The sequence below is a fragment of the Hemiscyllium ocellatum genome, chromosome 14 (genome assembly GCF_020745735.1).
Source record: "Hemiscyllium ocellatum isolate sHemOce1 chromosome 14, sHemOce1.pat.X.cur, whole genome shotgun sequence".
Lineage (NCBI taxonomy): Eukaryota > Metazoa > Chordata > Chondrichthyes > Orectolobiformes > Hemiscylliidae > Hemiscyllium > Hemiscyllium ocellatum.
The window spans coordinates 42,489,756-42,561,844 of record NC_083414.1 but is presented as its reverse complement, the minus strand read 5'-3'; the positions used below and the strand labels follow the sequence as shown (position 1 = coordinate 42,561,844).

At 43.9% G+C, this 72,089-nt stretch overlaps 2 protein-coding genes across 2 annotated transcripts; both read left to right on the top strand.

The window, feature by feature from the left end:
• The first annotated feature begins 43,406 nt into the window (after positions 1-43,406).
• LOC132822486 (dynein heavy chain-like) lies at positions 43,407-52,809 on the top strand. Its single transcript, XM_060835862.1, has 7 exons — positions 43,407-43,430; positions 44,761-44,844; positions 45,265-45,642; positions 48,521-49,024; positions 50,558-50,725; positions 51,986-52,195; positions 52,321-52,809. The coding sequence occupies exons 1-7, from the start codon at positions 43,407-43,409 to the stop codon at positions 52,807-52,809; spliced, it is 1,857 nt and encodes a 618-aa protein (XP_060691845.1).
• Positions 52,810-54,255: 1,446 nt separating this feature from the next.
• On the top strand, positions 54,256-70,320 carry LOC132822484 (dynein heavy chain-like). Its single transcript, XM_060835861.1, has 5 exons — positions 54,256-54,774; positions 55,469-55,641; positions 60,777-60,960; positions 61,381-61,716; positions 70,108-70,320. The coding sequence occupies exons 1-5, from the start codon at positions 54,256-54,258 to the stop codon at positions 70,318-70,320; spliced, it is 1,425 nt and encodes a 474-aa protein (XP_060691844.1).
• Positions 70,321-72,089: the final 1,769 nt, after the last annotated feature.

Here is a 72,089-nt window from a genome sequence, read left to right as displayed (position 1 = left end):
ATATTATCATCAGACCTGCTGGAAAATCCAAGAATAGATGTGGATTGTTGATGACTCTTGCTGTTGTAGATCACGTAAACTCACTCTTCTTAAATCACACCCTTTTTGAATTAGAGCATTCAGTGCTCTATTCAATTAACGTCAGTGACATTTTGCATCATCTATTACATCAAGTCAGTTCCAAACACCCCCACCTTTCCTGGATTTCCTCTATTCCAAGACCCTACCTTTTCCTACTCTATTCTCTCAAAATTACAAACTCACTTAGGCATTACTTATTCCTGCTGAATACATTATTTGTCACTAAGGAAGTAGACCACTTTTCCCAGAACAAGTTAATGTACATAGGAGGTTAGCAAATGATCCAGCTTCACAAAGGCTCCCTGCAAAATTACATTTCCAGATTACATGGTACATTGTCATATCCTGTACTTATGCACTGCGAATACACACCCCAGGTGATCAGTTAGACATTCTTACTGGTATTCTTACAGGAAGCTATGCATTTAATCATTGTTCAGAAAAAGAAAACTCTCCAAAAAGTCACATCATGTTCAATCCCAGCATTTTAATATTCTCATAGTTTTTAACAGTCTGCTTCCAAACTGACATTGCCAGAAGTATTTTGTAACATGAATATATAAGGGCATTGAAAGCATAATTCTGATATCTAAATCATACAATATCAAAACAAGATTCCTTAGCTGTAATCTAATAAAGTATTGAATGTTATTTCTAACATAATTGCTAAATTAATTATTTTTGATCCCTTCCACCTTTATTAATCTTCCTGTCCTGTGCACTTTCCTATATGAGAGTGTAAAACTAGTAAAAAAGTTAATACTTGGAAGTGAACATACTAGCCATACTGGAACTCTACTTTGAAATGAACAAGGTGAGCTGTTCTAGTCATTCAGATGTCTTACTGATTTTTCTTCTGAACTTTGAAAGGCCAGAGGATGGTCAATGTTGTGTTAATAACTGTCCACAGATTCTACCCTGAAGTGACCACAAATAGATCCTGAGAAATGCCCAGATAAATTTGGATGGTCAACACTAAGTGGTAGTGCAATTAAAATGGCCACTCAATCCATTGAGAGACATGGTTAAAACCTGGGATAGCTTCAGCTAGTAAAAGAAGGACCATCTTGTCAGAATCAGCCGAATCAACACAAACGATTGGGAGAATTGTTAAATATCAATGTTATACATACCAAACCACTGACATTGGTTTGTTCTGTGACTTTTTACATTGGCTGAAGATGCAAGTCACTTGAATTTGCCTATGCTCATAGACTAGCCCTATCTCCAAGGTGAAAAATTATGAAATTTCTGCTGGTTTAGAAAGGATCTTTAAATTGCATTCATTGTTAGTTGGGAACCAGTAGGCATGTTTTCAAACCTTTTTTGATAAAAAGGTAATATTTAGTTTACTAAGAAATTAATTGCTGTGCATCAATTATGCTATTAAATAGTTCAGTGCAACTTTTTAAAAAAATGGTCATGGTGGCTCAGTGGTTAGCACTGCTGCCTCACAGCGCCAGGGACCCCAGTTCAATTCCAGCCTCAGGTCTTCCAGTCTGTGTGGCATTTGCAGATTCTCCCTGTGTCTATGTGAGTTTCCTCCGGGTGCTCTGGTTTCCTCCCACAATCTAAAGATGTGCAGGTTAGATGAATTTGCTATCCTAAATTGCTGATGGTGTTCAGGGATGTGCAGGTTAGGTGCATTAGTCAGGGGTAAATGTAGAGTAATAGGGTAGGGGAGTGGATCTGGGTGGGTTCCTCTTTGGAGGGTCGGTGTGGACTTGTTGAGCCAAATGGCCTGTTTCTACACTGTGAGGACTCTATAATATTGAATCATTATTCACAGGCACACAATTGGGTGCACAAATTAATTAGTGGCAATCTTTGCTGATAAACCTGATTTTCAGATGTAGCAAGTAAAACTGCTCCATGTTTACTACTCTTAAACACATGAAGAAATACTTTTGAGTGAAATGGAAATAAATTAAATGATTAATGTTTTAGTACCCTGCTAATTGTATTTGTTTCATTAAGATTTCAAGGTTGTGATTATGCAGGTGAATTTGAACCTGAAATGTGACCTAACTCTATGAGCCATAATGCCCTGACTACACGCAAAGCAGAAACTCTAGCCCCTGTGTTGCATCATTCCATGACATAATGAATAATCTTAAAATATTCTGGATCAAATAATAACATTGCTGGTACATTAGGTACATACACATTTCCCTCATTAAGTAGTGATTTCCGCTCTTTTGTTGATGACATAATTATACAAAATGAATTTACTGGCAATGCAGAAATTCATTTATCATGAATGAATCAAGTCCAAAACGGGAAAGTATTGTTCAAACAGGAAGTTCCTTTGTTAAAAATGTTCTAATTCTCGTCACTTCTGACAGCAACAGTTTATGCAGAGGTTCAGTTTAACACTTAATAGCATTCTTCCTAAACAATACCTTAGATCAATTTTTATGACAGAATTTAGTTAAAAATTAAGCTAATGAGTTGCAGTTGGCATTGTAGCATAGTCTTGCCTTGTCCATACATTATAATTTCGAGCAAACACTTATTAGCCCAGCAACGAGATCTCTGACGGAATAAATGCTGTCATATAGATTTGGTGCCCAAGCTAAGATTAATTCAGTCTGTAAAGAATCGGTGCTACATTTTCAATTTTACACTGCACTGTGAGGCCATTAGTCAGTCTGACAGAAATACATTACATATACATTCATTATTACAATTCATTAGAAAAGGGTGCTGAAAAAATGTCTTGTCTTAGGGAATTTTGCCTTTACTTTCTTATCTAATCAACGACACAATTTTTAATTACATAATATTAATGTATTTCTTCCTAACTTTGGACAGAATCTTGTAAGGGTTTGGATAATGTGATCTATGGTGAGATTTGTGCCAGAATCACACAAGAAGTCTGTGAGTCCTATCTCAGTGTCAAAACATCTTGTAGCACCTTATATGTGCTTGCCAAGCGGGAAAGCAAGTTATTCATTAGGCGGTGGTGAGTTGCCAACTAAGGGGCATTATAGTTTATTAAATCTCTGATTAATATTCATCTTACCAATGTGCCAAACAAGCTAGACATTGAGAATTATCAACATCAAAGTCAGAGCAGGTACCTAGTGACTTCAGCTTGTTGTTTACTGTAAAGGATCTCCATGTTGGACACTGGGCAGCAACATGTCAAAGATGTTTGAGCACCAGCAATGCACAAACCCACAGACATTGGCACCAATATGTGCCAGCCTTTAACAACCCTCATGGAACATTTCTGATCTAGCTCTGCACTGAATTGTTGCATGTCGAGTGCCATAGCAACTATGAATGGGATTCTACAACAAAGACACTATGTGCTTACAGCTGAAAATGTGTTGCTGGAAAAGCGCAGCAGGTCAGGCAGCATCCAAGGAGCAGGAGAATCAACGTTTCGGGCATGAGCCCTTCTTCAGGAATGAGGAAAGTGTGTCCAGCAGGCTAATAAAAGGTCGGGAGGAGGGACTTGGGGGAGGGGCGTTGGAAGTGGAGAGGTCAGGAAGAAGATTGCAGGTTAGGAAGGTGGTGCTGAGTTCGAGGGTTGGGACTGAGACAAGGTGGGGGGAGGGGAAATGAGGAAACTGGAGAAGTCTGAGTTCATCCCTTGTGGTTGGAGGGTTCCTAGGCAGAAGATGAGGCGCTCTTCCTCCAGTCTCGGGCAACTGAATCAACATGGACATTTACTATAAACCGACCGACTCCCACAGCTACCTAGACTACACCTCCTCCCACCCTCCCCCCTGTAAAAACGCCATCCCATATTCCCAATTCCTTCGTCTCTGTCGTATCTGCTCCCAGGAGGACCAGTTCCAACACCGCACAGCCCAGATGGCCTCCTTCTTCAAAGACCGCAACTTCCCCCCCAGACGTGATCGACGATGCCCTCCACCGCATCTCCTCCACTTCCCACTCCTCCACCCTTGAGCCCCGCCCCTCCAATCACCACCAGGACAGAACCCCATTGGTTCTCACCTACCACCCCACCAACTTCCATGTACATAGTATCATCCGTCGTCATTTCCGCCACCTCCAAACAGACCCCACCACCAGGGATATATTTCCCTCCCCTCCCCTATCAGTGTTCCGAAAATACCAGTCCCTACATGACTCCCTCGTCAGGTCCACACCTCTGACCAATCCAACTTCCACTCCCGGCACCTTCCCCTGCAACCGCAGGAAATGCAAAACTTGCGCCCACACCTCCCCCCTTACTTCCCTCCAAGGCCCCAAGGGATCCTTCCATATCCGCCACAAATTCACCTGCACCTCCACCCTCAGCATTTACTACATCCGCTGCACCCGATGTCGCCTCCGCTATATTGGGGAGACAGGCCGCCTACTTGCGGAATGTTTCAGAGAACACCTCTGGGACACCCAGACCAACCTCCCAACCACCCCGTGGCTCAACACTTCAACTCCCCCTCCCACTCCACCAAGGACATGCAAGTCTTCGGACTCCTCCATCGCCAGACCATAACAACACGACGGCTGGAGGAAGAGCGCCTCATCTTCCGCCTAGGAACCCTCCAATCACAAGGGATAAACTCAGATTTCTCCAGTTTCCTCATTTCCTCTCCTCCACCTTGTCTCAGTCCCAACCCTCGAACTCAGCACCACCTTCCTAACCTGCAATCTTCTTCCTGACCTCTCCGCCCCCACCCCCACTCTGGCCTATCACCCTCACTTCAACCTCCTTCCACCTATCGCATTTCCAATGTCCCTCCCCAAAGTCCCACCTCCCTACCTTTTATCTCAGCTCGCTTGGCACACTTTTCTTATTCCTGAAGAAGGGCTCATGCCCGAAACGTCGATTCTCCTGCTCCTTGGATGCTGCCTGACCTGCTGCGCTTTTCCAGCAACACATTTTCTGCTCTGATCTCCAGCATCTGCAGTCCTCACTTTCCACTATGTGCTTAGTGACATGCCCTTGTCAAGGACTGGACAGGCTGCATCTCTGGGCCTTTCACTTGCTGTCATAGCACTCACTTACTTTACCTGGATGCTCAAGGCATCATTGCTTTGCATTCCCTTGCCTTTGGGACTTTTGACCCCTCAGCTGGAGATACCAAGCTTATATTACGTGATTTTGTTGTGTTATTTAACACAGGTGCAACAACAGGAAATTTGAGCCATTGCTCAGTGGGCCCTAGCACAGTAGTCTAGGGCAGTATCTAGTACCAGTCCCGTGGCTTGGACATGGCCAGTCAGAGTGGTCAGAATCTGGATACTCTCCACGTGAGGACAAGTCAAATGTCAGACAGACCACCACCCCTCGAGTTTCTCTGCTCTTTTGGGGGTGTTTTTTCCCCAGAATGAGAGCATGGCAGCTATTATGGGAGATGCAAGTGGGTGGAACAGCTGCTACCTTTGGTGCGGGTAGAGAGCTGTCCCGAGCGAGTGAATAGGCAGCACAGATAGAAAGCAAGGTGAGCGGTGTCAGAGAATTGGCAGGGTGTGATGAGTGAGGAAGATGTTGCAGGCAGTCATGAGAGTGGTAGAGCCTTGGAGGGAGGTGGGGACAGTAGCAAAGTTAGAGTGAGTCTGAGGTATCAGAGAGAAGATGGTGACAGAGTAGGAGAATATCATTGACCACCTTTTTACAGTGCTGGGTATTCTTCCAGATGGTCAGACTGCTCTAACCCTGGTGGCAACCTCGGACCAGGGTGGCATGGTATGATATTCATGGGAATTGGACATTCTGCCTTGCATCACCCCATTCACCAGGACCTTCAGATACCCGCCTGAAACGTGGGACACCCATTTCCCTTGGTTGCCATATACAGGCATGTGAGGAACTGAGCACGGCACTCCCAGGCTGACAGTGTCTGTGTGGGTGCATTGCAGCTTTTTAAAGATGATGCTGGCAGTAGTGATTTGGTCTGGCGATGGCACGTGGCAAGATAGGGCTGGAATCAGGTTTGAGGGATGCCGCAGGAGCAAAAACCTGTATTGTAGCTTCACCTTCAACTTGACACCTCATTCCTAGGTATGCCTGGTGCTGGTCCTAGCATGCCTCTGCCCTTCTCATTGATCCAGGATTGATCCCACAGCTGGTATTATTAGTGCGGAGGATGTGTGTTTGCAGGCTATGGTTAAATATGATTCTGCTGCTGATGATGAAACACAGTGACACAAATGTTCAGTCTTAAATTGCCTGCTTTGTTTGAAGTCTGCTCCATTTAGCTTGATGTTAATGCTACTCAACACAATGGACGGTATCCTCAATGTGAAGAAGAAACCTCATCTTTACAGGGACTGTGTGGTAATCACCGGGCAATGCAGTCACGGACAGCACATTCTGTGACAGATAGATTTGTGGGGACAAGTTCAAGTAAATTTTGGATTATTGCTTTATTCTTGGCTTATTCCTTCATCACCCGTCTCAGACCCCACCAACCTACTCTGAACTTGATCAACTCAGTCAATAATGATGCTCTTGAGCCACTCTTGGTGTCAGCCATTGAAGTTCCCCACCCAGAGTGTAAATCTGTGCCTTGCTACCCCCTATTCTGCTTCCAAATGGTGTTCAACAAGGAGCAGTATTGATATACCATATTAGAGACCAAGTGGATACATTCAGTGATAATGAGCAGGAAGCTTTCTTGCCCCCAGTTGACCTCATAACATGAGACTTCATGAGTTCCAGAGTCTCTGTCAAGGACTCTGAAGGCAATTCCCTCCCAAATGGATAGCAGAGTGCTGCCACCACCAATGGGCCTGTTCTACTGGTAGGACAGGCCATTCACAGGCATGATGTTGGTGTGTGGACATTGCCTGCAAATTATGAATCGATGAATATGATTATTTAGGCTATTGTTTGATTAACATATGTGACATCTTCTCCTAGCTTTTGTACAAATCTCCAGATATTGGTGAGGAAAACTTTGCAGGTATGGCAAAACAACGGATTTTTTCTGGGTGTACAGAATTAAGATTTACTGGCACCAGAGTAATGTTATATTCAACAAATAATGCTTACACCTGCCGGCTATTTTGCAGTTTAGAAGTTTAATGATGCAATGATTAAGTGGACTTCAGATGACTGAAGTAAGCACAGCCTGAATGTGTATTAGTCTGCATTTGTTTTAGATTGCATTTTTGTGCAATATTACTATCAAATGTAACCAAGGGATATGAGGATAGTGGATTTAAGGTGGAAGATCAGAATGACGCAGAAGGCTTGAGGGCTAATGTGGCCTGTTTCTGCACTATTTTTAATGTAAAATGGAGTCCAAATGATGTTGGAAAACAGATGGAGGTTGTCTGATAATGGATGGCATATTTCCAATCTCATGTAGTAGAACTCTCGAGTACTTTCCTTTCATAGACATTGCTAAAACTGCACTCCAGGTTAAACAGCTGACTATTTTGAAGGAGAAATATATATTTTGTGTTCAATATAAGGTAACCTTTCCTCACATAGCTCAGCACATTTATTAGAAACTGTAGGTCTTCCATGTTGGTGATTATTCAACCATTATAACCCATAATTTTCTGTGGCAAAATTGCAAATGCTTATAAAGATGGTAAAAACTCATGCAAGCCTTATTTCTGTGCAGTGGGACTAGTTTTAATATCACATTCAGAGCAAATGTGTTGAGCGCAAAATCAAAATGAGATTTACTATGTACAAAAATGAAAAGTACAAAATATGCTTTTAGATTTCAAGTTCTTTTTAAAATATTAATGGTACAACAAATGAAAGTAAGTCAAGTTACAGGGGTCAATCCACAAATTCACGTTAAGTGGACGTTTGAGATAGTCAAGATATCTAACCTGATTTGCCTAAAAATATGCCTTAGGTTCAAGAAGTGAAAAAAAAGAGTGCACAGTAAAAATGTGAAAACCGTCTTTATTTTTCAATTTGTTCCCATCTTACAATGGCCTACTCTTACACAATAAAAAACATTATAAATTGTAAGGAGTTAGTCCTGGAAAAGCTCAGTAATCTTTTCTCTATTTAGTGTGTTATCTTTGGATAAGTATGATGCTGGAGATTGGAGCTGAAAATGTATTGCTGGAAAAGCACCACAGGTCAGGCAGCATCCAAGGAGCAGGAGAATCAACATTTCGGGCATGAGCCCTTCTTCAGGACAGTATGATACAGTCCACTATGATTTCAAAGCTGTGAAATATGTTTTCCATATTTCATGTTGCAATGTGAAATTGTGAAGCATCTCTGCTGTTTTTATAGTTTCAGCAAGGGGGCAACAGCCGGGCGGCCTTCAAAAGACTCTTTAGGGTCATGAGTCTACTCTGGCTCCTTGGTCAAAGGTCTCATAGCATTTACAATTGCCTCATCTGTCACATCCATAGAGCAGCATGTGGTGTCACCACCTTGGCAAAGGTTTCACTGGTTGGTTCAGGTGGAATTTCCAAGCTGGCCTCCAGCAGACAGGTGAAATCCTCATCCTTAGAATGGTTGGCTTCACTTTGCTCCTCCTCATTCTCAATATTTTGCAAGGTTGAGTCATATTTCTGCTTCTTATCAATTGTTTTGATAATGAGAGAGATCAGTTGTCATGAGCAGTTGAATCACCCCATTCCATTGGCTGGAGCTTGGCCCTGGTGTTGGGATGCTAAAATGTCAACTTAATACTGTTAAGGCCATCAATGCTGTGGTGCACAGGGCAGTTGTCTGTAACGATGATAGTCTTCCTTTCCTTACCACAATACATTTTGTTCACTTGCCCCATCAATGTCTCACAAATGCTGCGGGCCACCCAGGGCATTTTGGTAACCTCGTACTGCATTCTCAAAGCAACGGGAATCCTTGATTCTTATCACAAGAACTGGCAGCTTTTCAATGCTACCCATGTTGGCCAAAGCAATGACATATTCCCCACTTTGCACTCTGCCCATACCCATTTCATCTTTAAACATGAAATAGCAATCCAGTAAAGCACTTTGGATGATCTATTTTAGAAACGTATCTTGGCAATTCCTTATTTAGGACATAGGAAGACCATGTTGGAGCCAATCATCTATCATAGTTGCCGTAACTGCCACACTGTCACCGTTTGCCAAGATTCTGTGTTTTGCCTTGATTCGGTCTAGCCATCCATTGTTGCAGATGACTGCCTTGTGATCAACTTTTTTGTCTGGTTGACTCTCCCTTTCTGTTGGATTGGACTGGAGATGAGAACATTCTCTGCTCAGAATGGTTTGCATTAGCCGATCTTCTCTGACACTGGGGTAGACAGCCGTTCTCATCCTCTTCCTCACAAGCAGGAGACAATGCCTGCTCGTCAAACTGTTCCAATGTGTTTGCCCTGTTCTGCAGAATGGTTGACAAGCTCAATGGTGAAACCTCTCACTCCTTAACATGTCCACTTTTTGCTTCATTCCAACATTTTCCACAGCACCTTTAACTTTCTCACAGATTTAAACATAATTACAGATTTCACACTCTAAAATGACAAATACACAAGTCCAGAGGGACCAGTCCAGAACTATGGCTTATTTCAGGCATTCTTAAACTGGATTTACAATTCTGACAGTGGAAATGGCTGCCACCTTTGCCATGTTTCAGGTTACCTGAATTTTATCCATCACAGTTTCAATGTAGAACATTAGTTCAGGATAACTGACTGACAGGGAGTCACAGTTCATAGAGTGATTGTTAATCCTCGGGCAGTTAACTAGTGAATCACAGCAGTTAACTATTTATGGTTGACTAAACATATGTCTCAGATTGACTTCCAACTGCAGTTTACTAATCTAGATCTGTGCAATACAGAGAAGAGCTTTCGGAATCAAGGTACATCTGAATGGGATGGGTGTAAATTTGTTGGGAGGGTAGTCAGGTAGTTCCATTTCCAATAAGACAGAGGCCCACACAAAAATAATTCAAACTTCACTTTTCTGCAATAAAGCTGAAGTTGGAGAACAGGAAGCACTGTGGAGTGATAGAGGGAAGGTGATTTTAAGCTGACCCTTTATGAATTCCTCATGTTGACTAATAGACATCAAAAGAACATTGGCCTAGTTTTTATGTTTACCACCAGAATAGACTCAACAAATAGCATCCTCTTTAAGGTTGTCAACTTACTTGTAGTGAACTTTCTTCAAGAATTCTGAATCTGACCTGCCTCAATTGCATCCATCAGTGAAAACCAGAGACAAATCCATTCGGTGCGAGTGTAGCATTGTAGACCAAGAAATGCTCTTCTTTTATGGTACTTGCTGGTATACTTTAGGAGTTAAAGATCTCAAAGCCATTGTGGTTGCACCTGGGAAAATTGTGCAAGTTGTGAGAGGATTATGAGCGGCTGGGTGAGTAAATGAGGTAGCAATGTGCCAGTTGGGTAAGATATAGGGTGAAGGGGGTGGATGCCAGGTGGGTGTGGTAAGTACGATGCCAGGCAAATACACTACATAAATGGATGAGTGCTTAAGGTAACTCAGAGGCTTGGTTCGAGGTTGGGAGGCTGTCAGGTTGGTTGGAGGGTGGGGGTTGGGTCAGGTAGAGTCCTGGGGGAGTGGGAAGCATGGACTGCTGGGCCAGGCATTACAGTTGGGGGAAGGGGGAATTATTGGGGTCTAGCAGTATTGCGTTCAAGCACAAAGGAGCATTTTGTGTCAAGATGTGTTGTGAGGCTGGGGAGGAAGTGGGGAGTGGGTATTGGATTGGGTTGAATGGGGAAATTTACATCAGGCCAGGGGAGAGGTGGTGAGATGGTGGAGGTGTCAGGTTGAGGGTTTGGTTTTCTAAGTTGCGTCAGGGGTGGTTATCAGGTCATATTGAGGAAATGGATTGGCTTGAGTCAAAGGTGGAGAATCAGGTTGGGGAGGGGTTTCATGGTAGGGATCATATTTGCGGGTGCCATAATTGAGTCAGAAATTCTGTTTAATAGTTAAATTCAGGAATTCGCGTGGGTTTTTAAACTGCTAATTTTATCAGTGTAACTATGAAGCTTGAGTAGGAACCATCGGAGTTCACCGATTTTAATGGGCTTTATTGAAGGGTTCAAGATACAGGGAAATTACTCAGCATAGTTTTCAATTCTCAGGTAATTCCCTCGGAGTTGACTGCACTGGGAATTCTGTATGGATTCGACGTGCTACTCCAGTCCATGCTGCTGTTACAACTATTTGGTGTTTGGAATTTCTAGACCATTGTTCCTTTCTCAGGACTGAGGTGAACAAAAAAATACAACTAGTGTGTAATTTAAAACAAGAGACAGCACAGCCTTAATTACATAGATCATTAGTCTTTGATTTGCAGTAGAGAGCCAGGAGTTAGTACTTCAGGGAGTTAAGTGGAGAAAAGACGAAAGGTGTTTGGTTGCTTTTGCTGGAGAATTTTCAGTCTCTACAAATTGATTCTTCCTCTGCCACAGGAAAAGATTCTGGCTAATTACAGAATATCTAGTAAGCGTTATTAGATTAAAGTTTATTCTGTTCCTGAGGTTCAAAATAGTATGTTTTTAGTAAGAAATGAGTAGAGGGTGAATAAAAGACTCAGACCAAGAAGCCTGTTGCAGTGAGCCCAGTGGCAGAGTGAAATTGTGGACCCTAAAGAGACACAAGTGCAGAAAAAGCAGCTGATTTCGGAATAGACTAGATTCCCTACAGTGTGGAAACAGGCCCTTCAGACCAACCAGTCCACACCGACTCTCCAAAGAGTGACTCACTTCCCTCTGACTAATGCACCTAACACTATGGGCAATTTAGCATGGTCAATTCACCTGACCTGTGGGAGGAAGTCAGAGCACCTGGAGGAAACCCACTCAGACAATGTGAAAATTCCACTCAGACAGTAGCCTGAGGCTGGAATTGAACCTGGGATCCTGGTGCTGTGAGGCAGCAGTGTTAACCACTGAGCCACCGTACTTCAAGTCAATAAAATAAATGAAAGTTCTTTAATTTGTGCTTAGATCTGAATTCTTTATTTATCTCCTTTCCTTAAGGATTGCTTGTCAAGTCAATTACTTGTCCATAATCGTTCTATAAGTGGATCAGAGAAGCCCCATAAGCGATTCTTAGAGGCTGACACATGTCAGATGCCAACAGTCATGAGATTCATGTGACAGGTGCCCACGGAATATGCCCAGTGTCTAACACGGAGGTCATTTGGAGCAAGTAGTGAGTTGAACGTAGATGTCCTCGCTCTAGTTTCCTTAACTAGTTCATCAGACATTTAGCTCATTCAGAATGTTTGGTAAAATGAAATGCTCAACATTGATGAGGTTGGAAGACTGAATGTTGATGAGGTGAGTTATGCCACTAACAAGCAATTGAGCAAGTGGTAAAGCCTGTCAATTGGCATCTTGCTGCTGCCCAGGCAGAAGCTTGCCACACCACTTGTGAAAAGTGTACAAGATGGTTTGAGTTGCACCTGATGTTGAGATGGGCCTTACTAGTCTTCTTGTTAACTCTGCCACAGATATCACCATAGCCTAGGTCATTCAAACCCCAATAAAAGTCTGTCTAAATAATTATCTTTGAAAAGCTTTTCTCTGCATTTAAGTTGTCTAATATATAATGACCAATATAATGGTCAAAGTTAGATGTAATTAGGGTGGTATCACATGGGGTCATGTCTTTCATCATGAAGTTGTGTGGTTTGGGGGAACTGTATCCTTGGGGTTAATCTGCTTATTCTTATAAGGCATTTGAGATACTGGAACCATTTCCACTTTGTCAGTTTCCCTTGAGTTCCAAACTCCCCATAAAATCCAGTGCCAACTTTGTGTTAGACCCTTCCATATCTTCCGTATAAACATCAGTCATTAAAGTTGACAAGACAGGTTGAGAGAACAGGTTATAAAATACAGGGGTCTGACATATGAACAGTAGTACTTATGAATGCAATCCCATTCTGGGATATAATTCTAAACATCTGATACATGAATTTCCCTATATTGACAAACGGCTAATTTTGTATTGTCCTGTGTTGTATTCCAATTTGTGTACAAATTGACGTGTAAACAAACTCAAGAAGGATCTCAGGGACTATCAGCATGTCATATACTAGGTTTTTATGACTACAGATGTGAACTACATAGGTTATGGTGAACTTATACAAGACAATAGTTTGGCCTCATTTGAAATTCTGGGCATTCAGTTCCAAGCACCATACATTTGAAAAGATGTAAAGGCATTGGAATCAATACGGAAGAGGCATGTATGAATGATTCCAGGAATGAGGAATTTCAGTGATGAAGCTCAATTGGAGATGTTGGGACAGTTTTCCTTGGACAGGAGAAGACTGAGATCTGGTTGAAGTGTTTAAATCATGACAGATCTGGAACAGAGTATAAAGGGAGAAGTTGCTCCTACTTGTGAAAGGATCAAGTGCACAGACTTAAAGTAATTCGTAAAAGAAGCAGAAGTGATAGGAGGAAAATCTTTACCACAGCTGAGGTAGGTTTGATTCAGATGTACGAACTTGAATTTATTGATTATATGAAAATGAAGAATGTGCACAGTTATGGGAAGAGGAATCACACTCAGCAAGACATTCCTATGAAGAGCTGTTGCAGATAACATGGACTGACTGGCCCCCTTCTGTGTTATAACAATTCTGTCATTCAGTAATTCTGTGGACTCCAATCTCCTGTCCAAACCTCATAGCTCTTGCCTCTCTTGTCTGTAAAAAATTCACCCAGCTCAGCTTGAATAAATTCAATGGTCAGTCTTCTCTACTTTCTGGAAAAGAGAATTCCCCAACCCTCTGAGAGAAAAACTTCACATTTTCCATCTTAAAATGGGGAACCCATATTCTTAAACTAGGTCCCCTGGTTGTGGTCTCCCCTATAAGAGGAAGCATCCACTCTATCAACTTCCCAAAAGATCTAAGTAAGATAACCTCTCATTAATCTAAAATGACCTTCATAACAAGACGAGTTGAGTATAGAAGCAAAGAGATTCTTCTGCAGCTGTACAGGGCCCTGGTAAGACCGCATCTGGAATATTGTGTGCAATTTTGGTCTCCAAATTTGAGGAAAGACATTCTGGCTATTGAGGGAGTGCAGCGGAGGTTCACGAGGTCAATTCCTGTAATGGTGGGACAATCTTACGTTGAAAGATTGGAGCGACTGGGCTTGTATACCCTTGAGTTTAGAAGGCTGAGAGGGGATCTGATTGAGACGTATGAGATTATTAAAGGATTGGATACTCTAGAGGCAGGAAGCATGTTTCCACTGATGGGTGAATCCCGAACCAGAGGACACAGTTTAAAAATAAGGGGTAGGCCATTTAGAACAGAATTGAGGAGAAACTTCTTCATCCAGAGAGTGATGAGTGTGTGGAATGCTCTGCCCCAGAAGGCTGTGGAGGCCAAGTCTCTGGATACTTTCGAGAAAGAGTTGGATAGACTTCTTAAGGATAGTGGAGTCAAGGGTTATGGGGATAAGGCAGGAACAGGATACTGATTGAGGATGATCAGCCATGATCATAATGAATGGTGGTGCTGGCTTAAAGGGCAGAATGGCCTACTCCTGCACCTATTGTCTATTGTCTAAACTCAAATGGGAATAGGACCAGCTGAGTCAATCTTTCTTCCTAAGACAAACCCTCGATCCTAGTCATATATTGAGTGAACTTTCTCAAATAAGGGATCCAAAACAGTACACATTCCTCCAAATGTTGTCTCACCAAGGCCCTGTGCAGCAGCAGTATAAATTTTCCATCTTGTATATTCCATTCAATTTGCAAGAACCAACATTTCATTTACTTGCCTTCTTAATCACTTGTTGTGCCTGTGTAATCATCTTTTATGATTCATGTATCTCAATACTTATGTCATTTTACACCACCACTGATTTCTATATTATCTTTCCAAAGAAATAACATGCTGCATCTTTATTCTTCATTTGAAGAATAATCACTTCTCGTGGTCTGTTTGGTATAAGCAAATGTCAAATGAGGTATAATCCTATAACAGTGCTTCTCAAATCTTTCCCTACTGTGATCCCATTTCAAGTTTTAAAAATTGTCACAACCCTTCAATAAGACTTGTGCGAACTGGGAAATGGTGTGACAAGGGGATGTGGAAGAGAGATTTGTGAGAGTGGACCCATGGCAAACGTAGTGGTGAGGGTGGAGAGCCAAGAGAACTCGGGAGGGATGGCTCAGGTTAGGGCAGATGCACATCAGTTATAAGTCAATCAGAATCCATACTGACTTCTGCTGCTTTGGAGCTCATGATATCAAAGTTTCAGCCCCCTTGAGGTCATGACCCCACTTTGGGAAGTATTGTGGTGTAATGACCATCTTCAATTTTTTGCCAGTCTTCAATAACCTCAGCTTCCTTGTCCTATTTCTCCTCCAGCTCTGCCATTTCTTTCACATATGAAATTTAGCAAATGAGGCAAAAGGTTGAAATGATTATATTATATTCAATCTAGGGTTTCATATAGGCAATCATTAGAGCTGCCTAGAAAGGGCAGAATAAATGTTCAAAACAGTTGTAGTCAAATGGAAATAGAGCAGGGGCCATCATGCTGCTGGATTTTTCTTTATTGTATTTCACGCAAGGACAATGATGTTGAATTAATCCTCCATCACTGATTCCAACAATTTATTTTCCTCAAATACGATAACAATAATATTCCAGAGTAATATTTAATAGTGGCAGTCTAATCTTAATTATAGAAATACACAACACTGAGTGGCTAGTCTCCTAATTGCTGGTTGTCTGCCTTTCTTATGGTGCACTCATTGTTGGGTGCATCTATTTGACAGTTATCATCCAGTGTCAAAAATGTACATCCTGTGTCTCAACAAGACAGAAGAGTTGGAGAGTTAAAGTTCACACATGAAATGTCACTAATATCATTGCACAATCAAATCTTGCATAGAAATTAAAATGTTTCCAATTAAAACAGATGCATTGTTGGGTGGTATATTTTCCTTTAGGGTCTTATTTTTGGTATTCTTTTAACTACAGCCTTTGAAAGGGAACACCCACATGGTGAGTAAAATATTCTCTTTATCGAAGCAAACATCATTAAAGTATTAGCACTGATCCCTTTTGGCAGCCTCTGTACACACTCGAAAGATAATGTAACTCAGGTTACATTGCCCCATAGGGCTTATTTTGAGAAACATGTAGTAGTGAATTGTATTAGTGAAACTTATGGGAATCTAAGGTGCTAATTTGTGTTGGGGGATGAAGTGTTCTCTATTTCAAGACCTGATATATGTACTACCAGAACACTGTTTTATCAGTAAATCATGTGCATTGTTTGTCAACCAAAGGGACATTATAATTGATAATAGCAAAAGATTTCTTAAAAATTGTGGACTCTGTCTCAGAATAAGGTAGCTACATAAAAGAACATTTACTGTAATTCAAATACTGGTCCAGTATTTGTTAGAGTAATTTACAAATTGCCAGTTAGTTAGAGATTTTCTTACACCGTTCGGTTCTGAAGTTATTGCCCTGTAAATTCAATCAGATAGCAACAGTTTCTTGCCTTCCTTTCCTTGTTGGAGATGGCCATTTCATTTGTGCATTGTGTCATCTGCTACACACCTCAAACATGGCAATGGAGTCCAATTGCAGATCTACAAATGACTGTTTTTTCCTTAACTGTTTGCATTCTTTTCTATTCAAAGAAAACACCACCTCTATTTGAGCTTGTTACTCAGGCTGTTATTTCTTGTTAATTCTTCTCCACTTGCAGCTGAACATGCTATATTTCCTGAGAATTGCTTGCAAGGACTTTACCTCATCCTAGCTTGCAGGCATTATTGTGTTTTGACTACATGGTGACTTGAAATTTCATGATCAGTCCTATTATATAACCACTACATCTGAGCTGAGGTCTGAATGATGAGTGCTACAATTCCAGACATTCCTGCTCTTTCAAGTACAGCAGTATTAGGAATTTTGCCCTCCCATTTGATGTCCATGTTATTCTGACTGCATCTCATATGGAACCTGTGCCATTGCTCAATACAGCTGAACTGGCTAGTCCATGTCTCACGTTTTACACAGCGTGCAGACAACAACATTTATTTTAGTAATAAATATAGAACATGTTGGAATTTGCCCTGTCGTGCACTTAGATCCTGTGCGGACCAGTTGGCAGAGGTGTTCACTGACATCTTCGATCTCTTCCTTCTACATGCCGAGGTCCCCACCTGCTTCAAGAAGACCACCATCATCCCAGTACCAAAGAAAATACATGCAACATGCCTTAATGTCTACCATCAGTCAGTCTGACATCCATAACCATGAAGTGCTTCAAGAGGCTGGTCGCACACCACATCAACTGTAGCCTCCCAGGCTACCTCAATCCCATGCAATGTGCCTACCCATGAAACAAGTCCACAGCAGATGCCAATTCCCTAGCCCTACACTTGTCCCGAGAACATCTGCTCAACAAGGACACCTATTGTCAGGCTCCTACTCATCAACTACAGCTTCGCCTTCAATGGCATAATTCCCTCCTGACTGATCTCAAAGTCTGTGACCTAGGCTGTGGCTGTGCCTTCTGCAACTGGATCCTCAGCTTCCTGACTCATTGAATGCAATTGGTGAAGATAGACAACAGCACTTCCTCCATGATAACCCTCAAAACTGGACACCCCCTCCAAGGATGTATTTTCAGCTACTCTAAAACCTGTACACCAATGACTGTATAATCAAATTCCAAACAAATGTCATGTCAAAGTTTGCTGATTCTACCACCATGGTGGGACATATTTCAAACAATGATGAGGAAGGATACAGGAAGGAGATAGAGGGCTTGGTGGTGTGGTGCAATGATAACAGCCTCTCCATCAATGCCAGCAAGACAAAAGGAATGATCATTGACTTCAGGAAGAAAGGAGGAGAACATGGTCCTATCTACATCATAGAAGATGAAGTGGAGAGAGTCAAGAGCATCAAGTTCCTAGGAGTGATGATATCTGACAATCTGTCCTGGGCTTCCCATGTGGATGTGACTATCAAGAAGGTACAACCACTCCTCTTTTTCCTCAGGTGGCTTGGGAAATTTGCCATGCCCATAAGAAATCTCACCAATGTTTATAGATGCACCATAGAAAACATTCTATCTGGGTGCATAATGGCCTGGTATAGCAACTGCTCTGCCCAGTGCCATAAAAAACTACAGAAGGTTGTGTGCACAGCCCAGACCATCACGCAAGCCAACCGCCCATCCATGGATTCTATTTACATTTCTCATTGCTGCAGAAATATCCCTTCCACTTCTCTACCAACCTCTTCCATCATGCAGAAGATATAGAGCTTGAACACATGTACCAACAGGTTCAGGAACAACTTCTCCCCTGCCGTTATTAGACCGATGAATGGACTGTCTAACTTCAAATAATGTAGAACTTTTTAATGTTGATCTTACTTTGCGTACCTCCTGTGTCGTTGGTAGCCTATATGCCTTGCTCTGTCTAAACACCCTATAGTTAGTACAGCCTTGTTTGCTGTGACCTGCTTGAACTGCTCACAAAACAAAGCTTTTCATTGTACTTAGATACATGTGACTACAATCAATCAAATCAAATCAAAACTACTTAGCAGGTCATGGCAACAAGCAGAGAGAAACAACGATAATGGTTCAGGCCTTTGATCTTTCACCAGATTTGATGAGGTCTGGGTCTCATAGAATTGGTGTCTTTGATATCTTCAGAGTTCGTTATTGTTGAGGCTTGTATATGGATAATTGCATATTAGTTGTTCTGAAATGGTAGGAGTATCATCATGTGGTGATTGCTTCTGTTCCAGATTTTACACAATGACTTGATCAGAAAGCTTTTCACCTCATGCATTCTGATTCACCAATCTAAAAGAATGTGGAGCCTACTAATAGCTCTGTTAGCTGGGCCTTCTCTGTGAGGTTATTGGCCCTTATGCAATATTAATCTTATGTCACAAAGCTCCCTGCCAGTTCTGCATTGTGCTGAGAAACTGTTACCTTTGCTATAGAATCAAGGATTAACAGCATGAACGAAGGATGATCTAAGATCATATGGCCAAGAGACAGATCTCATAGAGGAGACAGACTGAGCTTGTTCACGATGGGCAGTTTAGCATGGCCAACTCACCCGACCTTCACATCTTTGGACTGTGGGAGGAAACCGGAACACCCAGAGGAAACCCATGTAGACACGGGGAGAATGTGCAAACTCTACACAGACAGCTGCCTGAGGCTGGTAATCGAACCTGGGACCCTGGTGCTATGAGGCAGCAGTGCTAACCACTGAGCCACGTGACATCCTAAACAGTTTGAAAAGAAAAGGCTAGAGAAAAATGGCCGCACACTGTCACAGTACCAAACACATTGTGATTATGGTTGAGGATGCCCCAATATTCCATTCTAGGTATTTTCAATCACCCTATTATGGGATGGGTGAATCTTTAACCTTGAGTCTTCTGGCTCAAAGGTAGGTACTCTACCAGTGTGCAGCAAGAGCCCTGATCTGCCTTGTTGCTCTTTTCTGAAAGTAAAACGTAAAATCATCATGTCATAAAGTTTTTAACAGCACAACCCTTCGTATGTGCACCAATTTTCAATATCCATTTATTGTAATCCCCTTTTCCAGCTCTTGGCTCATAATCTTATATGTTATGACATTTCATGCTTATCTAAATAGTTCTTAAATGTCTTGATGGTTTCCAACTCCACCAGCCCTTTACTCAGTGAGTTACAAATATCCACAACCCTCTAGGTGAAATATGTTTTTCTCAAATCCTTTTTAAACCTCCTGTTCCTTATGTTAAAATTATGTCCCCTGGTTATTGATGCTTCCAAAGGGGAAACATCTTGCCTGCTCCTGATGCCCCTCAGACCTCTGTACATCTCAATCAGGCCTCAGCTTATCCAGTCTCTCTTCATGACTGAATCACTCCAGCCCAGGCAATGTCCTGGTGAATCTCTTCTGCACTCCTTCTTGTGCAATCACATCCTTCCTGTAGTGTGATGACCAGAACTCAGTACTCCAACCACGGTCATACTATATATCCATCATAACCTCCTTGTTCTTGTATTCAATGCTTTGATTAATAGAGGCAAGTACATGATTTTTAAACCACCATACCTATTTGTCCTGCTGCCTTCAATAATCCATGGACATGCACACCAAGGTCTCTCTGATCACCTGTACTCCCAGAGACCTACCATTCATCATCTACTTCCTTGCTTTCTTAGTCCTCCAAAAATGCATTATCTCACACTTTTCAGGATTAAATTCCATTTTCCACTTTTCAGTCCATCTGACCAGCCTGTCCATACCATTCTGTAGTCTAAGGCTTTCCTCATTATTATGTAACACCACCAATTTTTGTGTAGTTTGCAAAATTACTGATCAAGCCTCTTACATTAGATAATCAATACACATAATAGCAGGAAAGAACTCAAACCAGGAATTAGATTAGATTACTTAGAGTGTGGAAACAGGCCATTCGGCCCAACAAGTCCACACCGACCCATATACCACCCAGACTCATACATTTACCCCTTCACCTAACACTACGGGCAATTTAGCATGGCCAATTCACCTAACCTGCACATTTTTTGATTGTGGGAGGAAACCAGAGCACCTGGAGGAAACCCACGCAGTCACGGGGAGAATGTGCAAACTCCACACAGAGAATCGCCTGAGGCGGGAATTGAACCCAGGTCTCTGGCGCTGTGAGGCAGCAGTGCTAACCACTGTGCCACTGCGCCACCCATATTAGGAGGACATTCAACAAGATTCCTCATGGGAGACTGGGAGAACTAGCTGTTTGGATTCAGAACTAGCTCAAAGGTAGAAGACAGAGGGCGGTGGTGGAGGGTTGTTTTTCAGATTGGAGGCCTGTGACCAGTGGAGTGCCACAAGGATCGGTGCTAGGTTCACTATTTTTTGTCATTTACATAAATGATTTGGATGCGATCATAAGAGGTATAGTTAGTAAGTTTGCAGATGACACCAAAATTGGAAGTGTAGTGGATAGCAAAGAAGGTTACCTCAGATTACAGCAAGATCTTGATCAGATAGACCAATGGGCTGAGGAAAGGCAGGTGGAGCTTAATTTAGGAAAATGCGAGGTGCTGCATTTTGGGAAAGCAAATCTTAGCAAGACTTATACACTTAACGGTGAAGTCATAGGAAGGGACGCAGAAGAGATTCACCAGGACGTTGCCTGGGCTGGAGTGATTCAATCATGAAGAGAGACTGGATAAGTTCATAGCTCCTTGAAAGTGGAGTCGCAGGTCGATAGGATAGTGAAGAAGGCATTTGGTATGCTTTCCTTTATTGGTCAGAGTATCGAATACAGGAGTTGGGAGATCATGTACAGGACATTGGCTAGGCCACTTTTGGAATTTTACGTGACATTCTATCGGAAGGATGTTGTGAAACTTGAAAGGATTCAGAAATGATTTACAAGGATGTTGCCAGGGTCGGAGGATTGAGCTATAAGGAGCGGCTGAACAGGCTGGGTCTTTTTTCCCTGGAGCATTGGAGGCTGAGGAGTGACCTTATAGAGGTTTACAAAATCATGAGGGGCATGGATAGGGTAAATAGACAAAGTCTTTTCCCTGGAATGGGGGAGTCCAGGACTAGAAGGCATAGGTTTAGGGTGAGAGGGGAAAGATATAAAAGAGACTTGGGGGCCAACTCTTTCACTCAGAGGATAGTATGTATATGGAATGAGCTGCCAGAGGAAGTGGTGGAGGCTAGTACAATTACAATATTTAAAAGGCATGTGGATGGGGTAGATGAGTAAGAAGGGTTTGGAGGGATATGGGCCAGGTGCTGGCAGGTGGGACTAGATCAGGCTGGGATATCTGATCAGCATGGATAAGTTGGACCGAAGGGTTTGTTTCCATGCTGTACATCCCTATGATTCTATGACTCTAGATGTCTTCAGCAATCAGAAAAATCCCAAGGCATTTTAAAGATATATGAGGAGCAAAAGGATGGCAAGGGAAAGGTTAGATCCACTCAAAGATAAAGTTCAGAATTTATGCTGGAGCCAGAATAAGTGGGCAAGATCATTAATGAATTCCTTGCATCTGTTTTCACAAAGGAGAAAGACATGGTAGATGGAGAGTCTTGGGAAGGATATGTTTATATTCAAGAGCTTGTCAATATCAAAAAGGAGGAGGCATTGGGGATTTTGAAAAGCATTAAGGTAGATAAGTTCCCAGAATCTGATGCAATCTGACCCAGAATGCTGAGGGAGGCAGGTGAGTAAATTTCTTGGGCTTTGTATGAAATCTTTGTAACATTTTTATTCACAGGAGAGTTAGCAGAGGAGTGGAAAATAGTCAATGTTGTTACTTTGTTTAAGAAGGCAACAGTGATAATCCAGGAAATTATGGTGAGCATATGTCAATGATAGGGAAATTATTAGAGAAGATTCTTAGGGAAAGGATTAACTCACAATTGGAAAGATATAGACTTATTAGTGATCAGCATAGCTTTGTGCAGGGAACGTCGTGTCGGACAAACTTGATTGAATTGTTTTGAGGAAGTGAGAAAGATAATTGATGAGGGCAGGGCAGTGGATGTTGTCTATATGGACTTTAGCAAGGCTTTTGACAAGGTCCCTCATGGCAGGCTGATACAAAAGGTGAAGTCATATGGGATGTGTGGTGAGCTGGCAAGATGGATACAGAGCTGGCTTTGTCATAGAAGACAGAGAGTAGGGAAGGAAGGATGCTTTTCTGGCTGGAAATTTGTGACCAGTCATGTTCCACAGGGATCAGTACTGGGACCCCGTTGTTTGTATTTTTTATAATAGATTTGGAGGAGAAGGTAGGTGGCTTGATTAGTGAGTTTGCAGACAACACAAAGATTGTGAGATTTGTGGATAGTTAGGAGGATACAGCAGGATATGAATAGGCTGGAGATTTGGGTGGAGAAGTGGCAGATGGAGTTTAAAGTTGATAAAATGTGGAGCTTGAAAACACACAGCAGGTAAAGCAGCCTCAGAGCAGGAGAGTAGTCCTGATAAAGGGTCATTCCTGAAAAGTCAACAGTCCTGCTGCTCTGATCCTGCTTGACCTGCTGTGCTTTTCCAGCACCACACTCTTGACCGTGATCTCCAGCATCTGCAGTATTCACTTCCACCTCGTTGATTTTTAATTTTGTCCACCCCAGTCCAGCACCTCAAAGTTTGAAACAACTATTCAAAGCACCAAGCAGTTCTCGAATCATCATAAGGTACAGTGGTGAAGCTCACAGTTCATAGAATCCCTGGACTGTAGTTTGGCCTTTGCTGACCCTCTACCCTATTCGCACAACCCACATTTGCCATAGTTTACCCACCTAGCCTGCACACCCTTGGACACTATGGGTGATTTAGCATGGCCAAACCATCTAACCCACACATCTTTGGACTGTGGGAAGAAACCAGAGCACTGGAAGGAAACCCATACAGTCACAGGGACACTGTGCAAACTCCACACAGACAGTGACCCAAGTCTGAAATTGAACCCAGATCCCTGGTGCTGTAAGCCAGCAATGCCAGCATGCCACCCCAATGGCAGTCTGATGGTTATACTGTGCTCTGTTCCACTCATATAAAACCCAGATGACATTTAGGCTTGGACTGCTAAGTGGCTCATATTATTTTTTTCAATATGACTGCAGGCCATTGCAAACAAGAGAGAGTCTAACCATGTCAAATTAACATTCGAGTGCTGGTCAGAGGCTGGTTATACTGTGAGAAGGAACTTAACTCCTGATCCCCAATGCCTATCCGTTATATAGAAAATACGAATCAGGAGTATGATCAAAAACTGTACACTGTCTGGTATGACTATGGCGGCACAACAAGAAATGCAAAAAAAGAAAGAACTCCAACTGTACTCAAGAAGCTTGACACCATTCGGAACAAAGCAGCTGCTGGATTGGTACCTCAGTGACCACTTTAAACATTCCCTCACACACCATGTAGCAAATGTACTGCAGCATCTCACTTAGATTCTTTGACAGCAACTTCTGCAAATTTGCAAACTCTACCACTAAGCAAAACTAATACAGCAGGCACTGAGGAACATCACCACTTGCAATTACTTTTCTCCACCATTCATTGCCCTGAGTTGGAATGAATTAGACATTCTTTCATTGTCTCCTCAAATTTCAAAGGTCCTCTCGAGCTGCTGAGAGGACAGAGGTGGCTTCAGCAGCAACAAATTTAACACTGACAGAGAAATCTATACAGTATCTTTAACAGATATTGGTTGCAATGCCAACTGCACAACACCCCCTACCAGACTGAACTCTTACTATTGCAAGAGATTCTGACTTCCTCCTCCATCACAGACCCTGCTCTTGCAACCATAATAAAGTTCAGTGTCAGAAACATGTCCCTTGGAGGAAGAATACAGATGCTCAATCTTGCAGAGTGCGTTTTCCAACATGGGAAAAGATTGAATAATATCTTTGTTTTCCAACAATTCTAAAATCCTTAACTTGTTTTTGTTCTATTTGTAATCTGGCTCTTCTTTTATGTGTAATATGACCCTTGGAATTGTTTTAGATATGGTTTTGGGAAATGCACTTTACTTTTCGTCACGGGCATAGAAACTGTTGGTAATGAAAATACTGCATCTCAAAATTATTTCATTAAGCTTTTATAGTTCCCTCATTTCTTGTTCATCCTTTCAACATGCAAAGCCAACATTTTCTTAAAAAACTTGGATCTCACGCAAACTTTTCAAGAGCAATTTTACTGCAAATTTGCTTCCTCTCTGCAGGGTCTGCAACCAGGACCTGCTACCATGCATGCAGCAGAGCATCTCTCCTTTTGTGTCTTATTTTATTTGATTGTGCAATTCCTTTGGCTCATTACCTTTAAGGAAAATATTTTCATAGGGCAATATTTATGGTTAAAGTATTTAGACATGGTAACATCTCAATCACTCAATCCTGCTGAAATACAGCAAGTGCCCATAAACAGCAAAGTACTAAGCAAACAATGAATTGTACTTTTCTGATATTGACATTTTAGGACTGAAATTTTCCAGGGAGCTTCTTTGAGATACACCTTAATCATTGAGATAAGCGTTCACAGAGCAGCACTTATGACCATTTAGAATTCTCTTAATTCTGCTCTGGACTGGCCTGAGTTTCTCAAATAGGGCTCAAAAATCACATTTTCTAACACGATGACATGAATTGTCCTAATTAAACAAGGTGTCAAGCAGACATATTCGTTTGCTGCTTATCTCTTAACAGATTAATGAGGGATAGGGCCAACGAGAATCTGGAAGCAATAACTAAATTCAGGGAAATTTATTTCTGACTGTACAAACAGTATCACCCCAAAACTACCTAAATGCCAATTGCCATAATAAATAAAGTTTAGTAACTCACTTGCCTATGATTTCAGACTGTTATACCAACATATTAATGCCATTTGGGTTTGGAAATGAAATTTAAAACGTAGTGCAAACAATAGGCAAATATATTTTAATTTGTTAGGTAAAGACTGTGGAAATCAATCACGAAGCATAAAAGTCCAATATTTCAGTTTTCCTGTTGTGGAGTGCTGCTGTTATACTTTCAGTGTTCTTTTTCAGTGAGGACCGGCTTACTCTTCAGGGTACTGTACAGGAACTAGGTGAAAGTTGTTGCCCTCCGGTGACAGTTTCAGCTGACCTGACCGGCTGACTAGTTAGTCATGAATAGAGTTGTACTTGGTGCAGCTTTTGGGTTATGTGAACTGCCATAGAGAATTCAGATAAAGCAATAAGGGAAAGGTGAAAAATAGTTTTGGTTCTGATAAAGCATCTGATTGAAGGAAAGAATTGGTTAGACTGACCAACTTCCTCTTATTGGCCCATTGTTGTATTGCTTCATGCAACTTACAAAATGAAATGGACTTTCACTAGTAGTGCTAATGAGGCAATCCCAAAGTTCCTTAGTAATCTTTGGCAGAACATTGTGGAAATATCTAAATGACAGAAATGAACTGAAATTACAGAAGGAGATAGAAAACTCCTGCAAAACTGTTCTTTCAGCTAAAACTGAAGTGTATATACTTGCTGACATCAGCCAGAAGAATTCTTGGAAAGTGTTTTCACAAGCCAAGTTGTTTTTATTCCAGAATTGGTTTTATTCCAGAATTCTGTGGTTTACTTTGTTCTTTTCTCTATTTCCATCTATTTGTTAGTTTAAATGCAACAGTACAACACAATAGTTTTCTTTGTCCTTCTGTATTCACTTTGGCAGTACATACTACTCTCTGTTTATGTATTTCTGATTTTAAGGACTATATTTAACGATGTATGTTCTCCTTTATTTACATTAATCCATCTTCTGACAAATGGAGTCATTTCGTCACATCTTATCACAAGGATTTCTTATAGCCAGGAATACTAGTGTTTTTAAAGCAATGTAACATGGTTTTCATGTTCTGTGAATACAAAAAGTCACTGACCTGAGGCTTATAGCCTTTTGGCAACTAATCAGAGGGTACACAAAAGCTTGGTTTCAGAGTGCTGCAGCTTTGCAGTGAGAGAGAACTACATGATCACAAAGTCATCTTTGAAAGAAAACTGATGTATTTTACAAATTCCTCATTGCAAAGCTTTCTTCTATTAGCTGAAAGCTAAGGAAACTGTGCTTGCTCTTTCTAACATTAAAAAATAAATCTGACATTTGTTTGTCAATGTGTTGAACTGTACCCTTGGGTATTTTAATTCACCAGAACAGAGGAAATTGTGAAAATATGTAACACAGTATTTACTGCCAATCGCACACTTCTCTCGAGTGGCTCTCAGTTTTCAATTGATACCTGCAGTATGACAGGATTTGGAAATCACAGCATCATACTCCTGGTCAAAATTCTTACAACATTTAAATTAAATTTAATAAAGCTGAGGGTTGAGAATTGTCTTTGCATCCTGGATTAGTGGTGCTGGAAAAGCACAGCAGTTCAGGCAGCATCCGAGGAGCAGTAAAATCGACGTTTCGGGCAAAAGCCCTTCATCAGGAATACAGCAGCGTGCCTGAAGGGTGGAGAGATAAGTGAGAGAAGGGTGGGGGTGGGAACAAAGTAGCATAGAGTACAATAGGTGAGTGAGGGAGGGGATGAAGGTAAGGGAGGAGGGTAGAGTGGATGGGTCGAAAAGAAGATTGACAGGTAGCACAAGTCATGGGGACAGTGATGAGCTGGAAGTTTGGAACCAGCGTGAGGTGGGGGTAGGGGAAATGAGGAAACTGTTGAAGTCCACATTGATGTCCTGGGGTTGAAGTGTTCTGAGGCGGAAGATAAGGTGTTCTTCCTCCAGGCGTCAGGTGGTGAGGGAGTGGTGGTGAAGGAGGCCCAGGACTTCCATGTCCTCGGCAGAGTGGGAGGGGGAGTTGAAATGTTGGGCCACAGGGTGTTGTGGTTGATTGGTGCGGGTGTCCCAGTGATGTTCCCTAAAGCGCTTTGCTCGGAAGCGTCCAGTCACCCCAATGTAGAAGAGACCGCATCGGGAGCAACAGATACAATAAATGATATTGGTGAATGTGCAGGTAAAACTTTGATGGATGTGGAAGGCTCCTTTAGGGCCTTGGATGAAGGTGAGGGAGGAGGTGTGGGCGCAAGTTTTGCAATTCCTGTGGTGGCAGGGGAAGGTAGGACAGGAGGGTGGGTTGTAGAGGGGCGTGGACCTGACCAGGTAGTCATGGAGGGAACAGTCTTTGTGGAAGGCGGAAAGGGGTGGGGAGGGAAATATATCCCTGGTGGTGGGGTCCGTTTGGTGGTGGTGGAAATGTTGGCAGATGATTTGGTTTATGTGAAGGTTGGTAGGGTAGAAGGTGAGCACCAGGGGCGTTCTGTCCTTGTTATGGTTGGAGGGGTGGGGTCTGAGGGCAGAGGTGCGGGATGTGGACGAGATGCGTTGGATGGCATCTTTAACCACGTGGGAAGGGAAATTGCAGTCTCTAAAAAAAGGAGGCCATCTGTTGTGTTCTGTGGTGGAACTGGTCCTCCTGGGTGCAGATACGGCGGAGGCGGAGGAATTGGGAATATGGGATGGCATTTTTGCAGGAGGTAGGGTGGGAAGAGGTGTAATCCAGGTAGCTGTGGGAGTTGGTGGGTTTGTAAAAAATGTCGGTGTCAAGTCGGTCATCATTAATGGACATGGAGAGGTCCAGGAAGGGGAGGGAGGTGTCAGAGATGGTCCAGGTAAATTTAAGGTCAGGGTGGAATGTGTTGGTGAAGTTGATGAATTGCTCAACCTCCTCGCGGGAGCATGAGGTGGCGCTAATGCAGTCATCAATGTAGCAGAGGAAGAGTTGGGGAGTGGTGCCGGTGTAATTATAAAGATGGACTGTTCTACGTAGCCAACAAAGAGACAGGCATAGCTGGGGCCCATACGGGTGCCCATGGCTACCCCTTTAGTCTGGAGGAAGTTGGAGAATTTGAATGAGAAATTGTTAAGGGTGAGGACCAGTTCAGCCAAACGAATGAAAGTGTCGGTGGAAGGGTACTGTTGGGGACGTCGGGAGAGGAAAAAAACAGAGGGCTGATGGCCAGGAGAGGAAGAAACGGAGGGGTGCATTGAACTCATTTCTACCTACCTCGACACTGTCCTATCCACCCTAGTCCAGGAACTCCCACGTACGTTCAAGACACCACCCACGCCCTCCACCTCCTCCAAGACTTCCGTTTCACCAATCCCCAATGCCTCATCTTCACCATAGATATCCTGTCCCTCAACACCTCCATCTGCCATGACCAGTGCCTCAAAGCCCTCCGTGTCTTCCTCTCCTAACATCCCTAACAGTACCCTTCCACCGACACTCTCATTTGTTTGGCCGAACTGGTCCTCACCCTTAACAATTTCTCATTCGAATTCTCCAACTTCCTCCAGACTAAAGGGGTAGTGATGAGCACCCGTATGGGCCCCAGCTATGCCTGTCTCTTTGTTGGTTATGTAGAACAGTCCATCTTCCGTAATTACACAGGCACTACTCCTCATTTTTTCTTCCGCTACATTGATGACTGCATTGATGCCACCTCGTGCTCCCCCGAGGAGGTTTAGCAATTCATCAACTTCACGAACACATTCCATCATGACCTTAAATTTACCTGGCCCATCTCTGACACCTCGATCCCCTTCTTGGAACTTTCCATCGCCATTAATGATGACCAACTTGACACCGACATTTTTTTACAAACCCACCGACTCCCACAGCTACCTGGATTACACCTCTTCCCACCCTACCTCCTGCAAAAATGCCATCCTGTATTCCCAATTCCTCCACCACCGCCATATCTGCTCCCAGGAGGACCAGTTCCACCACAGAACACACCAGATGGCTTCTTTTTTAGAGACCACTATTTCCCTTCCCACGTGGTTAAGGATGGCCTCCAATGCATCTCGTCCACTTCCTGCACCTCCGCCCTCAGACTCTACCCCTCCAACCATATCAAGGACAGAACACTCCTGGTGCTCACGTTCCACCCTACAAACCTTCGCATAAACCAAATTATCCGCTGACATTTCTGTCACTTCCAAACGGAACCCACCACAAGGGATATATTTCCCTCCCCACCCCTTTCCACCTTCCGCAAAGACTGTTCCCTCCGTGACTACCTGGTCAGGTCTACGACCCCCTACAACCCACCCTCCCATCTGGGCACCTTCCCCTGCCACCGCAAGAATTGCAAAACCTGCACCCACACCTCCTCCCTCACCTCCATCCAAGGCCTTAAAGGAGCCTCCCACATCCATCAAAGTTTTGCCTGCACATCCACCAATATCATTTATTGTATCTGTTGCTCCCGATGCGGTCTCCTCTACATTGGGGTGACTGGATGCCTCCGAGCAGAGCGCTTTAGGGAACATCACTGGGACACCCGCACCAATCAACCACACCACCCTGTGGCCCAACATTTCAACTCCCCCTCCCACTTTGCCGAGGACATGGAGATCCCGGGCCTCCTTCACCGCTGTTCCCTCACCACCAGACGCCTGGAGGAAGAACGCCTCATCTTCTGCCTCGGAACACTTCAACCCCAGGGCATCAATGTGGACTTCAACAGTTTCCTCATTTCCCCTTCCCCTACCTCACCCCAATTCCAAACTTCCAGCTCAGCACTATTCCCATGACTTGTCCTACCTGCCAATCTTCTTTTCCACCTATCCACTCCACCCTCCTCCCTTACCTATCACCTTCATCCCCTCCCCCACTCACCTATTGTACTCTATGCTACTTTCTCCCCACCCCCACCCTCCTCTCATTTATCTCTCCACCCTTCAGGCACTCTGTCTGTATTCCTGATGAAGCGCTTTTGCCTGAAACGTCGATTTTACTGCTCCTCGGATGCTGCCTGAACTGTTGTGTTTTTCCAGCACCACTAATCCAGAATCTGGTTTCCAGCATCTGCAGTCACTGTTTTTACCTAATTGTATTTGCGTCCTTCTGTTCTAAATCTAATAGCGTTTCATGGTGGGTGCTTGAAATGGATAGACTTCCATTCCATAACATCCCTCATCTTCTTTGAGCTGAATCTTTTTAAAGAATCAGGTATTCTATTGTTTTGAACAGAATTGCAAGAATACCTTAATATCCAAGAAAGACATTGCCCAGTAATTCAGAAAATTGCAAATTGAGCATTGGCTTATTTAGAGTCAGGATTTTAGGAAATGTGACGACATGCATATCGTCATTTTCAGGAGCCAAACATTTTGTGATTTACAATATTTGCATTATGGTGGATGTCCTTGTACAGCATGAAATCCGGCATAAAAATGTAAATAATCTAGTGGCCTTGAAATGAAATGATTGTTAGTTTGGAGGGTAATGTTTAGTTTGTTAATGTCCAGTTAATAAATAGAGCAGTCAAGTTATATAATAGCGATGGTAGTGATAGTAACAATCCTGTGTAGTGGGAGATCTGAACAGATGGATTTGGAAGAACCGATGAGACCTGAGTTGCATACTTAACAATAAGGCAGTTATAAAAAGAACAAAGGTTAATCTCGCAAAGATATTCTAGTATGTGCACATATTATATATAACCAGGAGGAAAGTCATATCTGAATTGAAATTGTGTCCTTTGTGTTGCTTTTCTGACTACCAACACAAAGACTCATTAGATTCTGTAGGAAGCATTATATGCTTCATCAGACCAATATGATGAAAAAATACTCCTGTTTGCCTTTTCAACATTCAACCTTCTAAAGAAACACAAAAGAACTTTTGTCACAGCTGTTAATTGTTAATAAGAAGCAGATGAAATGCTGAACATATGTATGTAATTAATTTTGTTGCTGGTATCAAACTGTTTTGGTTAGCAGGTGGGGTAACAGAAAATAATACAGAATGTACTGTAATCTTTGACAGATGAAGAGAATGAGTGAACAAAATGCAACATCATGTGTACTGGGCAATTTACGTCTGCAATCAGTTTACCAAACCTTGAGCAACAAATATGAAACCTAAGCATTTCTAGCACACTCTAAAATATACAGTGGAAAGTGTTCTGGTGTTATGATGCATTCTACCTCACACAATGGACCTTGAGGAACATGCCATTTTACACATACTGCAGAAATAATCCTATGGTGACAATGGAGTGTATCCAGAGAACATTTGAATATCCCAGCAACAGTATTATTTATATGTCCTTGTAAAACTATCCTTCCTGTTATCTGACTTATGTACCCGTTATATTTTCTTGTAAAATTTCTCTCCTCCTGTCACATGATGAGAAGCTGCAGGGAAAATAATGATTTTTGCAGCAACTAGATATGCATCTCTACAACAAATTGGGAGCATCTTTAATGAAAACAAATGAAGACATACACAACTGAGCAGTAGAGATTTGGCTATGATATCAGTGAAAGAAAAGTAGCGTCTCTGCAAAAGGCTTGGGCAGAAATGAAAAGCAAGATGCCAATTAAACAGAGGAAAGAATTGCATTTATACAGCTCCTTTCACAATCTCAGCCCATCTCAAAACTCTTTAGATCCAATAAATATTTTCAAAGGTGGAATTAAAGCACTGCTATGCATCCCAAAAGTAACATTCTAATCCCCGTATATTTTGTAATATGCACAGGTATATATTGATCAAGGTGTCAGGGAAAACTATTCTGATATATTTTTAAATAGGGCAATTTGACCTTTACATCAAGCTGAGAGGGAAAGGTTGAAGGTGTTAAATTCAGTCCTGCACTCTAGTTCTGGACTCCCCCACCCCAGGGAAAAGACTTTGTCTATTTATCTGATCCATGCCCCTCATGATTTCATAAACCTCCACAAGGTCACCCCTCAGCCTCCGACACTCCAGGCTAAACAGTCCCAGCCTATTCAACCGCTCCATATAGCACAAATCCTCCAAACCCTGGCAACATTCTTGTAAATCTTTTCTGAACCCTTTCAAGTTTCACAACATCTTTCCGATAGGAAGGAGACCAGAAGTGCATGCAATATTCCAACAGTGGCCTAACCAATGTCCTGTGCAGCCGCAATGTGACCTCCAAACTCCTGTACTCAATACTCTGACCAATAAAGGAAAGCATACCAAACACCTTCTTCACTATCTTATCTACCTGCGACTCCACTTTGAAGGAGCTATGAACCTGCACTCCAAGGTCTCTTTGTTCAGCAACACTCTCTAGGATCTTACCTTTAAGTGTACAAGACCTGCTAAGATTTGCTTTCCCAAAATGCAGCACCTCACATTTATCTAAATTAAACTCCATCTGCCATTTCTCAGCCCATTGGCCCATCTGAATCAAGATCCTGTTGTAGTCTGAGGTAACCCTCTTCACTGTCCACTACACCTCCAATTTTGGTGTCATCTACAAACTTACTAACTATACCGCTTATGCTCACATCCAAATCATTTTTATAAATGATGAAAATTAGTAGACCCAGCACTGATCCTTGTGGCACTCCACTGGTCACAGGCCTCCAGCCTGTAAATCAACCCTCCACCACCATTCTCTGTCTTCTAGCTTTGTGCCAGTTCTGTATCCAAATGGCTAGTTCTCCCTTTATTCCATGAAATCTAACGTTGCTAACCAGTCTCCCATGGGGAACGTTGTCGAATGCCTTGCTGAAGTCCATATAGATCACTTCCGCCGTTCTGCCCTTATCAGTCCTCTTTGTTACTTCTTCAAAAAACTTAATCAAGTTTGTGAGACATGATTTCCCTTGCACAAAGCCATGTTGACTATCCCTAACCAGCCCTTGCCTTTCCAAATGCATGTACATCCTGTCCCTCAGGATTCCCTTCAACAACTTACCCACCACTGTGCACATAAGAGAAAGTGAGAACTGCAGATGCTGGAGATCCAAGTCAAGAGTATGACGCTGGAAAAACATTGCAGATCAGGCGGCATCCAAGGAGCAGGAGATTTGATGGTTCGGGCATAAGCCCTTCATCAGGATTCAGGGCTTATAACTGAAATGTTGATTCTCCTGTGTACATATAGTCCTTGTCTGTGAATACATGGTCCTGGTCTGTTACATATGGTCCTGGCCTGTGTACATGTGGTCATGGTCTGTGTATATGTTATCCTGGCTTGTATACTCATGGTTCTGGTCTGTGTATGTGCCATGGTTTGAGTACACATAGTCCTGGTCTGTGTACATGTGGTCCTGGTCTGTGTACACGTGGTCCCAGTCTGTGTACATGTGTCGTGGTCTGTGAATACATGGTCCTGGCCTGTGTACACGTGGTGTTGGTCTGTGTACATGTGGTCATGGCCTGTGTATATGTTATCCTGGCCTGTGTACACATGATTCTGGTCTGTGTACATGTGTCGTGGTTTGTGTACACATAGTCCTGGTCTGTGTACATGTAGTCCTGGTCTGTGAATACATGGTCCTGATCTGGGTACACATGGTCCTGTTCTGTGTACACGTGGTCTTGGCCTGTGTACATGTGGTTGTGGTCTGTGTCTATGTTATCCTGGCCTGTGTACACATGGTTATGGTCTGTGTACATGTGCTGTGGTATGTGTGCACATAGTCCTGGTCTGTGTACATGTTTCCTGTTTTGTGTACATGTGTCCTGGTTTGTGTATACGTGGTCCTGGTCTGTGTACATGTGTCCTGGTTTGTGTACATATAGTCCTGGTCTGTGTACATTTTGTAGCTTTACCAGGTTGACACCTCATTTTTTAGGAATGCCTGGTCCCATTCCTGATATAATAATCTAAGAACTAGAAGCAAGAATAGGCAAGTCAGCCCCTCAAACCTGCTCTGTCATTAAGTACAGATCATGGCTGATCTTATCTTGGCCTCAACTCCACTTTTCTGTCTGGTCTTCATAACCTTCCAAACCATTACTGACCAAAAATCTGTCTTTGTTTGCCTTAAATTTACTCAAAGTCCCAGCATCTACCGCACTCGGGGTAATGAATCCACAGGTTCATGAGCCTTTAGAGAAGTTTTCTCTCCTCATCTCTGTTTTAAATCTGCTACCCCTTATCCTAAAACTATGACCTCTTGTCCTTGGTTGCCCCACGTAAGAGAACATCCAGGCATGCCCTCCTACATTCTTCATTGAATCTGAACTGATCCTTTGGCTTGACGGTAATGGTGGAGTGGAAGGTTTGCAAGACCATGAGGTTGCAGGTTGTGTTTTGAAAACAGTTCTGCTGCTGCTGAAGGCTCACCACATCTCATAGATATCCAGTCTTGAGTTGCTAGATCTGTTTGATATCGTTCCTATTTGACACAATAATAGTGCCACACAACACGATGGAGGGTACCTTCAAATGAAGACAGGACTCTGTCAAGAACTCTTACTGATACTGTCGTGGGAGGATGTTTTTTCCTCCTGTTTGTTCCCTCACCCCTGGCTGTGGACCCAGAGTAGCAGCTATATCCTTTAGGAGGCTACCAGCTCAGTCAGTATTGTCGCTGCCAAGTCACTCTTGAAACTCCCACAACCTCCTCAACCAGAATCAAAAGTGGGAATATTCAGGAATGGGAATATACTGATTGAATTACAACTTGCCAATTAGCCATAGATATTCACCGTATAAACTCCTATGATTGGACCTACATTTTCTATTTCAAAATATTTGCGGGGTTCATGGTTGACCTGTGTCTAAAAATATGGCATTGACCTTACATTGGGTGATTTTTATGCATGTTATTACATATTCCAGATAAAACCAGAACTACCACTTGCCTTTTATGACACCCTAGTTAACTATCATGTAAATTACATAGAAGATGATTGCCCCTGTCCTTCGGTATTTTCTAATCAATCTGTTCAATGATGCTATTACACAACTCCGGAGCAGTGGGGACTTGAACCGGGCCTCCTTTTTCATAGGCAGGGACACTACCCCTGCACCATAAACTCCCCTTTGTATCCATTCAGAGGATGTTAGGATCCTGGTGCAGCAGTTATTGTAAATTCTGGAACTTACATCTGAAAGAACTGAAACCAGCATGCCCATTCTAAAAAATGAGAGACTTAAAGAGCAAATCCAGGCTTTTCTCAATTTATTATTTCAGTTACGTCACACCATAAACTTTTGCTATAAATTCTGTGTCCTACGTACTTATACTCCACAACCACCTGATAAAGGAGCGTCACTCCGAAAGCTAGTGCTTCCAAATAATCCTGTTGGATTATAATCTGGTGTTGTGTGATATTTAACTTTGTACCTCCCAGTCCAACACCGGCACCTTCAAACCATGAGAGAGTTAAATTTTGTAATGGTAAATATATGAAAATGGTTATTCATAATATTCATACAATGTGGTTGGATTGAGGAATGTTTTCATCGTTTTACATACAGAAGGTAAACTGTATCATCTGGATGAAATCCCAGCGAATTTTCATTCATTTGCTTTTTTGTCTATTAAGAGTCATGTAATCAGATTGCAGTCAGCTTACCTTATATGGAGTCAAATGTCTCCATTAATCTTAGAACAAATGATGATCCTGCTGTGAAATTTCCATGATCTCTATCTGCTTAAAGAGGTATTCTATGCTCAGTTAAATGTGTGGTTAATGCTCATGTTTCCAGTCTTCCAACGCAATGTTTGCAACAGATAATATGAGACACCATGGGCAACCTTGCCTATTTGGTAGATTGGCAGTGAAGTGCACAGGCAGGAACTAGCTATTTAGAATAGATGTCACATCAGTTTTGTTAAGTAGGTTTGACCCACTTTATAAACATGCTTTGTTGGCATGCTTAAAGCCACACAGCAAAATTATACATGTTTGTTTTAAGGATGTGACAAAACACATTCATGAAGGGGTGTACATGGATTTTAGCAAGGCATTTGATAAGGTTCCCCATGGTAGGCTCATTCAGAAAGTAAGGAGGCATGGGCCACAGGGAAACTTATCTGTCTGGACACAGAATTGGCTGATTGATAGAAGATGTAGGGTGGTGGTAGATGGAAAGTATTCAGCCTGGAGCTTGGTGACCAATGGTGTTCCACAGGGATCTGGGACCTCTGCTCTTTGTAAGTTTTATAAATGACTTGGATGAGGAAGTGGAAGAGTGGGTTAGTCAGTTTGCCATGAGGTTGGTGGAATTGTGGATAGTTGGAAGGTTTTTGTAGGTTGCAATGGGACATTGACAGGGTGCAGTACTGGGCTGATAAGTGGCAGATGGAGTTCAACCTGGAAAAGTGTCAAGTCATTCCCTTTGGAAGGCTGAATCTGAATGCAGGGTTAAAGGCAGGATTCTTGGCAGGATGGAAGAACAAGGGATCTTGGGGTCCATGTCTATAGATGCTTCAAAGTTGCCACCAAGGTTGATAGGGTTGTTAAGAAGGTGTATGATTTGTTGGCTTTTCGTTAGCAGGGAGACTGAATTTTAGAGCTGCGATGTTATGTTGCAGCTCTATAGAGTAATGATTAGTTCACACTTAGAATGTTGTGTTCAGTTCTGGTCACCTCATTGTAGGAAAGATGTGGAAGCTTTAGAGAGGGTGCAAAGGAGATTTACCAGGATGCTGCCTTGACTGGAGGGCATGTCTTATGAAGAAAGATTGAGGGAGTTAGGGCTTTTTTCATTGGATCAAAGAAGGATGAGAGGTGACTTGATAGAGGTGTACAACATGTTGAGTGGCTTAGATAAAGTGGATAGACAGAGACTTTTTCCCCGGGTGGAAATGTCTATCACAAGGGGGCATCATTTTAAGGTAATTGGAGAAAGGTTTGGGGAGATGTCAGAGGCAGGTTCTTTACATAGAGAGTGGTGGGTGTGCAGAATGCACTGGTGGTAGTGGAGTCAGATTCAATGGGGACATTTAAGTGACTCTTGGATAGGCACATGGAAGTTAGTACAATGGAGGATATGTAAGTTTGTCTGATCTGAGAGTAGGATAAAAAGCCGGCACAACATTGAGGGCCAAAGGGCCTGTACTATATTGTGCTGTATTGTTCTATGTTTTATTTAAAATTATGTTTTTATTTAAGCTGCAAGTTGTTTTTCAGCACAATTAACTAATTCAAGTACATGCTTTTAGGTCATTATAAGAATTACCTCATGACATGACAAGAAAATATTTTACAACCTCGTCAATGCAATTTTAAATGGTAGTTATTTTCATGTAAAATAGTCAGAATTAGAATGCACTTATCATTCATAAATCTAAGATAACAAATGGGATCCTGGTTGCTTTGATGGAAGGGCATATGACATTCCTTGAATGAGTCAGTGGAAAGTTGACAGATGTTGTCTGAATAAGCAGTCAATGACCAACTGCGTGGGAACTCTGCAGAGGGTGGGGTGGAGAGGCTGGGTGTTGCGAATGGAACAGTTCCGTGGTCAGAAGCTATGTGATATTTATGCTGAATAAGCTATGAATATATAACAAGTCTTATGCTTCTTTATTAAAATATAACAAGCCACTATTTGCTGTTTTGTCTACAGAGCAGATCATTCCATGCACTTAAGATTCAGTCACAGCAACAGTTAAGGTGAATGGGAACTGCTCCTCGGATGCTGCCTGAACTGCTGTGCTCTTCCAGCACTAATCCAGAATGTAGCCACCTATTCAAACTGTTGGTCCCAGTGTTTCACTCAGCAATTTTTGAGAATGTAGAATTTGACATAACTGTGCCAATTATCTTCAACCATGTATAGACTACTTTAGGATTATTCTATTTATCTATAATCTAAATACATAAGTACTATTTTATAACTTACAATTCAACTGTCAAATCGAAAAATTATTGTTAATTGGCTGAATTTGACCAGATATCAGCCAAATGTCAATTTTGTCAGTTTTCACTGAGGGTTTCCCTTCTTGTGACTTCATGAGATTTCTGATGCTACTTTCCCAAACTTGTCTCATTACCACGTCCAGATAGTGCCCCAATCTTCCAGTTTTCCTTCTCGCCACAGGCAGATGAACTCACAACTGTTAGGAATATTCTTGGATCCTTAGCACCAGGACCATATTTAAAACACAGTGCTTGACCTGGTGCACAACTATCAGCGCAGAGCTGCAGAGGTTCTCCAGCATCTTCTGCATTTATTTTAGATCTAGAGAATTTTACTTTAATTTCATTATCTGACGAGTTGCAAAAATGCTGAAAATTGTGCAATGTCAGGAAATATCCCTACATCTGATCTCATAATGGAGGGAAAGGCACTTCTGAAGCAAGTGAAGGTGATTGGGCCTAAGTTACTAGGAACAGTAGTAGGTAATTCAGCTCCTTGAGCATATTCTGCCATTGAGTAATATCATGACTGATCTGTGGACTAATCCCGCATACCTTGTACCCATATCCCCTAATATCTTTGCCTGACAAAAAATTATCATAAATTTAAAATTGACAACTGATGTATCATCAATTACTATTCATAGAAGAGAGTTCCAAACCCTTACCATCCTGATTGTGTTAAAGTGCTTCCTAACATCTCTTCTAAATAGTTTGAACCAAAATTTTAGACTATTTCTCTGAGGAAATCCCGCAGCGTTGTTCTGGAGATGGGATGATTGATCTCCAACCACAGTCATCTTCCTTTGTCCTGGCTATGACTCCAATCAGCAGAGACTTTACCCCCAACTCCCTTTGATGCCACACTCAGCAAAATGTTTCCTTGACCTCAAGGACAGTCCACCTCACTTTCTCTCTTGATTTCCCTCATTATCACTTTCGCCAACATAGACAAAGTGCTGAGTAGACATAGGAGAACCGAAACAAAGGGTCAGTCAGCAGGTTACTGTTTTGTAAGTATCATTTGATAGCACTGTTGATGACACCTTCCATCACTGTGCTAATGATTGAGAATAGATCGATGGTTGGTAATTAGCCAGGTTGAATTTGATGTGTTTTTATGGACAGGACATTCCTGAATAACTTTCCACAATGCCAGGTAAGTGTCAGGGTTGCAACTAAACTGGAATAGCTTGATAAGGGCCATAATTTACTTTGGACCATGCAGCTTATTCCTGGAAAGTTGTCAGGGCCCATAGCATTTGCAGTACCAAGGGTCTCAGTCATTCCTTGATAACGTGTGGAGTGAACCAAATTTCCTAAAGGCTGGATTCTACAATGTTGGGGTCATCAGGAAGAGATCAGCCATTCAGCACTTCTGACTCAGCTTTGTCTTTACACTGAGGTGCTGGCCTCCCACATCATTGGATGGGAATATTTGTAAAGCTCTCTCTTCCTTCTCCTACTCCAATGAATTGTTCACTATCATCCATGGCAGGAGGTAACAGCACTACAGTGCTTAGAGTTGGTCTGTTATTGTTGGATTGTTTAACTCTGTCAATTGTACGATACTTACACTGCTTGGCATGCAAGCAGTCCTATGATGTAGCTTTACCAGGTAGACACCATATTTTCTGGTGCTTCCTTCGGAATGCCATCCTGCACTCTTCATTATACCTAGGTTGATCCCCTGACTTGTTGGCATTGATAGAATAGGGAGATGTGATGGGTTATGAGGTTACAAATGCGGTTGAATATAATTCTGTTGCTGTTGATGGTCCACAAGTAAAAACAATGACTGCAGATGCTGAAAACCAGATTCTGGAGTAGAGTGGTGCTGGAAAAGCACAGCATCTGAGGAGCAGGAAAATCGACATTTTGGGCAAAAGCCCTTCATCAGGAATACAGGCAGAGTGCCTGAAGGGTGGAGAGATAAATGAGAGGAGGGTGGGGGTGGGGAGAAAGTAGCATAGAGTACAGTAGGTGAGTGAGGGAGGGGATGAAGGTGATAGGTCAGGGATGAGGGTGGGGGAAGGTAGCAAAGAGTACAATGGTTGAATGGAGGTGGGATGAAGGTGATAAGTCAAAGAGGAGGGTGGAGTGGATAGGTGGAAAGGAAGATAGGCAGGTAGGACAGGTCATGGGGACAGTGCTGAGCTGGAAGTTTGGAACTGGGGTGAGGTGGGGGAAGGGGAAATGAGGAAACTGGTGAAGTCCACATTGATGCCCTGGAGTTGAAGTGTTCCGAGGCGGAAGATGAGGTATTCTTTCTCCAGGCGTCTGGTGGTGAGGGAGCGGTAGTAAAGGAGGCTCAAACCTCCAGGTCCTCGGCTGAGTGGGAGGGGGAGTTGAAATGTTGGGCCACGGGGTGGTGTGGTTGATTGGTGCGGGTGTCCCAGTGATGTTCCCTAAAGTGCTCTGCTAGGAGGCGTCCAGTCTCCCCAATGTAGAGGAGACCGCATCAGGAGCAACGGATACAATAAATGATATTGGTGGATGTGCAGGTAAAACTTTGATGGATGTGAAAGGCTCCTTTAGGGCCTTGGATGGAGGTGAGGAAGGAGGTGTGGGCGCAGCTTTTGCAATTCCTGCGGTGGCAGGGGAAGGTGCCAGGACGGGAGGGTGAGTTGAAGGGGGGCGTGGACCTGACCAGGTAGTCACGGAGCGAGTGGCCTTTGTGGAAGGTGGAAAGGGGTGGGGAGGGAAATATACCTCTGGTGGTGGGGTCCGTTTGGAAGTGGCAGAAATGTCGCCGAATGATTTGGTTTATGCAAAGGTTGGTAGGGTGGAAGGTGAGCACCGGGGGGGTTCTGTCCTTGTTATGGTTGGAGGGGTGGAGTCTGAGGGCGGAGGTGCGGGATGTGGACGAGATGCGTTGGACGCCATCTTTAACCAGGTGGGAAGGGAAATTGTAGCCTCTAAAGAAGGTGGCCATCTGGTGTGTTCTGTGGTGGAACTGGTCCTCCTGGGAGCAGATATGGTGGAGGTGGAGGAATTGGGAATACGGGATGGCCTTTTTGCAGGAGGTAGGGTGGGAAGAGGTGTAATCCAGGTAGCTGTGGGAGTTGGTGGGTTTGTAAAAAATGTCATTGTCAAGTCGGTCATCATTAATGGAGATGGAGAGGTCCAGGAAGGGGAGGGAGGTGTCAGAGATGGTCCAGGTAAATTTAAGGTCAGGGTGGAATGTGTTGGGTGTAAGGACATAGAACCAGGCAGTGCGGGGTTCCCAAACTATGAGGTTGGAAGCTGTGGGTGGGAGATCTCCTGAGGTGATGAGGTTTTGTGTGGTCTGGGAGATGATGGTTTGGTGATGATGGGGTGGAGTCATGGTCAGGGGGGTGGTAGGAGGAGATGTTCTCGAGTTGGCGCCTGGCTTCAGTGGTGTAGCGGTCAGTGTGCCAGACTACCACTGCATCCTGTATATCTGCTGGCTTGATGGTGAGGTCGGGATTGGAGCAGAGGGAGTGGAGGGCTGCGCATTTTGAGGGTGAGAGGTTGGAGCGAGGGATGGGGGTAGACAGGTTGAGGCGGTTACTGTCACGGCGGCAGTTGGAAATGAAGAGGTTGAGGGCGGGTAATAGGCCAGCACGGGGTGCCCAGGTGGATGGAGTGTGTTGGAGGTGGGCAAAGGGGTCCTCGGAAGGTGGGCGGGAATCCTGATTGTAAAAGTAAACTCGGAGGCGATGGAAGAAGGGTTCGACGTCATGACGTGTATTAAATTAATTGATGCATGTGAGGAGGGGGATGAAAGTGAGTCCTTTGCTGAGTACTGATCGTTCGTCCTCAGTGAGGGGGGAGTCTGGAGGGATGGTGAAAACTCGGCAGGGCTGGGAGCTAGGGCCTGGTGTAAGTGTGGAGCTGGGAGTGGGGGCATAGCCTGTAACTGGAGTGGGTGTAGTGTTAGGGGGAATGGGGGTCGAGTCATGAGCAGGGATGGTGTTCCCCTCAGGGTTCTGGGGGGGGTGGGTATAGTGTCAGTGGGATCTGTTGGGTGGGGGGTGCGTGTCAGCAGAATGCAGGTGAGTGGCTTGGTGAAGGCGGAAGTGATGGCAAACACGGCAGTAATGGGAGCGGAAGTCACTGTGCATGTGACATCAGTGATGATGTGAGGGGCAGAAGTGATGTCACGTGTGGTGCATGATGAATTGTGAGGGCCGGAAGTGATGTCACCAATCACCATGGGGATGGTAGCTGCACCAGCTGCATGGCTAATGGTGTCCAAGCAGTTCCAGAGGCCGGGGGAATCCACTGGAATGTTTGAAGAGTATTGGTTATGGAGGTGGGTAGGTAAAAGTTTGTTGTACTTACAGTTTTTGATGTTTGAGATGGTGTTGAAATACTATTTGTTGAGAGTATGAATTCTCCTGAGAATGTAGTACAGAAGGGGTCCTTTGCAATTCTGAGAGAGTGTGGCCCTCAGCTGAGGCAGGGCTGACTGTAGAGAGGTTAGCTGCCGGCGCATTGCTGCGAGCGTGGAGCGGAGGATCTTGAAGGAGAACTTGCTGGTGTTTTTGAATCTGTAGTCTGTACTGTTTGTCCTGTTCGGTTCCAAACTCTGCTGGTTTAAAGGTGGTCTGAAGTCCGTGTGGGATGAGTTGGTTACAGAGGCAGGCACTGAGGAAGCAAATGTGGCTGTGGTAGCGAGTCTGTTTCAAGACATGGTTGAAGAGCTTCATGGCAGAGGAGATGACCTGGGAGTTGCAGTGGGAGAGAGACTCCCTGCGATTCTGGTAGAGAGAAGAGGAAAACATCTTCAAGGCAGACATCCTTGCAAGAGAATTTGCAGTAGAGTTAAAATCAACTGGGTAAAAACAATGACTGCAGATGCTGGAAACCAGATTCTGTATTAGAGTGGTGCTGGAAAAGCACAGCAGTTCAGACAGCATCCGAGGAGCAGGAAAATCGACGTTTCGGGCAAAAGCCCTTCATCAGGAATAAAGGCAGAGTGCCTGAAGGGTGGAGAGATAAATGAGAGAAGGATGGGGGTGGGGAGAAAGTGGCATTGAGTACAATAGGTGGGTGGGGGTGGGGATGAAGGTGATAGGTCAGGGATGAGGGTTGGGGAAGGTAGCAAAGAGAACAATGGGTGGATGGGGGTGGGATGAAGGTGATAGGTCAGAGAGGAGGATGGAGTGGATAGGTGGAAAGGAAGATAGGCAGGTAGGACATGGCCCACAGTTTGTCATGGATGCTTAATCTTGTTTTGGTAAATCTGTTCAAAATCTATCCTTTTTAGCATAGTGGAAGTGCCACATATTACGATGGAGAGTATCCTCAATGTGAAGGTGAGACTTTATGTCCACAAAGACTGGGAAGTGGTCACTTCAACTGATACTGTCATCGACAGGTGCATCTGCCAAAGGTAGATGGGTCAAGGTGAGGTCAAAAACCATTTTTTGGTTTCCTCATCACCCTAGTTTAGCAGCTGTGTCCTTTAGCTCGATCAGTAATGATGCTACCAAGCCACATTTGGCAATGGGATATTGAAGCCTCCCACCACAGTTCATTCTATACCCTTGTTATCCTCAGTACTTCCTCCAAGTGGTGTTCAATATTGAGAAGATTTGATTCAACAGGGTGTGCGTGTGCATGTGAGACAGAGAAGGAGAGAGAGAGAGAGATTGACCGTCGTTGGTGATCAGCAGGATTTATTCTTGTTTGACCTGATGCCATGAGATACCATGAGGCTGAGCGTTCCCAGTTCAAATCCCTCCCCATTATATATTACTATACTACCATCTCTGATATCCTGTCATGGGGGGCAGGACATACATACGGGGATGGTATCTGGGATATAATATCTAAGATTATTTAATGAGAATGACTGCGTCAGGCTGGTGTTTGACAAGTTTGTGTCACAACAGTCTCAGTTTTGGCACAAACCCCTGAAATAATTCCACTGAGGTCAGTTATATATTATTAAGATACCATTTTTTTACACATAGAGAGTCCTTGACACTGATCCAACTTCCTTAAAGCAAGCTCCGAATGCTCAGGATGTCTGACACTCCTATTCCTATCTGTCAGCCAGGGGCCCCTGATTTGACCGAATTAACAGCCCCAATCAGGGAACCCATATTCTATGAGGTCCATCTGGCAGACCTTGTTACAATCACGCCAGCCTGCAGATGTTAGTAAGGAGGACTCACAGCAGGCTTATAGGATTTTGGACAATAGGACTTACAACAGCAGTGTTGACAGAATGTTTCTGCCATTTTCGAAGCAGTTGTCTAGGTCAATGCAAGGTTCTCTGCCTGGTTTAATTCCATTTATCAGAGGTTTTATAATGGTTAAACACAACTGGGTTTGCTAGATATTTAAGAGTCAACCACCAATGAATCTGGAGTCACAGGTAAGACAGAGATCAGCATAATTTGGAGATGTTGGTGTTGGACTGAGTGGACAATGTCAAAAATTACATAACACCAGCTTATTGTCCAACAGGTTTATTTAATATCACAAGCTTTCGGAATGCTGTTCTTTCATCAGGTAAAGTACTCCTTCACTTTTGGAGCACAGCTTCTTCATTGGGTGAAGTACTCCTTCACTTTTGGAATGCTACCCCTTCACCCAGTGAAGTATTTCTTCGCTATCGGAATGCTACTCCTTCTGCAGGTGAAGTACTCCTTCACTTTCGGAATGCTGATCCGTTCACCGGTGAAGTACTCCTTCACTTTAGGAACGCCGATCCTTCAGCAGGTGAAGTAATACTTCAATTTCGGAATGCTACTCCTTCTTCTGGTGAAGTACTCCTTCACTTTCGGAACGCTGATCCTTCATTAGGTGAAGTTCTCCTTCACTTTCGGAATGCTGATACTTCATTGAGGGAAATATTCCTTCACTTTCGGAATGCTGATCCTTCACCCGGTGAAGAACTCCTTCACTTTCGGAATGATGATCTTTCATTTGGTGCAGTACGCCTTCACTTTCAGAATGCTGCTCCTTCACCAGGTCATGTACTCCCTCACTTTTGGAATGCTGATCCTTCATCGGTTGAAGTACTCCTTCACTTTCGGAATGATGATCTTTCATTGGGTGAAGTACTCCTTCACTTTTGGAACGCTACTCCTTCTTCTGGTGAAGTACTCCTTCACTTTTGGAACGCTACTCCTTCTGCAGGTGAAGTATTTCTTCGCTTTCGGAACGGTACTCCTTCACCAGGTGAAATACTCCTTCACTTTTGGAATGCTGATCCTTCATCGAGTGAAATATTCCTTCACATTCGGAACACCACTCCTTCACCCAGTGAAGTACTCCTTCACGTTCGGAATGATGATCTTTCATTTGCTGAAATACTCCTTCACTTTGGGAACTCTGATCCTTCACCAGGTGATGTACTCCTTCACTTTCGGAATGCTGATCCTTCACCAGGTGAAACACTCCTTCACTTTCAGAATGCTACTCCTTCTTCTGATGAAGTACTCCTTCACTTTCGGAACGCTACTCCTGCACCCGGTGAAGTACTCCTTCCCTTTCAGAATGCTGATCCGTCAGCAGGTGAAATACTCCTTCACAATTGGAACTAATCCTACGTCCGGTGAAGTTCTCCTTCACTTTCGGAATGTTACACCTTCACCCGGTGAAGTACTCCTTCACTTTTGGAATGCTGATCCTTCATTGGGTAAAGTATTCCTTCACTTTCGAAATGCTGATCCTTCATTGGGTGGAGTACTCCTTCACTTTTGGAACACTGCCACTTCACCCGGTGAAATAGTCCTTCACTTTCGGAATGCTGATACTTCATCAGGTGAGGTAATCCTACACTTTCGAAATGCTGATCCTTTATGAGGTGCAGTAATCCTTCACTTTCGGAACGCTGCTCCTTCTTTCGATGAAGTACTCTTTCACTTTCGGAATGCTGACCCCCCCATTGGATGAAGTATTTCTTCACTTTCGGAACGCTACTCCTTCACCCGGTGAAGTACTCCTTGACTTTCGGAATGCTGATCCTTTAAGTGGGTGAAATACTCCTTCATTTTCTGAACGCTACTCCTTCATCGGGTGAAATACTCCTTCACTTTCGGAATGCTGATACTTCATCAGGTGAAGTACACCTTCACTTTCGGAATGCTGATACTTCATCGGGTGAAATGCTCCTACACTTTCGGAACGCTCCTCATTCACGCGGTGAAATAAACCTTCACTTTCGGAATGCTGTTCCTTCACCCGGTGAAGTGCTCCTTCACTTTCGGAACGCTACTCCTTCTTATGGTGAGGTATTCCTTCACTTTCGGAATGCTGATCCTTCATTGGATGAAGTACTCCTTCACTTTCGAAACGTTGATCTTTCATTATGTGGAGTACTCCTTCGCTTTCGGAATGCTGATCCTTCATTGGATGAAGTACCCCTTCACTTTCGGAACGCTACTCCTTGTTCTGGTGAAATACTCCTACACTTTCGGAACGCTCCTCCTTCACGCGGTGAAATAAACCTTCACTTTCGAATTGCTGTTCCTTCACCAGGTGAAGTACTCCTTCACTTTCGGAATGCTGATCCTTTCACCGGTGAAGTACTCCTTACCTTTCGGAATGCTGATCCTTCATTGGGCAAAGTACTCCTTCACTTTCGGAACGCTACTCCTTGTTCTGGTGAAGTACTCCTTCACTTTCAGAATGCTGATCCTTCACGAGGTGAAGTACTCCTTCACTGTCGGAAAGCTAACCCTTCACTGTCGGAATGCTGATCCTTCATTGGGTGAAATACTCCTTCACTATCGGAATGCTGTCCCTTCATCTGGTGAAGTACTCCTTCACTTTCGGAATGCTACTCCTTCTTCCGGTGAAGTACTCCTTCATTTTCGGAATGCTGACCCCCCATTGGATGACGTATTTCTTCACTTTCGGAACGCTACTCCTTCTCCCGCTGAAGCACTCCTTCTCTTTCGGAATGCTGATACTTCATCGGGTGAAATGCTCCTACACTTTCAGAATGCTACTCCTGCACGCGGTGAAATAAACCTTCACTTTCGGAATGCTGTTCCTTCACCAGGTGAAGTTATCCCTCACTTTCGAAATGCTGATCCATCAGGAGGTGAAGTACTCCTTTACTTTTGGAATGCTGATCCTTCATTGGGTGAAGTACTCCTTCACTCTTGGAACGCTGCCACTTCACCCAGTGAAATATTTCTTCACTTTCGGAATGCTGATCCTTCACCCGGTGAAGTACTCCTTCACTATCGGAATGCTGATCCTTCACCCGGTGAAGTACTCCTTCACTTTCGGAATGCTGATACTTCAACGAGTGAACTAATCCTTCACTTTCGGAACGCTACTTCTTCTCCCGGTAATGTAGTCCTTCGCATTCGGAATGCTGCTCTTTCACCAGGTGAAGTAATCCTTCACTTTCGGAATGCTACTCCTTCCCCCGGTGAAGTACTCCTTCAGTTTTGGAATGCTGATCCTTCATCCGGTGAAGTACTCCTTCACTTTCGGAATTCTGATTCTTCACCAGGTGAACTACTCCTTCACTTTCGGAAAGCTTCTCCTTCATCGGGTGAAGTACTCCTTCACGTTTGGTATGCGGCCCATTTACCCGGTGAAATATTCCATCACTTTCGGAATATTGATCCTTTATCAGGCGAAGTAATCCTTCTCTTTCGGAATGTTGATCCTTCACCCGGTGAAGTACTCCTACACTGTCGGAGCACTGATCATACATGAGGTGAAGTACTCCTTCAGTTTTGGAATGCTGATCCATCATTGGATGAAATACTCCTCCACTTTTGGAATGCTACTCCTTCACACGGTGAAGTACTCCTTCACTTTCGGAATGCTGATCCTTCATTGGGTGAAGTACTCCTTCACTTTCGGAAAACTGGGCCTTCATTAGGTGAAGTTCTCCTTCACTTTCGGAACACTGCTCATTCAGCAGGTCAAGTACTCCTTCACTTTCGGAATGCTGATCCTTCACTCGGTGAAGTATTCCTTCACTATTGGAGCACTAATCCTATATCAAGTGAAGTACTCCTTCACTTTCGGAATGCTACTCCTTCACACGGTGAAGTACTCCTTCACTTTCGGAACGCTGATCCTTCATTAGGTGAAGTTCTCCTTCACTTTCGGAATGCTGATACTTCATTGAGGGAAATATTCCTTCACTTTCGGAATGCTGATCCTTCACCCGGTGAAGAACTCCTTCACTTTCGGAATGATGATCTTTCATTTGGTGCAGTACGCCTTCACTTTCGGAATGCTGCTCCTTCACCAGGTCATGTACTCCCTCACTTTTGGAATGCTGATCCTTCATCGGTTGAAGTACTCCTTCACTTTCGGAATGATGATCTTTCATTGGGTGAAATACTCCTTCACTTTTGGAACGCTACTCCTTCTTCCGGTGAAGTACTCCTTCACTTTTGGAACGCTACTCCTTCTGCAGGTGAAGTATTTCTTCGCTTTCGGAACGGTACTCCTTCACCAGGTGAAATACTCCTTCACTTTTGGAACGCTACTCCTTCTTCCAGTGAAGTACTCCTTCACTTTTGGAACGCTACTCCTTCTACAGGTGAAGTATTTCTTCGCTTTCGGAACGGTACTCCTTCACCAGGTGAAATACACCTTCACTTTTGGAATGCTGATCCTTCATCGAGTGAAATATTCCTTCACATTCGGAACACCACTCCTTCACCCAGTGAAGTACTCCTTCACGTTCGGAATGATGATCTTTCATTTGCTGAAATACTCCTTCACTTTGGGAACTCTGATCCTTCACCAGGTGATGTACTCCTTCACTTTCGGAATGCTGATCCTTCACCAGATGAAACACTCCTTCACTTTCAGAATGCCACTCCTTCTTCTGATGAAGTACTCCTTCACTTTCGGAACGCTACTCCTGCACCCGGTGAAGTACTCCTTCCCTTTCAGAATGCTGATCCGTCAGCAGGTGAAATACTCCTTCACTATTGGAACTAATCCTACATCCGGTGAAGTTCTCCTTCACTTTCGGAATGTTACACCTTCACCCGGTGAAGTACTCCTTCACTTTTGGAATGTTGATCCTTCATCTGGTGAAATACTCCTTCACTTTCGAAATGCTGCTCCTTCATTGGGTGAAGTACTCCTTCACTTTTGGAACGCTGCCACTTCACCCGGTGAAATAGTCCTTCACTTTCGGAATGCTGATACTTCATCAGGTGAGGTAATCCTACACTTTCGAAATGCTGATCCTTTATGAGGTGCAGTAATCCTTCACTTTCGGAACGCTGCACCTTCTTCCGATGAAGTACTCTTTCACTTTCGGAATGCTGACCCCCCATTGGATGAAGTATTTCTTCACTTTCGGAACGCTACTCCTTCACCCGGTGAAGTACTCCTTGACTTTCGGAATGCTGATCCTTTAAGTGGGTGAAATACTCCTTCATTTTCTGAACACTACTCCTTCATCGGGTGAAATACTCCATCACTTTCGGAATGCTGATACTTCATCAGGTGAAGTACACCTTCACTTTCGGAATGCTGATACTTCATCGGGTGAAATGCTCCTACACTTTCGGAACACTCCTCATTCACGTGGTGAAATAAACCTTCACTTTCGGAATGCTGTTCCTTCACCCGGTGAAGTGCTCCTTCACTTTCGGAATGCTACTCCTTCTTATGGTGAGGTATTCCTTCACTTTCGGAATGCTGATCCTTCATTGGGTGAAGTACTCCTTCACTTTCGAAACGTTGATCTTTCATTATGTGGAGTACTCCTTCGCTTTCGGAATGCTGATCCTTCATTGGATGAAGTATTCCTTCACTTTCGGAACGCTACTCCTTGTTCTGGCGAAATACTCCTACACTTTCGGAATGCTCCTCCTTCACGCGGTGAAATAAACCTTCACTTTCGAATTGCTGTTCCTTCACCAGGTGAAATACTCCTTCACTTTCGGAATGCTGATCCTTTCACCGGTGAAGTACTCCTCACCTTTCGGAATGCTGATCCTTCATTGGGCAAAGTACTCCTTCACTTTCGGAACGCTACTCCTTGTTCTGGTGAAGTACTCCTTCACTTTCAGAATGCTGATCCTTCACAAGGTGAAGTACTCCTTCACTGTCGGAAAGCTAATCCTTCACTGTCGGAATGCTGATCCTTCATTGGGTGAAATACTCCTTCACTATCGGAATGCTGTCCCTTCATCTGGTGAAGCACTCCTTCACTTTCGGAATGCTGCTCCTTCACCAGGTGAAGTAATCCTTCAATTTCGGAATGCTACTCCTTCTTCCGGTGAAGTACTCCTTCATTTTCGGAATGCTGACCCCCCATTGGATGACGTATTTCTTCACTTTCGGAACGCTACTCCTTCTCCCGCTGAAGCACTCCTTCTCTTTCGGAATGCTGATACTTCATCGAGTGAAATGCTCCTACACTTTCAGAACGCTACTCCTGCACGCGGTGAAATAAACCTTCACTTTCGGAATGCTGTTCCTTCACCAGGTGAAGTTATCCCTCACTTTCGAAATGCTGATCCATCAGGAAGTGAAGTACTCCTTTACTTTTGGAATGCTGATCCTTCATTGGGTGAAGTACTCCTTCACTCTTGGAACGCTGCCACTTCACCCAGTGAAATATTTCTTCACTTTCGGAATGCTGATACTTCATCAGGTGAGGTAATCCTACACTTTCGGAATGCTGATCCTTCACCCGGTGAAGTATTCCTTCACTATCGGAATGCTGATCCTTCACCCGGTGAAGTACTCCTTCACTTTCGGAATGCTGATACTTCAACGAGTGAACTAATCCTTCACTTTCGGAACGCTACTTCTTCTCCCGGTAATGTAGTCCTTCGCGTTCGGAATGCTGCTCTTTCACCAGGTGAAGTAATCCTTCACTTTCGGAATGCTACTCCTTCATTGGATGAAGTATTCCTTCACTTTCAGAACACTACTCCTTCCCCCGGTGAAGTACTCCTTCAGTTTTGGAATGCTGATCCTTCATCCGGTGAAGTACTCCTTCACTTTCGGAATTCTGATTCTTCACCAGGTGAAGTACTCCTTCACTTTTGGAACGTTGATCTTTCATTGGGTGAAGTACTCCTTCACTTTCGGAATTCTGATTCTTCAATGGGTGAAGTACTCCTTCACTTCTGGAACTCTGCCCATTCACCCGGTGAAATATTCCATCACTTTTGGAATATTGATCCTTCATCAGGCGAAGTAATCCTTCACTTTCGGAATGTTGATCCTTCACCCGGTGAAGTACTCCTACACTGTCGGAGCACTGATCCTACATGAGGTGAAGTACTCCTTCAGTTTTGGAATGCTGATCCTTCACCAGGTGAAATACTCCTTCACTGTCGGAACACTACTCCTTCACCAGGTGAAGTACTCCTTCACTTTCTGAATGTCGATCCTTCATTGGATGAAGTATTCCTTCGCTTTTGGAACGCTACTCCTTCACCAGGAGAAGTACTCCTTCCCTTTTGGAATGCTGATCCATCATTGGGTGAAATACTCTTTCACTTTTGGAATGCTACTCCTTCATATGGTGAAGTACTCCTTCACTTTCGGAATGCTGATCCTTCATCAGGTGGAGTTATCCCTCACTTTCGAAATGCTGATCCATCAGGAGGTGAAGTACTCCTTCACTTTTGGAATGCTGCCACTTCACCCAGTGAAATATTTCTTCACTTTCGGAATGCTGATCCTTCACCCGGTGAAGTACTCCTTCACTATCGGAAAACTGGGCCTTCATTAGGTGAAGTTCTCCTTCACTTTCGGAACACTGCTCATTCAGCAGGTCAAGTACTCCTTCACTTTCGGAATGCTGATCCTTCACTCAGTGAAGTATTCCTTCACTATTGGAGCACTAATCCTACATCAAGTGAAGTTCTCCTTCACTTTCGGAATGCTGATTCTTCACCAGGTGAAATACTCCTTCACTTTCGGAATGCTACTCCCTCACATGGTGAAGCACTCCTTCACTTTCGGAATGCTGATCCTTCATTGGGTGAAATACTCCTTCACTTTCGGAATGCTGATCCTTCACTCGGTGAAGTATTCCTTCACTATTGGAGCACTAATCCTACATCAGGTGAAGTTCTCCTTCACTTTCGGAATGCTGATTCTTCACCAGGTGAAGTACTCCTTCACTTTTGGAACACTGCTCCTTCATTGGGTGAAGTACTCCTACACTGTCGGAGCACTGATCCTATATGAGGTGAGTACTCCTTCACTTTCGGAACGCCACTCCTTCACCAGGTGAAGCACTCCTTCACTTTTGGAATGCTGATCCATCATCGGGTGAAGTACCCCTTCACTTTCGGAATGCTGATCCTTCATCGGGTGAAATACTCCGTCACTTTCGGAACGCTACTCCTTCACCAGGAGAAATACACCTTCCCTTTCGGAATGCTGATACTTCATCAGGTGAAATACTCCTTCACTTTTGGAATGCTACTCCTTCACACTGTGAAGTACTCCGTCACTATCGGAACGCTACTCCTTGTTCTGCTGAAGTACTCCTTCACTTTTGGAATGCTGATCCTTCATTGGATGAAGTACTCCATCACTTTTGGAACATTGATCTTTCATTGGGTGAAGTACTCCTTCACTGTCGGAGCACTGATCCTACACCAGATGAAGTACTCCTTCACTCTCGGAATGCTAATCCTTCACCAGGTGAAGTACTACTTCACTGTCAGAAAGCTACTCCTTCATTTTCGGAATGCTGATCCCTTAAGTGGGTGAAATACTCCTTCACTTTCTGAATGTTACTCCTTCACCGGGTGAAGTACTCCTTCACTTTCGGAACGCTGACCCTTCATCGGGTGTAGTACTCCATCACTTTCGGAAAACTGCTCCTTCATTTGGTGAAATACTCCTTCACTTTCGGAATGCTGATCCTTCATTGGGTGAAATACTCCTTCACTTTCGGAACACTAGGCCTTCACCCGGTGAAATACTCCTTCACTTTCGGAATGCTGATACTTCATCAGGTGAGGTAATCGTAAACTTTCTGAATGCTGATCCTTCACCCGGTGAAGTACTCCTTCACTTTCGGAATGCTGATACTTCATCGACTGAACTAATCCTTCACTTTCGGAACGCTACTTCTTCTCCCGGTGAAGTAGTCCTTCACGTTCAGAACGCTACTCCTCGCGGTGAAATACTCCTTCACTTTCGAAAAGCTGCTCCTTCATCGGGTGAAGTACTCCTTCACTTTCGGAATTCTGATTCTTCAATGGGTGAAGTACTCCTTCACTTTTGGAATGCGGCCCATTCACCCGGTGAAATATTCCATCACTTTCGGAATATTGATCCTTCATCAGGCGAAGTAATCCTTCACTTTCGGAATGTTGATCCTTCACCCGGTGAAGTACTCCTACACTGTCGGAGCACTGATCCTACATGAGGTGAAGTGCTCCTTCAGTTTTGGAATCCTGATCCTTTACCAGCTGAAATACTCCTTCACTGTCGGAACACTACTCCTTCACACGGTGAAGTACTCCTTCACTTTCGGAATGCTGAACCTTCATTGGGTGAAGTACTCCTTCACTTTCGGAATGCTGAACCTTCGTCGGGTGAAGTACTCCTTCACTTTCGGAAAGCTGCTCCTTCATCCGGTGAAGTACTCCTTCACTTTCGGAATTCTGATTCTTCAATGGGGGAAGTACTCCTTCACTTTTGGAATGCTAGGCCTTCACCCGGTGAAAAACATCCTTCACTTTCGGAATGCTGATACTTCATCAGGTGAAGTAATCCTACACTTTCGGAATGCTGATCCTTCACCCGGTGAAGTACTCCTTCACTTTCGGAATGCTGATAGTTCATCGACTGAACTAATCCTTTACTTTCGGAACGCTACTTCTTCTCCCGGTGCTGTAGTCCTTCACGTTTGGAATGCTGCTCTTTCACCAGGCGAAGTAATCCTTCAATTTCGGAATGCTACTCCTTCTGCCAGTGAAGTACTCCTTCACTTTCGGAATGCTGATCCTTCATTGGATGAAGTATTCCTTCACTTTTAGAACGCTACTCCTGCTCCCGGTGAAGTACTCCTTCACTTTCGGAATTCTGATTCTTCAATGGGTGAAGTACTCCTTCACTTTTGGAACGCTGCCCATTCATCCGGTGAAATATTCCATCACTTTCGGAATATTGATCCTTAATCAGGCGAAGTAATCCTTCACTTTCGGAATGTTGATCCTTCACTCAGTGAAGTACTCCTACACTGTCGGAGCATTGATCCTACATGAGGTGAAGTACTCCTTCACTTTTGGAATGCTGATCCTTCACCAGGTGAAATACTCCTTCACTGTCGGAACGCTACTCCTCCACCAGGTGAAGTACTCCTTCACTTTCGGAATGCTACTCCTTCACCAGGAGAAGTACTCCTTCCCTGTTGGAATGCTGATCCTTCATTGCGTGAAATACACCTCCACTTTTGGAATGCTACTCCTTCACATGGTGAAGTTCTCCTTCACTTTCGGAACACTGCTCATTCAGCAGGTCAAGTACTCCTTCACTTTCGGAATGCTGATCCTTCACTCGGTGAAGTATTCCTTCACTATTGGAGCACTAATCCTATATGAGGTGAAGTTCTCCTTCACTTTCGGAATGCTGATTCTTCACCAGGTGAAGTACTCCTTCACTTTCGGAATGCGGATTCTTCATCGGGTGAAATACTCCTCTTTCGGAACACTGCTCCTTCATCAGGTGAGGTAATCCTACACTTTCGGAATGCTGATCCTTCATTGGGTGAAATACTCCTTCAATTTCGGAAAGCTAGACCTTCACTCGGTGAAGCACTCCTTCACTTTCAGGAAGCTGATCCTTCACCAGGTGAAGTACTCCTTCAATTTTGGAATGCTGATCCTTCATCGGGTGAAGTACTCCTTCACTTTCGGAATGCTGATCCTTCATTGGGTAAAGTATTCCTTCACTTTCAAAATGCTGATCCTTTGTTGGGTAGAGTACTCCTTCACTTTTGGAGCGCTGATTCTTCATCGGGTGAAGTACTCTTTCACTTTCGGAACACTGCCACTTCACCCGGTGAAATACTCCTTCACTATCGGAATGCTGATCCTTCATCAGGTTAGGTAATCTTACACTTTCGGAATGCTGATCCTTCATCAGGTTAGGTAATCCTACACTTTCGAACTACTGATCCTTCAACCGGTAAAGTACTCATATACGATCGGAGCACTGATTCTATACTAGGTGAAGTACTCCTTCACTGTCGGAGCATTGATCCTACAACAGGTGAAGTACTCCTTCACTTTGAGAATGTGACTCCTTCACCAGGTGAAGTACTCCTTCACTGTCGGAAAGCTACTCCTTCACTGTCGGAATGCTGATCCTTCATTGGGCAAAATAATCCTTCACTTTCGGAATGCTATTCCTTCACCAGGTGAAGTATTCCTTCACTTTACGAACGCTGATCCTTCAGCAGGTGAAGTACTCCTTCACTTTTGGAATGCTGATCCTTCATTGGGTGGAGTACTCCTTCACTTTTTTAACGCTGCCACTTCTCCTGGTGAAATATTCCTTCACTTTCGGAATGCTGATACTTCATAAGGTGAGGTAATCCTAAACATTCGGAATGCTGATCCTTTACGAGGTGAAGTAATTCTTCACTTTTGGAACGCTAGACCTTCACCCGGTGAAGCACTCCTTCACTTTCGGAATGCTGATCCTTAATTGGGTGAAATACTCCTTCACTTTCGGAACACTGCTCCTTCAGCAGGTGAAGTACACCTTCTCTTTCGGAATGCTGATACTTCATCGGGTGAAATGCTCCTACACTTTCGGAATGCTCCTCCTTCAGGCGGTGAAATAAACCTTCAATTTCAGAATGCTGTTCCTTCACCAGGTGAAGTACTCCTTCACTTTCGGAATGCTGATCCTTTCACCGCTGAAGTACTCCTTCCCTTTCGGAATGCTGATCCTTCATTGGGGAAAGTACCCCTTCACTTTCGGAACGCTATTCCTACACCCGGTGAAGTACTCCTTCACTTTCGGAACACTGATCCTTCAGCAGGAGAAGTAATCCTTCACTTTCGGAACACTACTCCTTGTTCTGGTGAAGTACGCCTTCACTTTCGGAATGCTGATCCTTCACCAGGTGAAGTACTCCTTCAATTTTGGAGTGCTGATCCTTCATCGTGTGAAGTAAACTTCACATTAGGAACCCTGATCCTTCATTGGTGAAGTAATCCTTCACTTTCGGAACGCTACTCTTGTTCTGGTGAAGTACTCTTTCACTTTCGGAATGCAGATCTTTCATTGGGTGAAATATTCCTTCACTTTCGGAACGCTGATCCTACATTGGTGAAGTACTCCTTCACTTTCAGAACGTTGATCTTTCATTTGGTGGAGTACTCCTTCACTTTCGGAATGCTGATCCTTCATTGGATGAAGTATTCCTTCACTTTCGGAACACTACCCCTTGTTCTGGTGAAGTACTCCTTCACTTTATGAACGTTGATCCTTCAGTAGGTGAAGTAATCCTTCTCTTTCGGAATGCTGATCCTTTATGAGGTGAAGTAATCCTTCAATTTCGGAATGCTACTCCTTCTTCCAGTGAAGTACGCCTTCACTTTCGCAATGCTGATCCCCCATTGGATGAAGTATTTCTTCACTTTCGGAACGCTACTCCTTCACCCGGTGAAGTACTCTTTCACTTTCGGAATGCTGATCCTTCATTGGGCAAAGTACTCCTTCACTTTCGGAATGCTATTCCTTTACCCGGTGAAGTACCCTTCACTTTAGGAACGCTGATCCTTCAGCAGGTGAAGTAATCCTTCACTTTCGGAATGCTACTCCTTCTTATGGTGAAGTACTCCTTCACTTTGGGAACGTTGATCTTTCATTAGGTGGAGTATTCCTTCACTTTCGGAATGCTGATCCTTCATTGCGTGAAATACCCCTTCACTTTCGGAACGCTAGACCTTCACCCGGTGAAGCACTCCTTCTCTTTCGGAATGCTGATACTTCATCGGGTGAAATGCCCCTACACTTTCGGAACGCTCCTCCTTCACGTGGTGATATAAACCTTCACTTTCGGAATGCTCTTCCTTCACCAGGTGAAGTACTCCTTCACTTTCGGAATGCTGATCCTTTCACCGGTGAAGTACTCCTCCCCTTCCGGAATGCTGATCCTTCATTGGGCAAAATATTCCTTCACTTTCAGAACGCTATTCCTTCACCCGGTGAAGTACTCCTTCACTTTACGAACGTTGATCCTTCAGTAGGTGAAGTAATCCTTCACTTTTGGAATGCTGCTCCTTTACCAGGTGAAGTAATCCTTCAATTTCTGAATGCTACTCCTTCTTCCGGTGAAGTACTCCTTCACTGTCGGAATGCTGATCCTTCATTGGGTGAAATACTCCTTCACTTTCGGAACACTGTCCCTTCACGAGGTGAAGTATTCCTTCACTTTCGGAATGCTGCTCCTTCACCAGGTGAAGTAATCCTTCAATTTCGGAATGCTACTCCTTCTTCCGGTGAAGCACTCCTTCACTTTCGGAATGCTGATGCCTCATTGGATGACGTATTTATTCACTTTTGGAACGCTACTCCTTCACCCGGTGAAGTACTCCTTCACTTTCGGAACGCTGATCCTTCATTGGGTGAAGTACTCCATCACTTTTGGAATGTTGATCTTTCATTGTGTGTAGTACTCCTTCACTGTCGGAGCACTGATCCTACACCAGGTGAAGTACTCCTTCACTCTCGGAATGCTAATCCTTTGCCAGATGAAGTACTCCTTCACTGTCGGAAAGCTACTCCTTCAATTTCGGAATGCTGATCCTTTAAGTGGGTGAAATATTCCTTCACTTTCTGAAAGCTACTCCTTCACCGGGTGAAGTACTCCTTCACTTTAGAAACGCTGACCCTTCATCGGGTGAAGTAATCCTTCACTTTCGGAACGCTACTCCTTGTTCTGGTGAAGTACTACTTCACTTTCGGAATGGTGATCCTTCATTGGTGAAGTACTCCTCCACTTTCGGAATGTTGATCTTTCATTAGGTGGAGTATTCCTTCACTTTCGGAATGCTGATCCTTCATTGCGTGAAATACCCCTTCACTTTCGGAACGCTAGACCTTCACCCGGTGAAGCACTCCTTCTCTTTCGGAATGCTGATACTTCATCGGGTGAAATGCCCCTACACTTTCGGAACGCTCCTCCTTCACGTGGTGATATAAACCTTCACTTTCGGAATGCTCTTCCTTCACCAGGTGAAGTACTCCTTCACTTTCGGAATGCTGATCCTTTCACCGGTGAAGTACTCCTCCCCTTCCGGAATGCTGATCCTTCATTGGGCAAAATATTCCTTCACTTTCAGAACGCTATTCCTTCACCCGGTGAAGTACTCCTTCACTTTACGAACGTTGATCCTTCAGTAGGTGAAGTAATCCTTCACTTTTGGAATGCTGCTCCTTTACCAGGTGAAGTAATCCTTCAATTTCTGAATGCTACTCCTTCTTCCGGTGAAGTACTCCTTCACTTTCGGAATGCTGATCCTTCATTGGGTGAAATACTCCTTCACTTTCGGAATGCTATTCCTTCACCCGGTGAGGTACCCCTTCACATTAGGAACGCTGATCCTTCAGCAGGTGAAGTAATACTTCACTTTCGGAACACTGCTCCTTCTTATGGTGATGTACTCCTTCACTTTCGGAACGCTGATCCTTCATTGGTGAAGTACCCCTTCTCTTTCGGAACGTTGATCTTTCATTAGGTGGAGTACTCCTTCGCATTCAGAATGCTGATCCTTCATTGGATGAAGTATTCCTTCACTTTCAGAACGCTAGACCTTCACCCAGTGAAGTACTCCTTCACTTTCGGAATGCTGATCCTTTCACCGGTGAAATACTCCTTCCCTTTCGGAATGCTGATCCTTCATTGGGCAAAGTACTCCTTCACTTTCGGAAGGCTATTCCTTCACCCTGTGAAGTACTCCTTCACTTTATGAACACTGATCCTTCAGCAGGTGAAGTAATCCTTCACTTTCAGAACACTGATCCTTCATTGGTGAAGTACTCCTTCAATTTTGGAATGCTGATCCTTCATCGGGTGAAGTACTCCTTCACTTTAGGAATGCTGATCCTTCAGCAGGTGAAGTAATCCTTCATTTTCGGAACGCTACTCCTTGTTCTGATGAAGTACTCCTTCACTTTTGGAACGCTGATCTTTCATTGAGTGAAATACTCCTTCACTTTCGGAATGCTGATCCTTCATTGGTGAAGTACTCCTTCACTTTCGGAATACTGCTCCTTCAGCAGGTGAAGTACAACTTCTCTTTTGCAATGCTGATACTTCATCGGATGAAATGCTCCTACACTTTCGGAATGCTCCTCCTTCACGCGGTGAAATAAACCTTCACTTTCGGAATGCTGTTCCTTCACCAGGTGAAGTACTCCTTCACTTTCGGAATGCTGATCCTTCATTGGGCAAAGTACTCCTTCACTTTCGGAATGCTATTCCTTCACCCGGTGAAGTACTCCTTCACTTTATGAACATTGATCCTTCAGCAGGTGAAGTAATCCTTCACTTTCGGAACACTACGCCTTGTTCTGGTGAAGTACTCCTTCACTTTCGGAATGCTGTTCCTTCATCGGATGAAATACTCCTTCACTTTCGGATCGCTGATCCGTCATTGGTGAAGTACTCCTTCACTTTCGGAACGTTGGTCTTTCATTAGATGGAGTACTCCTTCACTTTCGGAATGCTGATGCTTCATTGGATGAAGTATTCCTTCACTTTCGGAATGCTACCGCTTGTTCTGGTGAAGTACTCCTTCACTTTTGGAATGCTGACCATTCACGAGGTGATGTACACCTTCACTGTCGGAAAGCTACTCCTTCACTGTCGGAATGCTGATCCTTCGTTGGGTGAAATACTCCTTCACTTTCGGAATGCTGCTCCTTCATCCGGTGAAGTACTCCTTCACTTTCGGAATTCTGATTCTTCAATGGGTGAAGTACTCCTTCACTTTTGGAACGCTGCCCATTCACCCGGTGAAATATTCCATCACTTTCGGAATATTGATCCTTCATCAGGCGAAGTAATCTTCACTTTCGGAATGTTGATCCTTCACCCGGTGAAGTACTCCTACACTGTCGGAGCACTGATCCTACATGAGGTGAAGTGCTCCTTCAGTTTTGGAATGCTGATCCTTCACCAGGTGAAATACACCTTCACTGTCGGAACGCTACTCCTTCACCAGGTGAAGTACTCCTTCACTTTTGGAATGCTACTCCTTCACACGGTGAAGTACTCCTTCACTTTCGGAATGCTGATCCTTCACTGGGTGAAGTACTCCTTGAACTTTCGGAATGCTGACCCTTCGTCGGGTGAAGTACTCCTTCACTTTCGGAAAACTGGGCCTTCATTAGGTGAAGTTCTCCTTCACTTTCGGAACACTGCTCATTCAGCAGGTCAAGTACTCCTTCACTTTCGGAATGCTGATCCTTCACTCGGTGAAGTATTCCTTCACTATTGGAGCACTAATCCTATATGAGGTGAAGTAATCCTTCACTTTCGGAATGCTGATTCTTCACCAGGTGAAATACTCCTTCACTTTCGGAACGTTACTCCTTCGCCAGGTGAAGCACTCCTTCACTTTTGGAATGCTGATCCTTCATCGGGTGAAGTACTCCTTCATTTTCGGAATGCTGATCCTTCATTGGGTGAAATACTCCTTCACTTTCAGAACGCTACTCCTTCACCAGGAGAAATACTCCTTCCCTTTCGGAATGCTGATACTTCATCAGGTGAAATACTCCTTCACTTTTGGAATGCTACTCCTTCACACGGTGAAGTACTCCATTTTCGGAACACTGGTCCTTCACCCGGTGAAATACTCCTTCACTTTCGGAATGCTGATACTTAATCAGGTGAGATAATCCTACACATTCGGAATGCTGATCCTTTACGAGGTGAAGTAATCCTTCACTTTTGGAACGCTAGACCTTCACCCGGTGAAGCACTCCTTCACTTTCGGAATGCTGATCCTTCATTGGGTGAAATACTCCTTTACTTTCGGAACACTGCTCCTTCATCAGGTGAGGTAATCCTACACTTTCGGAATGCTGATCCTTCATTGGGTGAAATACTCCTTCAATTTCGGAACGCTAGACCTTCACTCGGTGAAGCACTCCTTCACTTTCGGGAAGCTGATCCTTCATTGGGTGAAATACTCCTTCACTTTCGGAATGCTGATCCTTCGCCAGGTGAAGTACTCCTTCGCTTTCGGAATGCTGACCCTTTGTCGGGTGAAGTACTCCTTCACTTTCGGAAAACCTGGCCTTCATTAGGTGAAGTTCTCCTTCACTTTCGGAACACTGCTCATTCAGCAGGTCAAGTACTCCTTCACTTTCGGAATGCTGATCCTTCACTCGGTGAAGTATCCCTTCACTATTGGAGCACTAATCCTATATCAGGTGAAATACTCCTCCACTTTCGGAACGCTACTCCTTCACCAGGTGAAGCACTCCTTCACTTTTGGAATGCTGATACTTCATCAGGTGAAATACTCCTTCATTTTTGGAATGCTACTCCTTCACACGGTGAAGTATTCCTTCATTTTCGGAACACTGCTCCTTCACCCGGTGAAATACTCCTTCACTTTCGGAATGCTGATACTTCATCAGGTGAGGTAATCCTACACTTTCGGAATGCTGATCCTTCATTGGGTGAAATACTCCTTCAATTTCGGAATGCTAGACCTTCACTCGGTGAAGCACTCCTTCTCTTTCGGAATGCTGATTCTTCATCGGGTGAAATGCTCCTACAATTCCGGAATGCACCTCCTTCACGCGGTGAAATAAACCTTCCCTTTCGGAATGCTGATCCTTCATTGGGGAAAGTACCCCTTCACTTTCGAAAGCTATTCCTTCACCCGGTGAAGTAATCCTTCACTTTCGGAACACTACTCCTTGTTCTGGTGAAGTACTCCTTCACTTTCGGAAGGCTGATCCTTCACCAGGTGAAGTACTCCTTCAATTTTGGAATGCTAATCCTTCATCACCTGAAGTACTCCTTCACTTTAGGAACGCTGATCCTTCATTGGTGAAGTAATCCTTCACTTTCGGAACGCTACTCCTTGTTCTGGTGAAGTACTCTTTCACTTTCGGAATGCTGATCTTTCATTGGGTGAAATACTCCTTCACTTTCGGAACGCTGATCCTTCATTGGGTGAAGTACTCCTTCACTTTCGGAACATTGATTTTTCATTTGATGGAGTACTCCTTCACTTTCGGAATGCTGATCCTTCATTGGATGAAGTATTCCTTCACTTTCGGAACGCTACTCCTTGTTCTGGTGAAGTGCTCCTTCACTTTTGGAATGCTGATCCTTCACGAGGTGAAGTACTCCTTCACTGTCGGAAAGCTACTCCTTCACTGTCGGAATGCTGACCCTTCATTGGGTGAAATACTCCTTCACTTTCGGAACGCTGTCCCTTCACCTGGTGAAGTACTCCTTCACTTTCGGAATGCTGATGCCTCATTGGATGATGTATTTATTCACTTTCGGAACGCTGATCCTTCATTGGGTGAAGTACACCATCACTTTTGGAACGTTGATCTTTCATTGTGTGTAGTACTCTGTCACTGTCGGAGCACTGATCCTACACCAGGTGAAGTACTCCTTCACTCTCGGAATGCTAATCCTTCACCAGGTGAAGCACAACTTCACTGTCGGAAAGCCACTCCTTCAATTTCGGAATGCCGATCCTTTAAGTGGGTGAAATACTCCTTCACTTTCTGACTGCTACACCTTCACCAGGTGAAGTACTCCTTCACTTTAGGAACGCTGATCCTTCCGCAGGCGAAGTAATCCTTCACTTTTGGAGCGCTACTCCTTGTTCTGGTGAAGTACTCCTTCACTTTTGGAATGCTGATCCTTTACGAGGTGAAGTACTCCTTCATGTTTGGAATGTTGATCTTTCATTGGATAAAGTATTCCTTTACTTTCAGAATGCTACTCCTTGTTCTGGTGAAGCACTCCTTCTCCTTCGGAATGCTGATCCTTCATCGGGTGAAATGCCCCTACACTTTTGGAACGCTCCTCCTTCACGTGGTGATATAAACCTTGACTTTTGGAATGCTGTTCCTTCACCAGGTGAAGTACTCCTTCACTTTCAGAATGCTGATCCTTTCACCGGTGAAGTACTCCTTCCCTTTCGGAATGCTGATCCTTCATTGGGCAAAGTACTCCTTCACTTTCGGAATGCTATTCCTTCACCTGGTGAAGTACTCCTTCACTTTAGGAACACTGATCCTTCAGCAGGTGAAGTAATCCTTCACTTTCGGAACGCTAATCCTTGTTCTGGTGAAGTAATCTTTCACTTTCGGAATGCTGATCCTTTACGAGGTGAAGTACTCCTTCACTTTCGGAACGCTGTCACTTCACCCGGTGAAATACTCCTTCACTATCGAAATGCTGGTCCTTCATCAGGTTAGGTAATCCTACACTTTCGGAATGCTGATCCTTCAATGAATGAAATACTCCTTCACTTTCGGAACACTGCTCCTTCAGCAGGTGAAGTACACCTTCTCTTTCGGAATGCTGATACTTCATCGGGTGAAATGCTCCTGCACTTTCGGAACGCTACTCCTTCACGCGGTGAAATAAACATTCACTTTTGGAATGCTGTTCCTTCACCAGGTGAAGTACTCCTTCAATTTAGGAACGTTGATCCTTCAGCAGGTGAAGTAATCCTTCACTTTCGGAACGCTACTCCTTGTTCTGGTGAAGTACTCCTTCACTTTCGGAATGCTGATCCTTCATTGGATGAAGTATTTCATTCACTTTCGGAACGCTACTCCTTGTTCTGGTGAAGTACTCCTTCACTTTCGGAACGCTGATCCTTCATCGGGTGAAATACTCCTCCACTTTCGGAACGCTGACCCTTCATCGGGTGAAGTACTCGTCCACTTTTGGAATGTTGATCTATCATTGGGTGAAGTACTCCTTCACTGTCGGAGCACTGATCCTACACCAGGTGAAGTTCTCCTTCACTTTCGGAATGCTACTCCTTCACCCGCTGAAGTACTCCTTCACTGTCGGAAAGCTACTCCTTCACTTTCGGAACGCTGTTCCTTCACGAGGTGAAGTACTCCTACACTTTTGGAATGCTGATCCTTCATCGGGTGAAGTACTCCTTCACTTTCGGAAAACTGCTCCTTCATTTGGTGAAACACTCCTTCACTTTCGGAATGCTGATCCTTCATTGGGTGAAATACTCCTTCACTTTCGGAATGCTGATCCTTCATTGGGTGAAGCACTCCTTCACTTTCGGAATGCTGATATTTCATCGGGTGAAATGCTTTTACACTTTCGGAACGCTACTCCTTCACGCGGTGAAATACACCTTCACTTTCGGAACGCTGTCCCTTCGCCTGGTGAAGTGCTCCTTCACTTTTGAATGCTGCTCCTTCACCAGTTGAAGTAATCCTTCAATTTCGGAATGCTACTCCTTCTTCTGGTGAAGTACTCCTTCACTGTCGGAGCACTGATCCTACACCAGGTGAAGTACTCCTTCACTTTTGTAATGCTACTCCTTCACCGGGCGAAGTACTTCTTCACTTCGGAAAACTGCTCCTTCATTTGGTGAAACACTCCTTCACTTTCGGAATGCTGATATTTCATTGTGCGAAATACTGCTTCACTTTCGGAATGCAGATACTTCACCCGGTGAAGCACTCCTTCACTTTCGGAATGCTGCACCTTCACCAGGTGAAGTAATCCTTCAATTTCGGAATGCTACTCCTTCTTCCGGTGAAGTACTCCCTCACTTTCAGAACACTGATCCTTCATTGGATGAAGTACTCCTTCACTTTCGGAACGCTACTCCTTGTTCTGGTGAAGTACTCCTTCACTTTCAGAATGCTGATCTTTAACAAGTTTAAGTACTCCTTCACTTTTGGAACGTTGATCTTTCATTGGGTGAAATACTCCTTCACTTTCGGAACACTGATCCTACACCGGCTGAAGTACTCCTTCACTTTCGGAACGCTGACCCTTCATCGGGTGAAGTACTCCTTCACTTTCGGAAAACTGCTCCTTCATTTGGTGAAATACTCCTTCACTTTCGGAATGCTGATCCTTCATTGGGTAAAACACTCCTTCACTTTCGGAACACTGCTCCTTCAGCAGGTGAAGTACACCTTCTCTTTCGGAATGCTGATCCTTCATCGGGTGAAATGCTCCTACACTTTCGGAATACTACTCCTTCACGCGGTGAAGTAAACCTTCACTTTCGGAATGCTGTTCCCTCACCAGGTGAAGTAAACCTTCACTTTCGGAATGCTAATCCTTTCAACGGTGAAGTACTCCTTCCCTTTCGGAATGCTGATCCTTCATTGGGCAAAATACTCCTTCACTTTCAGAACGCTATTCCTTCACGCGGTGAAGTAATCCTTCACTTTAGGAATGCTACTCCTTCTTCTGGTGAAGTACTCCTTCAATTTTGGAATGCTGATCCTTCATCGGGTGAAATACTCCTTCACTTTCGGAATGCTGATCCTTTATTGGTGAAGTACTTCTTCACTTTCGGACCGTTGATGTTTCATTAGGTGGAGTACTCCTTCACTTTCGGAATGCTGATCCTTCATTGGATGAAATATTCCTTCACTTTCGGAACGCTACTCCTTGTTCTGGTGAAGTACTCCTTCACTTTTGGAATGTTGATCCTTCACGAGGTGAAGTAATCCTTCACTTTTGGAATGTTGATCTTTCATTGGGTGGAGTACTCCTTCACTTTTGGAATGCTGATACTTTATCAGGTGAGGTAATCCTACACTTTCGGAATGCTGATCCTTCACCCGGTGAAGTACTCATACATGACCGGAGCACTGATCCAATACTAGGTGAAGTACTCCTTCACTGTCAGAACGCTACTCCTTCACCAGGTGAAGTATTCCTTCACTTTTGGAACGTTGATCTTTCATTGGATGAAGTACTCCTTCACTGTCGGAGCACTGATCCTACACCAGGTTTAGTACTCCTTCACTTTAAGAACGCTACATCTTCACCAGGTGAAGTATTCCTTCACTGTCGGAAAGCTACTCCTTCACTGTTGGAATGCTGATCCTTCATTGGGTGAAATATTCCTTCACTTTCGGAATGCTGTCCCTTCACCTGGTGAAGTACTCCTTCACTTTCGGAACGCTACTCCTTGTGCTGGTGAAGTACTCCTTCACTTTCAGAATGCTGATCCTTAACGAGGTTAAGTACTCCTTCACTTTTGGAATGCTATTCTTTCACCCGGTGAAGTAATCCTTCACTTTCGGAACGCTATTCCTTCTTCTGATGAAGTACTCCATCACTTTTGGAATGCTTATCCTTCACCAGGTGAAATACTCCTTCAATTTAGGAACGTTGATCCTTCAGCAGGTGAAGTAATCCTTCACTTTCGGAACGCTAATCCTTGTTCTGGTGAAGTACTCCTTCACTTTCGGAATGCTGATCCTTCACCTGGTGAAGTACTCCTTCAATTTCGGAATGCTGATCCTTTCACCGGTGAAGTACTCCTTCCCTTCCGGAACGCTGATCCTTCATTGGGCAAAGTACTCCTTCACTTTTGGAACGCCACTCCTTGTTCTGGAGAAGTACCCCATCACTTTCGGAAAGCTGATCCTTCATTGGGTGCAGTATTCCTTCACTTTCGGAATGCTGATCCTTCATCGGGTGAAGTACTCCTTCACTTTCGGAACACTGCCACTTCACCCTGTGAAATACTCCTTCACTTTCGGAATGCTGATCCTTCATCAGGTGAGGTAATCCTACACTTTTGGAATGCTGATCCTTCACCCGGCGAAGTACTCATACACGATCCTATACTAAGTGAAGTACTCCTTAACTGTCGGAACGCTACTCCTTCACCGGGTGAAGTACTCCTTCACTTTCGGAATGATGATCTTTCATTTGGTGAAATACTCCTTCAATTTCGGAACGCTGTTCATTCACCAGGTGAAATACTCCATACTTTCGGAGCGCTACACCTTCTTATGGTTAAGTACTCCTTCACTTTCTGAATGCTGATCCTTCATTGTATGAAGTATTCCTTCACTTTCGGAACGCTACTCCTTCACCCGGTGAAGTACTCCTTCGCTTTCGGAACGCTGATCCTGCTTTGGGTGAAGTACTCCTTCACTTTCGGAATGCTGATCCTTCATTGGGTGAAGTACTCCTTCACTGTTGGAGCACTGATCCTACACCAGGTGAAGTACTCCCTCAGTTTCGGAACGCTACTCCGTCACCAGGTGAAATACTCCTTCACTTTCGGAATGCTGATCCTTCATCGGGTGAAGTACTCCTTCACTTTCGGAATGCTACTCCTTCACCCGGTGAAGTACTCCTTCACTGTCGGAGCACTGATCCTACACCAGGTGAAGTACTCCTTCACTCTCGGAATGCTAATCCTTCACCAGGTGAAGTACTCTTTCACTGTCGGAAAGCTACTCCTTCACTTTCAGAATGCTGATCCTTTAAGTGGGTGAAATATTCCTTCACTTTCTGAATGCTACTCCTTCATAGGGTGAAGTACTCCTTCACTTTTGTAATGCTGATCCTTCATCGGGTGGAGTACTGCTTCACTTTCGGAAAACTGCTCCTTCCTTTGGTGAAATACTCCTTCTCCTTCGGAATGCTGATACTTCATCGGGTGAAATGCCCCTACACTTTTGGAATGCTACTCCTTCATGCGGTGAAATAAACCTTCACTTTCGGAATGCTGTTCCTTCACCGGGTGAAGTACTCCTTCACTTTCGGAATGCTGATCCTTTCACCGGTGAAGTACTCCTTCCCTTTCGGAATGCTGATCCTTCATTGGGCAAAATACTCCTTCACTTTCAGAACGCTATTCCTTCACCCGGTGAAGTACTCCTTTACTTTAGGAACGCTGATCCTTCATTGCATAAAGTAATCCTTCACTTTCGGAACGCTACTCCTTCTTCTGGTGAAGTACTCCTTCACTTTCGGAATGCTGATCTTCACCAGGTGAAGTACTCCTTCACTTTAGGAACGCTGATCCTTCAGCGGGTGAAGTAATCCTTCACTTTCGGAACGCTGCTCCTTGTTCTGATGAAGTACTCCTTCACTTTCGGAATGCTGATCCTTCACCAGGTGAAGTACTCCTTCCCTTTTGGAATGTTGATCTTTCATTGGGTGAAGTACTCCTTCACTGTCGGAGCACTGATCCTACACCAGGTGAAGTACTCCTTCACTTTCGGAACACTACTCCTTCACCCGCTGAAATACTCCTTCACTGTCGGAAAGCTACTCCTTCACTTTCGGAACGCTGTTCCTTCACGAGGTGAAGTACTCCTACACTTTTGGAACGTTGATCCTTCATCGGGTGAAATACTCCTTCACTTTTGGAAAACTGCTCCTTCATTTGGTGAAACAATCCTTCACTTTCGGAACGCTACTCCTTGTTCTGATGAAGTACTCCTTCACTTTCGGAATGCTGAGCCTTCACCAGGTGAAGCACTCCTTCACTTTTGGAATGTTGATCTATCATTGGGTGAAGTACTCCTTCACTGTCGGAGCACTGATCCTACACCAGGTGAAGTACTCCTTCACTTTCGGAACGCTACTCCTTCACCCGCTGAAGTACTCCTTCACTGTCGGAAAGCTACTCCTTCACTTTCGGAACGCTGTTCCTTCACGAGGTGAAGTACTCCTACACTTTTGGAATGCTGATCCTTCATCGGGTGAAGTACTCCTTCACTTTCGGAAAACTGCTCCTTCATTTGGTGAAACACTCCTTCACTTTCGGAATGCAGATACTTCACCCAGTGAGGCACTCCTTCACTTTCGGAATGCTGATATTTCATCGGGTGAAATGCTCTTACACTTTCGGAACGCTACTCCTTCACGCGGTGAAATACTCCTTCACTTTCGGAACGCTGTCCCTTCACCTCGTGAAGTGCTCCTTCACTTTTGAATGCTGCTCCTTCACCAGTTGAAGTAATCCTTCAATTTCGGAATGCTACTCCTTCTTCTGGTGAAGTACTCCTTCACTTTCGGAATGCTGATCCCTCATTGGATGACGGATTGCTTCACTTTTGGAACCCTATTCCTTCACCCGGTGAAGTACTCCTTCACTTTAGGAACACTTATCCTTCATTGGATGAAGTACTCCATCACTTTTGGAACGTTGATCTTTCATTGGGTGAAGTACTCCTTCACTGTCGGAATGCTAATCCTTCACCAGGTGAAGTACTCTTTCACTGTCGGAAAGCTACTCCTTCACTTTCGGAATGCTGATCCTTTAAGAGGGTGAAATACTCCTTCACTTTCTGAATGCTGCTCCTTCATTGGGTGAAATACTCCTTCACTTTCGGAATGCTGATCCTTCATTGGGTGACATACTCCTTCACTTTCGGAATGCTACTCCTTCACGCGGTGAAATAAACCTTCACTTTCGGAATGCTGTCCCTTCACCAGGTGAGGCACTCCTTCACTTTCGGAATGCTGATCCATCATTGGGCAAAATAATCCTTCACTTTCAGAATGCTATTCCTTCACCCGGTGAAGTACTCCTACACTTTAGGAACGCTGATCCTTCCTTGGATAAAGTAATCCTTCAATTTCGGAACGCTACTCCTTGTTCTGGTGAAGTACTCCTTCACTTTCGGAATGCTGATCCTTCACCAGGTGAAGTACTCCATCACTTTCGGAACATTGATCTTTCATTGGGTGAAGTACTCCTTCACTGTCGGAGCACTGATCCTACACCAGGTGAAGTACTCCTTCACTTTCGTAACGCTACTCCTTCACCGGGCGAAGTACTTCTTCACTTCGGAAAACTGCTCCTTCATTTGGTGAAACACTCCTTCAATTTCGGAATGCTGATATTTCATTGGGCGAAATACTGCTTCACTTTCGGAATGCAGATACTTCAACCGATGAAGCACTCCTTCACTTTCGGAATGCTGCTCCTTCACCAGGTGAAGTAGTCCTTCAATTTCGGAATGCTACTCCTTGTTCTGGTGAAGTACTCCTTCACTTTCGGAATGCTGATCCTTCACCAGGTGAAGTACTCCTTCACTTTTGGAACGCTGATCCTTCATTGGGTGAAGTACTCCATCACTTTTGGAACGTTGATCTTTCATTGGGTGAAGTACTCCTTCACTGTCGGAGCACTGATCCTACACCAGGTGAAGTACTCCTTCACTTTCGGAACGCTACTCCTTCACCGGGCGAAGTACTTCTTCACTTCGGAAAACTGCTCCTTCATTTGGTGAAACACTCCTTCACTTTCGGAATGCTGATATTTCATTGGGCGAAATACTGCTTCACTTTCGGAATGCAGATACTTCACCCGGTGAAGTACTCCTTCACTTTCGGAATGCTGCTCCTTCACCAGGTGAAGTAATCCTTCAATTTCGGAATGCTACTCCTTCTTCCGGTGAAGTACTTCCTCACATTCGGAACGCTGATATTTCATTGGGCGAAATACTGCTTCACTTTCGGAATGCAGATACTTCACCCGGTGAAGTACTCCATCACTTTCGGAATGCTGATCCCTCATTGGATGAAGTACTCCTTCATTTTCGGAATGCTACTCCTTCACCTGGTGAAGTACTCCCTCACATTCGGAACACTGATCCTTCATTGGATGAAGCACTCCTTCACTTTTGGAACGTTGATCCCTCATTGGATGAAGTACTCCTTCACTTTTGGAACGCTACTCCTTGTTCTGGTGAAGTACTCCTTCACTTTCAGAATGCTGATCCTTAACGAGTTTAAGTACTCCTTCACTTTTGGAACGTTGATCTTTCATTGGGTGAAGTACTCCTTCACTGTCGGAGCACTGATCCTACACCAGGTGAAGTACTCCTTCACTCTCGGAATGCTAATCCTTCACCAGGTGAAGTACTCTTTCACTGTCGGAAAGCTACTCCTTCACTTTCGGAATGCTGATCCTTTAAGAGGGTGAAATACTCCTTCACTTTCTGAATGCTACTCCTTCACCAGGTGAGGTACTCCTTCCCTTTCGGAATGCTGATCCATCATTGGGCAAAATACTCCTTCACTTTCAGAACGCTATTCCTTCACGCGGTGAAGTACTCCTTCACTTTAGGAACGCTGATCCTTCTTCTGGTGAAGTACTCCTTCAATTTTGGAATGCTAATCCTTCATCGGGTGAAATACTCCTTCACTTTCGGAATGCTGATCCTTCATTGGGTGAAGTACTCCTTCACTTTCGGACCGTTGATCCTTCATTAGGTGGAGTACTCCTTCACTTTCGGAATGCTGATCCTTCATTGGATGAAATATTCCTTCACTTTCGGAACGCTACTCCTTGTTCTGGTGAAGTACTCCTTCACTTTTGGAATGCTGATCCTTCATTGGGTGAAATATTCCTTCACTTTCGGAATGCTGTCCCTTCACCCGGTGAAGTACTCCTTCACTTTCGGAACGCTACTCCTTGTGCTGGTGAAGTACTCCTTCACTTTCAGAATGCTGATCCTTAACGAGGTTAAGTACTCCTTCACTTTCGGAACGCTACTCCTTGTGCTGGTGAAGTACTCCTTCACTTTCAGAATGCTGATCCTTAACGAGGTTAAGTACTCCTTCACTTTCGGAATGCTATTCTTTCACCCGGTGAAGTAATCCTTCACTTTCGGAACGCTACTCCTTCTTCTGATGAAGTACTCCATCACTTTTGGAATGCTGATCCTTCACCAGGTGAAATACTCCTTCAATTTAGGAACGCTGATCCTTCAGCAGGTGAAGTAATCCTTCACTTTCGGAACGCTACTCCTTGTGCTGGTGAAGTACTCCTTCACTTTCAGAATGCTGATCCTTAACGAGGTTAAGTACTCCTTCACTTTCGGAATGCTATTCTTTCACCCGGTGAAGTAATCCTTCACTTTCGGAACGCTACTCCTTCTTCTGATGAAGTACTCCATCACTTTTGGAATGCTGATCCTTCACCAGGTGAAATACTCCTTCAATTTAGGAACGCTGATCCTTCAGCAGGTGAAGTAATCCTTCACTTTCGGAACGC

What these genes read in the sequence shown, in the direction of transcription:
- LOC132822484 (XM_060835861.1), top strand. Translation starts at nt 54,256, where the DNA reads ATGTTGATCCTTCACTCAGTGAAGTACTCCTACACTGTCGGAGCATTG. An exon ending in GAATGCTGATACTTAATCAG is followed by an intron (nt 60,961 to 61,380) that starts GTGAGATAATCC and finishes GGCCTTCATTAG; the next exon opens with GTGAAGTTCTCCTTCACTTT. An exon ending in GAATGCTGATACTTCATCAG is followed by an intron (nt 61,717 to 70,107) that starts GTGAGGTAATCC and finishes ATCCTTCACCAG; the next exon opens with GTGAAGTACTCCTTCACTTT.
- LOC132822486 (XM_060835862.1), top strand. Translation starts at nt 43,407, where the DNA reads ATGGAGAGTATCCTCAATGTGAAG. An exon ending in GAACGCCGATCCTTCAGCAG is followed by an intron (nt 44,845 to 45,264) that starts GTGAAGTAATAC and finishes CTCCTTCTGCAG; the next exon opens with GTGAAGTATTTCTTCGCTTT. An exon ending in GAATGCTGATTCTTCACCAG is followed by an intron (nt 52,196 to 52,320) that starts GTGAAGTACTCC and finishes CTCCTTCACCAG; the next exon opens with GTGAAGCACTCCTTCACTTT.